Source organism: Mya arenaria, chromosome 3, assembly GCF_026914265.1.
Source record: "Mya arenaria isolate MELC-2E11 chromosome 3, ASM2691426v1".
NCBI classification, from domain to species: domain Eukaryota; kingdom Metazoa; phylum Mollusca; class Bivalvia; order Myida; family Myidae; genus Mya; species Mya arenaria.
This window is the reverse complement of record NC_069124.1, coordinates 3,939,239-4,000,555: the sequence shown is the minus strand read 5'-3', so window position 1 is coordinate 4,000,555 and position 61,317 is coordinate 3,939,239. Positions and strand designations below refer to the sequence as shown.

At 35.5% G+C, this 61,317-nt stretch overlaps 2 protein-coding genes across 4 annotated transcripts; one reads left to right on the top strand and one right to left on the bottom strand.

Moving 5' to 3' along the window:
- Nucleotides 1-2,179: 2,179 nt before the first annotated feature.
- LOC128229360 (uncharacterized) lies at nucleotides 2,180-47,184 on the bottom strand. 3 transcript variants are annotated; one of them, XM_052941242.1, is made up of 30 exons: nucleotides 47,126-47,184; nucleotides 46,830-46,908; nucleotides 43,742-43,899; nucleotides 40,736-40,891; nucleotides 40,061-40,178; nucleotides 38,949-39,082; nucleotides 37,951-37,991; nucleotides 35,939-37,534; nucleotides 30,031-35,731; nucleotides 29,592-29,642; nucleotides 26,980-27,070; nucleotides 26,163-26,772; nucleotides 25,583-25,690; nucleotides 24,861-25,018; nucleotides 23,675-23,800; nucleotides 21,494-21,565; nucleotides 20,845-20,947; nucleotides 16,199-16,357; nucleotides 15,214-15,393; nucleotides 10,987-11,140; nucleotides 9,410-9,519; nucleotides 8,950-9,066; nucleotides 8,332-8,413; nucleotides 7,601-7,697; nucleotides 6,953-7,061; nucleotides 6,630-6,727; nucleotides 5,001-5,079; nucleotides 4,319-4,504; nucleotides 4,083-4,166; nucleotides 2,180-3,653 (listed from the first exon to the last, which is right to left on the bottom strand). In XM_052941242.1, the coding sequence occupies exons 3-30, from the start codon at nucleotides 43,848-43,850 to the stop codon at nucleotides 2,937-2,939; spliced, it is 11,346 nt and encodes a 3,781-aa protein (XP_052797202.1). In that variant the 5' UTR covers nucleotides 43,851-43,899; nucleotides 46,830-46,908; nucleotides 47,126-47,184; the 3' UTR covers nucleotides 2,180-2,936. The 3 variants fall into 3 exon arrangements, 2 of the variants coding, with proteins under 2 accessions (XP_052797202.1, XP_052797203.1); XM_052941243.1 differs by lacking the exons at nucleotides 46,830-46,908; nucleotides 47,126-47,184 and adding an exon at nucleotides 47,014-47,101; XR_008260084.1 differs by lacking the exons at nucleotides 2,180-3,653; nucleotides 4,083-4,166; nucleotides 4,319-4,504; nucleotides 5,001-5,079; nucleotides 6,630-6,727 and having other exon boundaries at nucleotides 8,298-8,413.
- A 245-nt stretch (nucleotides 47,185-47,429) lies between these two features.
- Nucleotides 47,430-59,875, top strand: LOC128229363 (very-long-chain (3R)-3-hydroxyacyl-CoA dehydratase-like). The gene is made up of 9 exons (XM_052941244.1): nucleotides 47,430-47,521; nucleotides 50,281-50,397; nucleotides 50,988-51,213; nucleotides 51,576-51,692; nucleotides 51,951-52,078; nucleotides 53,307-53,419; nucleotides 54,383-54,489; nucleotides 55,535-55,666; nucleotides 56,784-59,875. Exons 1-9 carry the CDS (start codon nucleotides 47,438-47,440, stop codon nucleotides 56,864-56,866), a joined length of 1,107 nt encoding a protein of 368 aa, XP_052797204.1. The 5' UTR covers nucleotides 47,430-47,437; the 3' UTR covers nucleotides 56,867-59,875.
- The last annotated feature ends 1,442 nt before the right edge of the window (nucleotides 59,876-61,317 follow it).

Here is a 61,317-nt window from a genome sequence, read left to right as displayed (position 1 = left end):
GCTCAGAAGCTTTTTAACATTTGATACCCAGTTAATTTTTCTATTATTACAGTCAGATAATGCATACTTATATACACTACTTATTACAATGCTATCGCTATTTGTAACCTTTAACCAATATTGTATAATTCTAACATATCTATGAACATAGAGAGGATACATACCAGGCTTTTGGTAATGTTGAGGTTTCTATTTCGAATTAGACCAGCCTATAACTATCAATGAAATACAAATTAAATTTTGATGAATGAATACTTTATATAGGCATTCATTATTTTGCGTTTATGTGATATTTTAACGGTATTTTAAATTCAGGATTTTAACCCGATAAGTGGATGGAATGTGTTTTCAATCCATTGCAAAAAAAGGAAATTTAGATGACGTTGATAATCACAAGGGAATTACTCTTGTTAGTTGCCTGACTAAGCTTTTTACAACATTACTTAATAAACAGACGGACAGAAATGTTTATTGTCGTAAACATGTTATATAACAGTTTCTTAATAAACGCATCAATACATTTTGTAATGAACCTAACATAATTTCGTACGCTCATTTCGAATTCCGGACCGTAGATGCATTTTTATTCTTATATCAAGTGCAAAAAATGTTTTAACTTCGTCTATGCTGTAGGCCTCCGCCAATGGGAAGTCATGTCCCCTTTGCTATTTATCTCTCTTTGTTTTAGACTTAGAATTATTTTTACAAAATGATGTAGATTCTGGACTACTAATTGATGACATTATCCTTACATTGTTGTTATTTGCAGATGACATGGCTATTGTGGGAAAACACCTGAAGAAGTACTAACACATTTGGATAAACTTTGAGAATATTAATAGTTATAACTGGGGTTTATCCGTAAATATACTTGAAACAAAAATGTGTTGTTTTTTGGTAAAAGGGAAAAGCTATTGCAAACAGAACATTGAACCTATATAATGGCCAGTTTGTCTTGTTTTTTAATTACTGAAAAATTGTTTTCAACTTCATTGGTGAATATGCTTTAAATCAAAAACATTTAACTGATAAAGCTTTTAAAAATATTCTCCGGAGAAGGGAGTCCAATGACCTATTATGAAAAAAAATGGTTAAGGGGAGATGACTTAAGAATGCAAGTAAGGATTATTGCTCTTGCGCACTACACTTCCACTCATTGCCATGTATCTATATGCCAAATTTTATTTCAATTCCATCAGTAGTTTTGAAGTTATTCTCCGGACAAGGGTGTGCAAGCACCAATTATGAAAAAAGGTTATGGGGAGATAACTTAACAGCAAGAAACGCCGCAATGCGAAAAAAAACAGGTTTCTTTATATCTGTTTTTAAACAGGCCTTGCTTTATAAAATCGAACAAAATATGTAAACCCTAAATATATTGATTCTGTTTCAACCATTTTTGTATTTTTAGTCAAGGTGACCGTGGCCTTTACCTTGGCCCCAGGGGCTCCAAACACAATGCCATGAAAGGTCTCAATAAACTCTTCCTAATTTCCAAGTTTATCAAAGATATGTCAACCCTAACTCAAGTTTTTCAGTTTTCACCATTTTTCTAATTTTAGTAACAGTAACCATGGCCTTGATCATAGGGACCCCAAACACATCCCCATGAAAGATATCCATAAAGAATTCATATATATGAAGTTTGGTTAAGATGTATCAACCCTAACTAAAGTTATCAAGTTTTCTATTTTTAGTTTCAGTGACCTTGACTTCAGGGGACCCAAACGCAATCCAATGAAAGGTTTCATTAAAATATTCCAAAATAGCAAGTTTAGTCAAGATATGTCAACCCTAACTAGACTTATTCATTTCAACCGTTTAGCAGCAGTGACCTTGACCCCTAAGTGACCTTGACCTCTAAGGGCCCCAGACGCAATCCCATAAAGATCTTTCTATATATAAAGTTTGGTCAAGCTATGTCAACCTAAAGTAATTCAGTTTCTTAGCTGAGTAAGACCCCGCCGACGTCATTCTAATAACCATAAGACTTTTGAAAAAAAAAACAAGTCTTAGTTCTTATTCTTGGCATATGTTTTGAGTGCAGACATGAGTGTGATGGACGGACGGACGAAGCTATATGTTCCTTTCTCGGTGAGCATAATAAAAACAAACAAAATACATCATTTTGAGTCAACATTCTTTATGAACAAAATCTTTAACAATGTCAATCAGCATGTTAATTTAAAATGACAAAAACTACCAACAGCTTCAAGAAAAGATAAATTTCATTATTAACATCTTTAACAAACAATCAATTCAAATTACAACTGTACAAACACCATATCCTATATTTGGATTTCTGTAAATTAATTTACATGAATGTAGTATATTGACATGCAGTAGAAGACATATAAATGTATACACTTATTAAATGACTTTTTTCAATTTGTTCAACTTCATGATAGCCATTTGCTGATTTCCACAAATTTGATGCCAATGCATAATAACAGCATTTATTGACACAAATACAATATACATGTACTTGTATACTAAATACTCAGGAAGTCCACACTGGCTTCCCCAGATATAAAAAAAGCTTTTCCACGGCAGCAATATTATTTTACAAGCAATATATGCAATGTACCATGGTATATTTGAACAACAGAATTCACACAATGGCAGATAGTATAAGAGATAACATAACTGTTATTTCTTCTAAAATGATTTATGTATGCTGGTCACTAAAATCTTCAGCTGTTCCAACTTTTTTCAAAATAAAACTGACTTTGCTTGACTTTGTAGTGTTTAGAAAGACCGGTTTCATGTAGCACAGTTAATACATAAACAGCTACATGTACACTTCAGGAAAAACTTATCTCAGAAGTTCAATGTTCTTGAAGCAATGGTGATTCATTTTAACTCTTTGCAACCAAGGGTAAAGAAGCAATATTCAAGTATGGCCAAATATCGAACAATGAGCACCACTACATTTGTCAAATTTTCTTGAATGCGGGTGGTTTGAACGTTTTAATGACCGACCTGGGCACAACTGAGTTAAGAGGGGAGAGAGCAGCAGGAGAACCATAGGACAGGAGTCTTGCAATCTTAGCCCGAACCACGGGGCGTTGGGCAGGGGATGGAGTGGGAGGGTGAGGAGTGGATGTTGGGGTGAGGGGAACAGGGGGATGGACCAATTTAGAAGCTTGGACTACCTGGCTGGGGTCAATAGGGGTCTGGTTTTTGACATTCTGATTGGAAACTGAAGTTGACTTGTTCACCGAGGTTTTGACAGGTGTTTCAAGTGATTCACAATCAGGAGCCTGTTTTGTGACTTTTTGAAACTCTTCTGTAGAATCAGGAAACCCCAAAGTCTGCTCTGAAGTGCTAGCTACCTCCATGGCTGTTTCTAAGGAAATTTTCTGTTTAATATCATCACCATCTGTTGAACAAAACTGATTATTAACAGGTGTATATTCCTCCGATCCTGAACTGCACCTTTGCGACACCTGTGCCACATTGTCACACTCCTCATTCGAAGCAATATCTGTTTGATAAACCTGTCTTGTTGTTGGTAGAATTCCTTTTCCATCATCCCCCTGTGGTTCCCCAATGTCAGAGAATGAGGAATCACCTTCAAACATGATCTGCCAGCTCGTCTCCCCAAAGTCTTCCCTTAGTTGCTCCTCAATGCTCTTGATTGGGTTGATAGCCTGGAAGATTTAAATATTACTAAGTTAGTCAGACTCAAGTTTGTTTTCAAAGGAAAACATCTCCCAAAATGCTAGGTGTACCGACACAATCCAATATGGCCGCCGGTCAACTATCTTTAATGTGATTGGATTTTTTTTGTATGTAACGCATATCTACTTATAATGTTGAGTCGCATGGACAAAACTTTGTGACGTCCATCTATCCATACAGACAGACAGATGGCCAGCATAACATCAACATGTCTCCTACCCCTAAGGGGTATTTGCATGTATGAGCTTTTTTAGAGTGAATTTATTTGAGTAATACCAATTCATTTCTAAATCTTCCAATTTTTATATTACATCTTCCGTTTAATTTGCATATCATCACAGTAAACCAGCATACTCAGGTTCTGAGTTAATATATTTCTGTTAAAAACAGCCTCTTACCTTAGATGATGTATAACACTTGTTTGAATCTTTCAGAAAGTCCCCCAAATCTGCCTTGGCCTTTTCCAGGAATATCGTTTTGTCCTGAAATAAAACACATCGTTTAAAAATAACATATCCACTTGTTTTGATGAGCTTGCATACATGTAATGGCAATTCATTTTCCTCAACATACTTTTTCAAGTACATGTATAACTTAAATGCAACCAAAGTAACTTTTTCAGTATCCCTGATACCTTTGTAGCCTGTGCAAGCTTGTCAACTGCTCGTCTGTGTAGGCCCCCCTGTGGCCTGGTGGAGAGGGTGGTCACTTCTTGGCTCACAGTAAGAGTGGGTAGGGATGAAGGTAGGAGGCGGCCCCGGGATTGCAGGCTACTACAGCACCATACTTCCCCCTCCCGTGGCAACTCATAGCCTCCTGCCTGTAGGAAATAAAACATTAACATTCAGAGAGGGTAGAGGTGGATGTAGAAAGGAGCTACAGCATCATACTACCAAAACCATTTTCTATTAGGTCTAGATTTCTCATATATTTGGTTTGGGTTTTACTTGTAATGCTCATATAACACTAATTTTCACAATGATTTGAACAAGAGCTGTCACTGTAAGTGACAAATGCCCCTAAGTGCCTGACAGATCTATAGAACTAACATAAGCCTATATGAAGGACCTCACTATTGTTTGCTTCATGTGTGGGGATCAATGAACTAAGAGATCTAGGAGTGGGGACCTGCTTGAGACAAATCCAGAGATAAGGACCTGCTTCTTACACATCACATGTTGCCTTTATATGCAAAACACACCCTTGCATGACAAAGCAGACCTGATGAGACCACTTGTTTTCTATGTGCATATAAGCAGCGTCCATAAGGATTAACTATGAGTTGTTCACATGCATATGCCCAGAAAACTACCTACCTGAATGCCAGCAGGAAAGTGCAATGCGAGAAGTCTGCCTTGCCAGTCTGCCAGATACATCACATCTTCGCCTCTCTCACTAAAATACAACCATTCCCATATTTAGGTGATTAACTGATTATCCATAGGGGTCATTCAAAAGAAACTTACAAAACTCTGTCACAGGTGTGGAACTGAAAGCATTCAGGCTGCCTATATGTATATTTCCAACTGTACATGTGCATTCCAGCTGCCTACATGTTTATCTTCTAATGTACATGTGCATTCCAGCTGCCTACATGTATAAATTCTAATGTATATTCCAGCTGCCTACATGTGTATCTTCTAATGTACATGTATATTCAGGCTGCCTGCATGTATATCTTCTACTGTATACATGTACAGTAGAAGATATACATGTAGGCAGCTTGAATATACATTAGAATATATACATGTAGGCAGCTAGTTACATTCAGGCTGCTTACAAATATATCTTCTACTGTACATGTACATTCAGGCTGCCTACATGTATATCTTCTAATGTACATGTACATTCAGGCTGCCTACATTTATATATTCTACTGTACATGTACATTCAGGCTCCCTACATGTATATCTTCTCATGTACATTCAGGCTGCCTACATTTATATATTCTACTGTACATGTACATTCAGGCTGCCTACATGTATATCTTCTCATGTACATTTAAATTCAGGCTGCCTACAATATATATCTTCTAATGTACATGTACATTTAGGCTGCTTACATGTTTATCTTCTCATCTTCTCATGAACATTTACATTCCAGCTGCCTACATGTATATCTTCCACTGTAAATGTACATTCAGGCTGCCTACGTGTATATCTTCTAATGTACATGTACATTCAGGCTGCTTACATGTATATCTTCTCATAAACATTTACATTCCAGCTGCCTACATGTATATCTTTTACTGTACATGTATATTCCAGTACATATACATTAAGGCTGCCTACATTTATATCTTTTAATTTATATTCCAGTACATGTACATTCAGGCTGCCTACATTTATATCTTCTAATGTACATGTACATTCCAACTGCCTACATGTATATATTTTACCGTAAATGTAAATTGTCAAAACAGTGTTTGTTCAATTGTTCTAAAACTGTTATGTTCTCTCATTAGTCTTAGTTGTTTAAAACCTTAATTTATAACCACTATTTGGCTCATACAGTGGTACAATTATAACATCCCTAACAAATGTATGTTTGCAGTGACCCTATTGACCAAATCAGGAGAAACAAATGCCATCTTGAAGGGCCATAACTCTCCCATTACTTTGTGCAGCTGCAAATGAAATCCCAAGTGCACAACTTCATCATCTCAACAACATTCCCCTAAGGTATCAGGACTCTAGGACAAATAGTTTTTGAGCTTTAAATGACAAGTTTGCATGAACAATTATGTATTGGTCATCAGCCTCTATGCTTTTGGCTTTGAATAAAGCAAGGTGTTCTTTTAAAGGACAGCCTTAAAAGTAAATTTGGAATTACATATTACAATCCTCATTTAGCACGATCATTGAAATAATAATTAATCAATCTCTTCTTAGTGTGTATGTTGCATATAATCATTAAAGCAAGGCTGGTTGTTGACTTATCCATACCCTTCCATTGAAGCATGATTCATCCTGATAACTAGCCCCACAAAGTCCACCTCTCCATAAGCTGCTTGTCTCTCTGTTATGTCTGATACTGTCAACACCTTAAGTCATAGAAAAAGAAATAAGCTCAAATGAAAATCATAAGAGAATTATTTAAAAAATGATCAGGCTTTTTCAAGTCATTAATTCATGCAACTCAACCATTTCTTTGACTACCCAGTATACAATGAACACAGAACGAAAACATATATATATATACATGTAAACATATTCTTATCATAGATATATTTCTTAGAATAATAAGGACACAAATCAAGAAGTGAAACCTCTCTTGGCTCAAAAACGTTGTCGAGGAAATTTTCATCAATGACCATCTTGCGAAAACGTGTCTGTTTTGTCGCTGTTAGCTGTATGCTGCTACCTCTGCTTCTCCCTCTGTAAGCAAAATGTAAAACATACAGAGGCATGTCAGTCATTTTAAAGGGGACCCCACTCACCCCCCCCCCCCCCCCCCCCAAAAAAAAAATCAGTGAGATAAAACTGTTACTATTTTACTACCTGGAGGCCGGTACCGAGGGCATGCCAAGCTACAAGCAAAGCAGTGTGCCTTAAAGTAAGATTTTTTTTATGCTGATCAGAAATAGAAGATAACATGTTTTCTTGTTTTCCTTAATTTATCGATTTCTTTAAAGAAAGTCATGTACTCGATGCAAGTTTGTAAATTATTATTTTAGTTCAATGTTGAGATCAACAACTTTTTTCTAAAATTCACCTTTCTTGTTCAAAATGATTGTAGATTGATTAATTCAACCATATTTAATTTAAATTTCATAATTTAATTTTCAGAAACTTTACAGTAAAAAAAAAGACATCTGGGTGGGGAAGTGCAAGAGGTAATTTTCCAGTTTCACTGGAAAAGCCTGTCCGGTGTGCTAAAATACAAACTACACTCTTGCATCTAACCAATAACACACCTGGTCGGACCTACGTTGAGGTTGTATATACGATATCGGTGCCCTTCCTGCAGTTCACTGATCTCAGGGGACGGCCTCCACACTGTCAGCATAACACCTGTCACAAAAAAGAGTATTACTAATACATAAACACCCAAAACTCTGTATGTGTTACCTACACACTGTCAACAAAATGTTTTGTGTTTTTTAGAAAGGTTTTGTGCAAAGAACTCTGTTTCTCACATCACTGCAATGTCTCCGATATTCCGGTCAAGATTCTACACTATGTGCATCTCAATACTTCAATGTCTCCGATATTCCGGTCAAGATTCTACACTATGTGCATCTCAATACTTCAATGTCTCCGATATTCCGGTCAAGATTCTACACTATGTGCATCTCAATACTTTAATGTCTCCGATATTCCAGTCAAGATTCTACACTATGTGCATCTCAATACTTCAATGTCTCCGATATTCCGGTCAAGATTCTACACTATGTGCATCTCAATACTTCAATGTCTCTGATATTCCGGTCAAGATTCTACACTATGTGCATCTCAATACTTCAATGTCTCCGATATTCCGGTCAAGATTCTACACAATGTGCATCTCAATACTTCAATGTCTCCGATATTCCGGTCAAGATTCTACACAATGTGCATCTCAATACTTCAATGTGTCAAGATTCTTAGTAAAAAGTGTAAAGTAATTCTTACAAGATACAGCACCAAAGAGCGTGATCATGATTACTTGTTTTTGAATCCATGTCTTTTCGAGCACAGCCAGCAAGCCTAAACTTGATCATAGGGGTGACCTGCCTTTCTTGAAAAGCCTGCAAAAAAACAGATCAACCATTCAATTTCAATTACATTTTTCTGCAGGATATGGTAGATGTCATTTATACATTGGTAGTGCAGCATATCTTGAAACGAATTTTTTTTATCAAAATTTCTTGAAAACCCTTAACATATACGAGTCACTAATCAAGATAATACTTTCTTTTTCTCTCAATGGGAAAAAAAACACGTTCAAGTATTATGCTTTTTTGCGTAAACAATGAGAAGTCCAGTCAATTTTGAGAGGCCATTTGAAATTGCCATTTGTGGAGCTGGGGTATACAGACAATGCAGCCCATCTCTGAAATACCCAAGATGGGCAAGACTGGTGGACAAAATATCTCCCATTGAAAGATCATAAATGAAAGACTGCATGAATCAACGTAAACAAGTTGATGTTGATTGCCATATGTACTGCCAATCAGGGTGGTATTGTTCATAGCCTTTTGCTGCGTTCTTAGGTTAGAGGCAGATATATTAATTATTAAGTGCAATTTACTACTACCACAAAAATATTATACTCCCAGTGTACCTGTTCCTTTACATCCCATGCAGCATGTACCCTGGCAGCTAGGTCAGCCCGCTTCTGGTCCTGGAGGCATCGCTGGTGATCATACAGCAACTCCAGCTGTCGCTCACTCAGATAACTCTACAACACATTTGTCATATCTTTATGTTTTTGAATATAAATATTGGAGGCAGTCCCAGTGATATACCAGATGTGTGTCACTTAAAATATCGAATGATGAGGATAAATATTTTATGTTTGTTTTGAGTAGCACAATTGAGCCTGTAAACTGAATACAGCTAGATGCCGTCTGTTATATACTTATGGTGGGTATTGGATGGCCAATAAAGCAATGTTTTTTTGTTTTTTTAAAAACTACAATGCTGCAATGACAGTAAATTCTCATTTAGACATTGTACACACATGGTTCTAAAGCTAACAGTCATGTTAATTCATAATGCAAATAATTCTCTATCTAGCGTACCTGTACAGTGTCAGGCTGTGCAGCTGACTGTATGGCATCATGTATCTCCTCACCCGTCTGAAGGGCGGCCACCTCTCTGTCCCCAAACTTCCGCACACCTCTGCCCTTCTCTGAGGAAAAAATAATTAAGTTACTGGTAGTGCATTAATCAGTGACTTTAATTGTGATAATCATTTGGGTTGCCTGTGATGCTCAGTGACTTTGACTGTATTCATCAGTGAGTTAGCCTGTGATGATCAGTGACTTTGACTGTATTCATCTGTGAGTTAGCCTGTGATGATCAATGACTTTGACTGTATTCATCAGTGAGTTAGCCTGTGATGATCAGTCACTTTGACTGTATTTATCAGTGATGATCAGTGACTTTGACTGTATTTATCAGTGGGTTGGCCTGTGTTGATCAGTGACTTTGACTGTATTTATCAGTGATGATCAGTGACTTTGACTGTATTTATCAGTGGGTTGGCCTGTGATGATCAGTGACCTTGACTGCATAAATCAGTGGATTGGCCTGTGATGATCAGTGACTTTGACTGTATTCCTCAGTGAGTTAGCCTGTGATGATCAGTGACTTTGACTGTATTCATCAGTGGGTTGGCCTGTAATGATCAGTGACTTGGACAGTGTTAATCAGTACCTTGTACTGAATTAAACAGTGATTTGGACTGTAATAATTGGTAGTGATTTTGGCTGCAATAATCAGTGACATGGACAGCAACAAAATTTCAGTGACTTGGATTGTAAAAATCAATGACTTGGCCTATAATGATCATTGACTATGACTGCAATAATCAGCGACGTTGACCGTAATAATCAGCGACTAGGACTACAATAATCAGTGACTTGGACTGTAATAATCAGTGACCGGGACTGCAATAAATTTGAGTATATTGGACTGCTATAATCAGTGACTTTGACTGTAATATTCAACGACTTTGACTGCAAAAATCAGTGACTTGGCCTGTTATAATCAGTGACTTGGGCTGTAATAATCAGTGACTAGGCCTGTAATAATCAGTGACTTTGACTGCAATAATCAGTGACTTGGACTGCAATAATCAGTGACTTGGACTGCAATAATCAGTGACCTGGACTGCAATAATCAGTGACTAGGACTGCAATAAATTTTAGTGACTTGGACTGCAATAATCAGTGACTTTGACTGCAATAAATTTCAGTGACTTGGACTGCAATTAATTTCAGTGACTTGGACAGCAATAATCAGTGACTTTGACTGTAATATTCAGCAATTTTGACTGCAATAATCAGTGACTTGGTATGCATTTATCAGATACTTTGACTGTATAAACAAATGACTGAGATACTAATAGTCAGTGTCTTTAATTCAATCAATCAGTGAATTAGGCTGTATAAGTAACACCAACTATATAAATCAGTGACTTAGACTGTATCCGTCAAAGTATCAGTCTCTTGGACTGTACTACTCATTGACTTAAACTGTAATATTCATTGTCTTCAAATGTACTAATACATTCATATCAACACTTTCATCAAAATTGCAGATTTTTGAGAACACTAGAGTCTAGTGCATAGTTAAGTAGGTAAATAACTCCTACTCTCTTGTCTGTCTTCTATTTCCATCTCTTCCTGCAAGCGGGAGTACAGTTTCTCCATCTCTGTCTGTTTACGGGATTCAAACTCCCGTCTAGCTCGCTCCTCCGCAGATCCACTCCGGAACAAACATCCGCCTCCTGATAGCTTTTCCATGTACTGCAAATTGGGCAAGAGATCATATATATTGAACATATCATACAGCACGCATTACAAATTGGTATCTTTTTTCATAGACATGTATTTGAAATCAGATTTCTCCAAATTCTAATGTTATCTTATATATTGGAGATTACCTTTCCCAAACAGAATTTACAATAGTGGCTGTTATTTCACAATTAAATGGAACACAAGTATCCCATCCCTTGACCAAAAATAATGTATGGTCTATGGTAATCTGTGAGTTAACCCTTACCATGCTGCAATGTTGTAAGTGTAGTTCAGTTCTCAGCTGAGTTGTTTTGAGTGAATGTTAAATATATCACCCATTGACTTTAAAAGAATACAATTTAAACAAGAGATGTTAGTGAAACATTTATGCCCCCTTGGGAGCCAAATTGTTAGTAGGATTTGGACACTTAAAATATGGACAATCAGAAAACCTTTTTTCAGCTTACAGTCACACTGACCTTGACCTTTGACCCACTGACCTCAAAATCAATAGGGTTCATCTGCTGGTCATGACCAATAAGCCTACCTAGTATGAGGTCCCTGGGTCAAAGCGTTCTCAAGTTATTGATCGGAAACCGTTTTTCATGTTAAGGTCACACTGACCTTGACCTTTGACCCACTGACCTCAAAATCAATAGGGTTCATCTGCTGGTCATGACCAATAAGCCTACCTAGTATGAGGTCCCTGGGTCAAAGCGTTCTCAAGTTATTGATCGGAAACCGTTTTTCATGTTAAGGTCACACTGACCTTGACCTTTGACCCACTGACCTCAAAATCAATAGGGTTCATCTGCTGGTCATGACCAATACACCTACCAAGTATGAGGTTCCTGGGTCAAAGCGTTCTCAAGTTATTGATCGGAAACCGTTTTTCATGTTAAGGTCACACTGACCTTGACCTTTGACCCACTGACCTCAAAATCAATAGGGTTCATCTGCTGGTCATGACCAATACACCTACCAAGTATGAGGTTCCTGGGTCAAAGCGTTCTCAAGTTATTGATCGGAAACCGTTTTTCATGTAAAGGTCACACTGACCTTGACCTTTGACCCACTGACCTCAAAATCAATAGGGTTCATCTGCTGGTGATGACCAATACACATACCAAGTATGAGGTCCCTCGGTCAAAGCGTTCTCAAGTTATTGATCGGAAACCATTTGGTATTCCGACCGACCGACAGACAGACAGACAGACAGACAGACCGACCGACATGTGCAAAACAATATACCCCACTTTTTTCAAAAGGGGGCATAATAATACTTGTTCTACAGCATTCAAACTTTCAGACAGTGATATTGAAATGTTAAAGTTTTAATTAAGCTATCAGTAATTGAAATTGATTCCACGGTAACCATGGAGATACATTCTTGTCTAAAAATTATACTTTTATTTTACATATGCTATTGTTTTTCATAAAAACACATTTGTGTTTATCAATAAAATCCATCAATTGAAGAATTTTTGGGTAAAATGAAGATTCACATTGATATTGAACGCAATTAAATGAAAACTTATGTTATTGTTTATTTTCGACAACATTTGTTATATGGCGTGTGCTACAATATAATTGAAAATAACTCCTAAATGACTAAAGCGATTTCCATGACTATCGAACTTGATCAAGATATTATGGTCACAAACATGTGTTTAAAGTTTGGTGAGGATTGGACAAACAGTTTTCAAGAATTAGATCGGAAACAATCTTCGGGACGTATTTTTCAAGTCTTTTTTTGCAAATAAAGGGCCGTAACTCCTAAATGAAAAAAGCGATTTCCATGGCTATCGAACTTGATCAAGATATTATGGTCACAATCATGTATGTAAAGTTTGGTGAGGATTGGACACATACTTTTCAAGAATTAGATTGGAAACATATATTTTTGAAGTATTTTTGGCAAAAAAGGGCCGTAACTCCTAAATGACTAAAGCGATTTCCATGACTATCGAACTTGATCAAGATATTATGGTCACAAACATGTGTTTAAAGTTTGGTGAGGATTGGACAAACGGTTTTCAAGAATTAGATCGGAAACAATCTTCGGGACGTACGTACGTACGTACGTACGGACAAGGGCAACCCTATATGCCGCCACTTTGTGGGGGCATAAACAGCTGTTTATTGGAGAGAAACAAGCAAATATGTCAATGGTCATTCATTTGTTTTTTCTAGGTTTAGTGTTCAGATCAAGAATAGAATACTATGAAGCAACAAAAACTTTTGTGAGAAAGTTATTCTGCATGTTCCCATGGCAACCAATCTTCTTTATTTGATATTCATACCAAAGTTAAAGAATTTGACCAATGTTCAGGTTTTTTATTGACTACATTACCATTATTTTATGAATATTTATCTGCTTTATCTAATTTAATGTCATAATAAATATTTTTCAGCAAATGAAAATTCACATTATTTTAGTGATACTTAGCTATAGAAAGAAGAACAGTTAACAATATACTAATGGCACAGACCTGATACCCTGTTTAAAGGATCACAAAACAATAGTCCAGTATGAAATTGATATTACAATATTACTGAAGGGAGCATGATTGATAAATAAATATTCCACAATTATGTATCTTTCAGTCATTTCATTTCAATTCTTAAAGGTTGCTATGGAAACACATCAACTATGTTTTTTTAAAAAGTACAATATACCAATAAGATACGTTTCTAAAGTTGTAGTCATTTGAGACTGCATAAACACAACATCAGACAATGAATCAAAAATATGCTTTTATTTTCACAACAATTGTGAAACAAGTTTTTGCAACTCTCATTGGCACAATGATACCAGAGAGTGTGGTCTTGTGTAGTAGGGGAAACTGGAAAACCCGGAAAAGAAACCCACTCGTCCAACTTGGTGACCACTAACCAAACTCACACTCGCCTAGGCTGGGAATTGAACGCAGGTTCTCTAGGAGAGAGGCGAATAGGAAATTCCTATCGAGCCCATTGGTATAGTTCTATACATAACATATCATATAGCTTTCCTATTATTTAACATGCAAGTGTTACTTTATTTACTGCTTAGAAAATACTTGCTCTGCCTTAACAAATCAAATAGTTATAGTTCTTGGATGGCTGTGCATAATTTCATTGTAGGACTGTATATATTCTAATACATATGATATTATTTCATATTATGATAACATTAAAACAGAGAGAGATATACATGTTGTAAGCAAACTATCATAATTTTTATACTTTAACTGTATAGTTATCAGGTGGTTTAATGTTACCGAAGGGCCAACAAAATAAAGACATTAACATGTCTGTATACTCATGTTTCAACACCATACTGTTTGTACATATTTATAAAATGCGATGTAAAGTTTTGTCAAAACCTGTCAATAAATTTTCCATCGAAAGGAATTTTGAGGCAAGATTATTTTTTTTCCAATTTACAATGTTCATGTTTATGACAATATATTTTTCTTTCTAATTCTGTTGAATATTTAATATCATTAATGAACAATAAATTAAAAAAGTTTCGGAAATATAATTTTTTGCAAGATTTTATTACAATTAAAACTTTGACTTATCAATAAAGTTGAAATACATGTAAAAAAAATAATCTCCAAAACGTAAAGCCATTTCATAATTAATTCAAAACAGCCGAAATCAAGGTTTATATGAAAGAGTAGTAGAATTTTGGACCTTTGTACAAATATTGAGTGAACAATAGCCAGGGAATTTGACTGTACTGATATATATATAGGATATTTAGATGGATGCTTTTCCAGCTGTATCCTGTCTAAATTGATCTGCGAAAGTATATATGTTTTTAATTAAAACATAACATACTACTTTAAGCTTTGCATGACATTTTTAGGTCACTGAGAGATCAAATATGTTCCTGACAAATCATAGTGAACTATCTTACTAAGTTGAATTTTTAAATAAACTTCATTGTGTAAAAGGCAGAACGTAACAGATGGCACTAGCATGAGACAGGATCAGAAAACGACAGTACCATGATACAGATTTTTAATAATTTTTGCCATTGGATATTTATATTAAAAGAAGTTGAAAGGTCTATAATAAAGCAAATGTCTTACCATGGTTGGATATTTTCTGACCAGGACAACATCTGTAACACCCAATGGGCCCCCGTCTGGCTGGAGGGTAGAGAGAGGTACACAGAGGGGTTGGGGATTGCCCTGGTAACCCAGCCTGCTGTCCCACCTTGCCTCCCTCACACAGTTACACCCAAGCTTCAACATCACGCTGCTGGCAGCCTGTGGATATATGTGGTGTTATATGTGATATGTACACAGGGGGAAGGTCATCCTGGTTACCCAGCCTGCTGTCTCACCTTGCCTCCCTCAAACAGTTACAACCCAGCTTCAACATCACGCTGCTGGGAGCTTGTAGGAAATATATTGTGTTATAAGTAACATGAAACAGAGGTGTTGGGTCAGGTTATCCTGGTGACCACGCCTGCTTGCCCTACCTTCATCATGGTAACCAAGCCAATTGTCTCACATTGCCTCTTTCACAGTTACACCCAAGCTTCACATCACACACCTGGTAACTTGTAGGATATATATGGTGTAATATGTTACATGTACACAGGGAGTGGGTTTGGCCAGCCCTTGTAACCTCACCTCCTTCATACAGTCACATACCATAGTCAACATCATACTGCCTGTAGGAATGCATGTATAGTACAAAATGTTACAAAGGCACTGTAAGCAGATGCTGAAGCTCATCCACATTTCAAGGGGCATAATTCCACATTTGAGCCAGAGTTAAATGACTTGCTACTCATGTGCATATCGTCAGAGTGAAAATGTGCACAGTTTGTATACAAATGCATTCACAATTCAAATTATTGCAAACATTTGATATTTTTTTTAAAATGCCAATGAAGACGCCAAGGCTATTTATCAATTATTTTTTTAATCAGTCGATCATAAATAGGCCAAGAACAGCAACTAAACCAAATCTTAGACAAAGGTCAGACTAGGTGACTTGTATTATTCTACACTGTGACAATGCTTATATATGACTTTGAAAAGTTAATGAAAAACAAACACCCACCTCCAGTGGAGTAGAGGCATCTTCCCCTCCCACTAATTCAGCACGTGCCATTATCAGTTTCTGGCCCACAAATATCCTGCCAGCTAGCACCAGTCTGGTGAGGGCTGAATCAACCTGGGCCGGAATACCATACCATCCATCACTGAGATACAGCTGGACCTAGAAATATAACATTTCAAGTCAATTTCTGGCCCACATATACCCGCCACACCCTAGCACCAGTCTGGTTTGAGGGCAGCATCCTTGACTGGAATTCCATACCACTTTTCACTTAGGTACAGCTTTACCTGGCAATACACAAGTGAGCAATAAGTGGGAGCAGATGGAAATGACAAATCCTGAATTTAAGATATCGTAAGACGTTTATAATTTCAACAAAAACATTTTTCGATTAAAGTTACGATAATTCACCTAAGAGTTCGTACACTCTAAATATTTGGACACCCATAATTATTTCCCAAATACATCAATCATAACTTTCATAGTTACCAAGTTTCACAGACGAAGATTATTGATTTTTATCTTTACAATGCCTGGCTAGATTACCTAACCGTATACACCACTGTGACAATTTAATTAGTTACTACCCATCCTAAACGATTTATTGCCTGTTGAAAAGGATGTGTGATATATTTATTTGAGGATTAAACAAACAACAAGGGCAATCAAGGGATTAAAAAAACATCGACATGGCATGTTTGTAAAACGATCTGCCAATAAGCTTTCAAACTTGTACCACACTTATAGACTATATGAAGCAATAATCGTACATTAATCCTGCATAGCAATGTCCATGCTCTCCACGAGATCCTCGTGGGTATAACTGTAAGTTATGTGACGTCACACAGTGTGACTCTTTGATCTGAAGCCGATAGAATGTGTTTATTTCAGTTCAGTGCATGTATAAAATGGTGTTTTAATTAACTTCATGAAGGATTTACACTTATAGGCGTAATAAATAAGTTTATGACCATTGATTACTACGGATAAATTAATAAGTGGTAAAAACCAAACATGAAGAAAAAAGGCAGGTTAAACAAACATGTAAATAAAATGTAAAAATGATAATTTTCTATGTATTCGGAGAGCGAAAAAAATAATTAATTTATGGTGTCCGAACTCTTGTTAATTACGGTATTCAATATTATTTTGAATAATAAATTGAATTAAACAATAATCAAACTTACATATAAAAAACAAAGTTGGGCACTGTCAAAATATTTTTTGCATAACATAACTTCATTCTCGACAGTATGGTTGTATGGTTTTAAAGATAACCATCGCCATTTTCACGAAAAAAATTTTTTTGTCACATTCGGAACTCCTCGGCCATTTTTTTCAAAAACAACCTCGGATGTATTTGGACGGTTTACATACTAAAAAAGTGGCACGTTTAAGTCCGCTGCAAGTAGATCGCGTAGTAATCTTATTTAGCAGTAAAACTTTGTGACTTAACTCTTGTGATATTTAATTATGTTTGAAATAATACAATTCAATGGCAATCAATTTAAACTTAGATCAATAAATACAACTCTAACACACTACATTTAATTAATGATATAATTCAAAATTTTACGAACTACTTCAACTGATATACCTGCATACATCCAAAGTTGTTTTTGAAAAAAATGGCCGAGGAGTTCCGAATGTTTTTGTCACTGTCAACAAACATGGTGGCTGAAAATGCCGGACGATTTTGACATTTTTTCTATGCGTCTTTTAACCAAAAACATAGATTAAAAGTTTTTTTCTCGGATTTTTCACATATTTTTTTCCCTGCGTCTAATACCCCCTATCGTCTTATACCCAGTAATTTACGGTAGATAGTCATTATTCTCCCCAGAAAAAGATTAAAATTATTTTTTCCCTACCTACTAAACAAAGTATTAAGAGTTAATACATGAAAATTTTCACTATTTTTCACCACAAATTATCTATCCTAGCATATAATCTACAATCTGTAAAATTTGGTAGCTTTTTAAGTTGGCTGGTAGAAATGTTTGGTATTGGGTTCTTGTTTTATTTTCATGTCATGTAACAGTTGTTTCTGATTTGACATGATGGAAAGATACCAGTTTTTTGTCATCACAAACTTAAAAGTTAAATATAGCAAGCTTTAACAATAACTGTTTCTCAATGTTGTTTAATATAACATATATTGCCTTCTTATTAGGGATGCAAACGAATATTCGATCGAACGTTTAGTATTCGAATGTTAAAATTGGTATTCGAATATATGATTATTTCTTCAAAAAATGATGAAATAAACCTCGAGTCTTCAGCGCAGTTTTTGTGTTTAAAATGATATTGTCTTGTTTTTACAACAATAAGCATCTAATGCCTGAGGCGTGAACAAGATGACAATCGAGTGTGCTTATGTGTCAATTAGGGAACGATGGTAGATTACTATAAACAGTCTCCATAATTATAAAATAACTGGCTATTAGGAAGTGACATCAAACAAGTTTAATTGATTTTCGGTACTTTTAAATGACCCTGACAATTTAAGGAAGCAGCCTTCACACCCTCTTGTCAGTTTGCCTGCCAATTAAGCTATAATATTGCTCAAATCGGTGATTGATATAATATGCTGAAAGTAGATACCACTTCATTCCTTCAGAATATCTGTTCGCAAAACATTCTAAGTTAAACTTATTATTATTATATAACAGATTTGTATTTCTTAACAACGTAAAAGATGCCAGCCAAGCGCCAAGCTAATCTAAAGGTGCCCAAACACGAGCTGGTGCAGGATGTTATAACTTGGTGGAACAGCACGCATGCCATGCTTGCCCTGCTGAACGAGCAATGCCGCGTCCTGTCCAACCTCATGCTGGACACTCGGGTTACCCGGAAGGCCAACCAGCACCTGTCGTTGAACGACGGCGAGTGGACCGTCGTCTCTGAGCTGAGCGACGTACTCAGTCATTTGACTGAGAGGACTTCGTAAATGTCAATGATTCCCATGTCGTCAAGGAAGTGAAGGGTGTTATTACTGCTGAGCTTCGTCGCCACATCCGGCCTTCGAACGATGCCACCGCCATATCCACCCCAGTCCTTGCCACTCTATTGGACCCCCGCTACAAGGACCTGGACTTCCTGTCAACGGAACAGCGGCGCTACACGGAAGACGCGCTCGAGAGCAGATTGGACGATGTTCCACTTCGGTTGCCAACTCCCGACGAGAGTGCGCCAACACCCTCCAAACAACCCTGTCTTAGCTTCATGGTTCCAAAGACAACCAAGACGGCTAACGACGAGCTGCGTCGGTACCTGCACGAACCTTCCGACGAGGAGGCCACTCTACTTGCATGGTGGAAAAAGAACGAGGGACGCTTTCCTCTAGTGGCAGACTGTCATGTGATAATATTTCTGAATAAGAACAAGGCCATCATATGTGATGATGATAATGATATTGATGAGTGATTTCATTGAATTATATGTGCTTATTATGTGCTTGTTAAATGCTAGATATGTTATCAATATTTTGATGTAATGTTTGTGTTTTAAACTTTTAAATGAATGTCATAGCATTTTAATGTATATCCTGTATTGTTGTACAATAAATGAGTTGCAATCATACGTATTTATGTTTTATTTTCAAATCTCAAACATCATCAGCATTATATATTATCATATTTAGTAGTATAAGTAAGCATTAATTGTGCCCTTCTAGAATCTGATAACGTTGAAAATATTCGACACGCTGCAATGATTTCTTGTATAACGATAACACTGGAAATATTCGACAGATAAAGAAAAGGGTCTCGTGATAGAGATAACTGTAACTTTTTAAAGATTCAATTTTTACCGAATATTCGAATATCGGTTTTGCCATTCGTTTGCATCCCTACTTCTTATATACTACCTATGTATTAATTATAATTAAACACTAGAGATGGCTTTCCTGAAAAAGCGCTTGTTTCCCCCATTGTGTGGTCCTAGGTGAGAAATAATCAAAGATGTACTTTTGGACCAGAGATGAACAAACATCATCTTATGGTCATAACCAACCTGCATACCAAGTATGAAGTTCCTGGGTCCAAGTATGGAGTTCCTGGGTCCATGTTTGAAGTTCCCGGGTCCAAGGGTTCTGTAGTTACTGAGCAGAAAGAAGTGTGACGTACAGACTGGTGACAAAAAAATTGTTTTTCACCTGAAGGTCACTGTGAGTTTGACCTACTGACCTCAAAATAAATAGGGGTCATCTTATGGTCATAACCAACCTGCATACCAAGTATGAAGTTCCTGGGTCCAAGTATGGAGTTCCTGGGTTCATGTTTGAAGTTCCTTGGTCCAAGGTTTCTTTAGTTACTGAGCAGAAAGAAGTGTGACGTACAGACTGGTGACCAAAAAATTGTTTTTCACCTGAAGTCACTGTGACTTTGACCTACTGACCTCAAAATCAATAGGGGTCATCTTATAGTCATAACCAACCTCTATACCAAGTATGAAGTTCCTGGGTGTTAGTGTTCTTAAGTTGTAAACAAAGTGTGAAATACAGACTGACTGACTAACTGACTGACTGACGGACGGACGGACTGAATAACTGATGGACAGGGAAAAACAATTTGTTTCCCCCATTTATTTGGGGAGACATAATTAAAAAAAAACTGTTTAATTTTCAAAACAAAACAATCACTTGCCTGTTTTCCCTCCTCTCCAACTGAAGAGCGTATCTCAGCCACACACAAAACCATACGTTTGCCTGGAGTATCATCTTGCTCATAGATCTTCTTTATACTGGATCTAAAAGGACACAACAGTCAACACCATCATACAGAATCATTGTCAAAAAGAGTTATAGATGGCCATGTTGAAAGCAATGATATGTGCACCAAGTCTGATCTCAATGCATTGAATGCTTTCTATATTATGGTAAACTGAGGTTAAATGTAGTGCAAACTCCGCTGCCAAGACACCAAGGGTACTGGAACCTTTTTCTCGAATAACAGAAAATCATAAGTTGCAAGTAGACATCAGCAGAATGCACATCGCAAGTATTCTCTTTTCTCAACCAATTTTCATTAAGTGCTCACTTTTTCTCTTTTTTCAATTTTTTTTCATTTTCAATTTTAATCTTTTCTCAAACAATTTCCATTAAGTGCTCATTTTTTCTCTTTCCTCAAACAATTTTCTCGCAATGGGTATATATAGAATACTAATTGACAGAACTACTTAACAGCTTTTATCTTTCATGTTCTTAATTTGAATGCAGACTAAAATAAAGCAAAGCTGAGTTTAAAAACAGGCAAATGAAATCCCTGCTTAAAGTGTAGTTTATGGATGGTTCACCTTTCAGCCCTGTCAATCTCCCTGTCATATCTGTACTTCAGTTGCAACATCACCATCTCGGGGGTGAAACACCTGAAAATATAGACATTTCTTTTAATAATTCCAAACAATTGAAGTGAAATATTAGTGGTTTACCAATCAGCTTTAAAATTGTAAACATATTGTAAAGATACATACTGAGCATATCAACATTACTGCCCCTGTGTATAAATAAGGAACCAAAGAGTTGCTGACTACATTATTGGGATGGTGTAACCTAGCGCAGTACACAAATAACTGTAGGTTACAAATAACATCAACAGATGTGCTGTAAACAAAACAAGAGCTGCACAAGATGTGCTGAGATATTAACATAAATGTGGTTATATGCAAACTTTTAACCAGAATGTCTTATAATAAAGGGCCATTATTTGCAAAATACAGTTATCTAACTTGGTTATTCAAGTAGGTTGGGTGGTTGAATACCATTGTATAAAGTCTCAATGCAATATATCAAGTAGTTGCTGAGATATTATTCTATGTGTGCTAACATGCACGACCTTAACCAGAATTTCTAAGTCGCATAATAAGGGGCAAAAATGATATAATATGAAGAGTTATCTTACTTGATTAAATAAGAAGGTTAAATGGTTGGGAGCCTGTGACTCAAGTGTCAATGCAATACATGATATATTTGCTGAGATATTGACTTAAATGTGGTTACATGCAAAACCTTAAGCAGAATTTCTATGTCGAATACAAAAGGGGCCATTATTTAATATAATTCAAACTAGAGTTATCTAACTTGGTTAATTAAGTAGGTTGGATGGTTGAGTACCATTGTATAAAGTCTCAATGCGATACCTCAAGCAGCTGCTGAGATATTAACCTATGTGTGCTTGCACGCAAAAATTTAACCAGAACTTACAAGTTGAATAATAAAGGGCAATTATTTGCATTATATGCAAACAAGAGTTATCTGACTTTATTAATTAAGTAGATTGGATGGTTGAGTACCATTGTATAAAGTCTCAATGCAATAACTCAAGCAGTTGCTGAGATATTAACCTATGTGTGCCTACATGCAAAACCTTAACCAAGGTGTGACGCCAACGCCAGGGTGAGTAGCATAGCTCTCCTTATTCTTCGAATACCGGTAGTCGAGCTAAAAAAGGCTTTTGTTTTTACAAGCATTCAGTCATGTAAAGCCTTGTTTAAGCCCCAGGATCAGGCAAATTACCCATCTAAAGATAGCCCTCTTCCCCAGCATATCTATTAGGAGACATACCGCATGAGAGCTTTTAATACATATTTTTGTAAGTCTATTTACCAAGTGTATATAAATAGGACTTTGAAGGATGAAATTGGTGAATGGTTTCTACTTTAAGATAAGTTTACTACTTGTTTTCAATGAAAAGATTAACACAATTATCAGTTTATTTTATTATACAGACAGAAAATCTGATATATGATCAAGTACTGCACCTCTAGTGCCATAAATGGACTTGCCGGAACAATAACATTCATAGATATTGGCAGCAACTATAGATATTTGAATCAAGCCTTTTTTGCATTTAATAGAAGTGTTAATAAAATACCTTATGTACAATAAAGTTGTTTTCTCACACAAAAATGAAACGTATTGACACCAGCAACATGAGGGCAAATCCATCCATACTACTTATTTGATCAAAGAGTATACCAAAGCATATGAACAACATTTATGATTTTATATTCCAAATGTTTTTGTTTGTTTAACAGCCCTAACCAAAGATTGAAAAGACACATTAATAGATGCCCCTCCAACCCAAGACATAAACTTTATGGGGGCACAACAAGGATCACCCCACATTCTTAATTCTTAGTCAACATGTCTATTTTCGCAAGAAAAAAGTAGTGACTAAAAATGCAAAATATAAATTCAGTTTAATAATATTTAATTGTGTGGGTTTTTTTCATAAACAAATCATAAATACACTCACAAACAAATCACACAAAAAAAGAAAAACTGGTTGGGATATAAGTCATAACAACATACGTTTCATAATTTCAATGCATATTGTCACCTAAATGATTTTTCCATACACCGTCATTGTGGTCTTGCATTAGGTGACGACATACTGAGAAGCACAGCTCGGTTATATCCCCTGTTCCTGAGCTCTGAATTCAGCCCCCACCCCGCATCCATCCCCATCCCCATACCTTTGAGCAATGGATGAGAATGTGAGAGTGTATGCGGCCAGTTTCCAGACAATCCAGCGATAGTGGTTGTACACCCAGGCCTCCGATATCAGCTTCCTGTCAACACTCTCCACGGTCAGAAACCCTCTATATACAAGATAATTATGAATTTATATAACATCGACCACATTGATTTTAATGACTCGTAAGAAAATAAGACATCAAAAGTAAGGCATCACTTAAACAAGATTACTCAGATTAAACATGAACAATTTCCTTTTCTTATAGATTGTGTAAAATCACAATCATTTCTTTGAATTGTACAGCAAATTAAGCAGCCACCTACACCACCAATGAACATTTAGTAGGTTACGGGTAAAACTTCTGTTTTTAAGTACAAGGTTAGCCCAGGTTCAATTGGTAAGTCAACAAAAAATGCTTGTCAAACATTATGCTCCCATGAGCGCAGTTTTTCAGGATAATTGGACCAGTAAATAAAATATGCATGGACTGAAATGATTTGAACTGATGAACTCAAAATCAAAAGCGGTCATCTAAGAAAAGATTTTCACATGAAAGGTCATATGACCGTGACCTTTGGACCAAATAACCCCAAAATCAAGTCATCTACTGGTCTCTCCCAACATCGATGTCAAGTTTGAGGTCAATAGATCTATGCATTGTCTAGTTATCTCTCAGAAAAGCTTTTCACATTCAAGGTCACTGTGACCTTGATCTTTGACATGATGACCTCAAAATCAATAGGGGTCATCTATTGGTTAGGCCCAGTCTCCATGTCAGGTCATGTCAGGGGACTATAGGTGTAGGCATTGAAGACTGTTATCACTTGGACAAGCTTTTCACTTTCAAGGTCACCATGACCCTGACTGGATGATCTCAAAATCAATAGGGTGTATGCACTGGTCATGCCCAGCCTCAAAATCAGGTTTGAGGACAATAAGTTGTGGCATTATCACTTGGACAAACTTTTTGCATTCAAGGTCACAGTAACCTTGACCTTTGAGCTGATGAATATCAACAGGGGTCATCTACTGGTCACACGCCGATGTCGACAATTAAACCAATGCTACCAAAATACCTTTACTTTTGTCTTTGAAAAACAGACAAACAAATAAATGAAAGCCAAGAAGAAGTTGTTCGATCGACTAGACACCACATTCATGCTGTCTAACCGCACATTGTTTACCTGTAAAATTCCTGTTTTCCAATAAGCCCGGCATCATCGGGTACGAGGTAAGCCCCATCTCCAACCAGAACATGACTTGTGCCTTGCCCATAGTGGTCAGCCAGATTGAACTTGTAATCTGCTGCTGTACTGGACACAACACCAAAATTGGGTCGTTCCTAAGGTAGAATGGACACAGGTAAAATATCACCAAACAAATACAAATAAAAATATGAGCGAATGATATTAGCATCTGAATCTAAAAAGCTGGAGATTATTTTGGGAAAGACAGATTGTACTTTTGGAACTTTGGAGGTTCCTATTCGATTCTGTTAAATATTTACATCCAGTTGAGAATGTAACAATGATGCCTTAAGGTTTCAAAGCACTTTATAGTGTGTTGTTGCTTGATACAACATGTCAATAACCCTACGAAATGTCAACAAAACCATAAAATATCAATAACTTATTGTAATAGTAAACATTCTTGAGAGTAAATAACAGGTGCATTACCTTCAACTTACTGATAAATATTTTCTTTGTATGCTATAATTGCTTCCATGTTGCATGGTTATACATCAATCGCAAGAATCAATACAATTCTTTTGCTTCTACTTAGACGTGATTCCATTCAGTCTATCAGCCTATAAATTTACAGTTTAATAATATATAACAAACTCTACCATAAAACTTTAGTTGAATATTAGTTTTTTAATTAAATTGTGGCCCTAGATATCACTTACATAGTTTGCCAATCTATCATGCAAGTCTGACAGCTGGTATCTAATGGAACTTTTTTTCATCTCGAACAGCCGGCCCACCCGTGGATGGACTTTATCCATCTCACGTTTCTGCAGTAGATAAAACAGTAAAAAATTCTTTTACAAAATATGAAAATATTAAATAAAGCTGATAAGCCCTTTACGCATGAATAAGAGCATATAATTATGCAGACCATTCAACCAGTCAACACCCCTGATTGGTCAATGAGACAGTTTCAAGTATGGCACAGTGTTTTGACATATCCTTGTAGATACCAGGTAAATTCATAAATCTGTACAAAAACAAAACCTTGATAAGCATTATGCATCACTTGTATCATTTTCTTTAATGTTTCATTCAGTAAGTCGAGCAGTTAAAAATGCTAGCAAATGTTGTTTTGTATCCCTGTTACAATGCAGCACATACACTGCAAGGGGGGAACCACACAGCAAATGTTCAGTGCAACCATATTTACTGAACATATGGCATGAATTCCCATAAATATTATTTACGTTCAGGCTTAATGCTTAACTATTGATATTATTTGTCAAATATGTGTACTTTTATAAGCATATCCTGATGTCTCCGGGCCTCCAGCAAGTCACAGTAGAAAATGTCATCCTCACCCTGGCTAAACTCATCATCTCCTGTTTCCATAGCAACATCGACAATCTCCTTGACATCACAAACAGTATCCTTAGCAACAACTTTCTTCATGCCAATACCATCACCTTCATCGAAGTCTTTTGTTTCTTTGACATTGCTTTCCATATTCCTTGAAGTTTCCTCTGGCACTACAAAACTTGTCTGAATATTTGAGCTGCCAATCTCAAGTTCCTTATCATCTTGTTTTTCTTCATGAATTTCTCTTTTAACATCTAGCATATTTTTATGAGTATTTCCCAATATAGGTTTTGATTTAATATCTGAACAAGCAGAATGTTCAGTTTTAAACATTCCTCCCTGTTCAGCAGATGGAGTTTTGTTTCCTTGTACAAACTGAATATTTTGTTTTGGCCTAAACACGGGGGTTATAGATTTGCTGGAATTGGGTTTAGCAGGTTGGTCTGTGGAGAGAGGCCCAGGGGTGGTTTTGTATGGGGTTTGGAAGGTGGGCTTCACACTCCCACTAGTGTTGGGACCTTGATGGGTTGCATTCTGATCAATGTCACTGAAAAGGTAAGTTTGAAATGTCAAACAAATACGGCTTTAAATATAACACAATGGATTTAAATTTTGATCCAAAAATTTCAAAACTGCATACCCATGTTGATTAAGCATAATGGTTGCCTTTTTCCACTTTGAAACATACTAGAATTTTATAAGACCTTGCTATTAGGAAGATAATAATTTGATATACTTGTGAGTCTGAAAATACCTGATGTTTTGACTGGTCATTTTGCACTGAAACTTGCTTATAACTGGTTTAAATGGCCTAAATCCAGGATGTCTTTTGTCTGTTGTCGTACCTGGTCAACAAAAAATTCGTTTTATTTATCATGTGCTTATCAAGTTCCATTTCCATATCCAGCAGTAAAAATACCCCACACCAAATCGATATATCCATATCACAATACTCATGTTTTCTGATCCTGTATCATGCTAGTGCCACGTGTTGAGTGCTGCTTTTTCCACTTTAATTTTAACAAGGCAGTCCAAAGGACGGCTATACCCCCGGGCGTTGTTTTTTAGTATATTTTGTTTTTCTCGCAACCTGACTGGTATGATGAATGTGACCAAAATTGTACACAACCACTGGTCAAGAGTGGGAATATAGAAAATACAAGTATTTTGATCGGCAGTGGTCGAAATTAGCACAAGCCCGCAAGCCCTGCACTGGTAAAATGTCTTCTGGGCTTGCTCAAATTCTGAATTTTATATAGCAAGGCTTGTTAAAAAAATTTGATGTCAAGCAATAGTATAAGAATTCGGGCTTGTTCATCCAAAAGTCTAATTTCGATGACTGGATCAGTAACCTAAATATTCTTGGATATATGAACATATGATAAAAGGATATTTGTTAAAAAAAATCATATTGTGTGTAGTGTAGCTAAGATCAATGTCAAGGTTATTTTGGCTAAAATTACGAAGGAAAATGAGTCCTTGATTTATAAAATCGATGAAATAGCAAGCCTCAAGTATTTTCGATAAAGTGATACATATATATTGTGGTGACGTCATAACATTGTTTTACTGCTTTTAAAGAAAAAACACATGAAATAAATATATTATCACATTTGTAACACTTTCAATTAACATTTATATCTTGTCCTCTATTTAGCATTGTCATAATATGGACCCGAAACTTCATGATGGATTACTGGCACAAATTGCAATTGGTTCGAGTTCTTGGATCAAATTCAGTTATTGTTGCTTAAGTGCATGAAATGTATAAGGTCAATAAATCCAGTAAGAATTGACATCTCTACACTGCTAAATGTAAAAAGCCCGGACACAAGCATGTGTACTATGAGCTTCAACTGTCAGATGTGACCTTGACCATTGAGGTATTGACCCAGGTCAAGGTCACTGCACATCGTCTCAATGAGGACAACATTTGTATCAAGTAATATGGTAATCCATCAATGCATAATTAAGTTATAGCACTGACACGAGCATGAATAGTCTGACCTTTAAATGTCTCGTGTGAACTTGCCCTTTGAGGTATAGAGCCGGGTCAAGGTCACTGCACATCGTCTCAATAAGAACAACATTTGTACCAAGTAATATGGTAATCCATCAATGCATAAGTAAGTTATAGCGCGGACACAAGCATGAATAGTCCGACCTTTAAATGTCTTGTGTGACCTTGACCTTTGAGGTATGGATCCGGGTCAAGGTCACTGCACATTGTCTCAATGAGGACAATATTTGTACCAAGTAATATAGTGATCCATCCACGCATTAGTAAGTTATAGCGCGGACACGAGCATGTGTTCTCTGACCTTAAAATGTCTCATGTAACCTTGACTTTTTAGGTATGGACCCGGGTCAAGGTCACTGCACATTGTCTCAATAAGGACAACATTTGTACCAAGTAATATGGTGATCCATCCATGTATTAGTAAGTTATAGCCTGGACACAAAATGTTACAGCCAGACAGACAGATGGACGAAGTGCATTCCTATAATCCCCTCCCCACTCCGTGGCGGGGGATTAATTATATTGAGCTTAGCTGTCAAATATATATTGCAATTGGGAGACAAGTTTTCTACCCCACCTGTCAGCTGGTATTAACACAGCAATTTTGAATATTTCTGAAGTAATAGGTCCATATGATAAGGCATTTGCTGCTACGACCTTATCCAGACCTCAATGAATATTCTTTGTATGTTAGTGCTTTAAATGCCAGAAACACTGTATTCAATTGTTTATAACAAACAAGCACCTTTGTATATATAAAGTACTTTATTACTTTATACAAAAAAAGACTTAATTATTTCTAAATCCTCCATTTTGTACTTTACAATATTTTTTCCCAATCAAAATACTTGTGATGATAGGACTCTCAGTCCTTTGATCTAAATTGTTTCTAAATCAAAGAATGAATTGATATCAGACAATTTTCAGGAACAAACTGAATCTTTCAAAGAAGCTGTTACAAAGAATTCAACTGCTTTAATTGTACTTATACTTGCATTAAATCATATATACTATCTTTGGTTACAACTATAAAGATTGCATTGAAGTATGAAATTTAAATCAAGTCATATAAGAAAAGGACTATTACAATAGAATGGTTTTCTGTCAACCTGTATCATGTCTCGTTTGGTGCATAAACATGCATCGGATACCTGTAATGTGTACACACCAAACTCATGTGATACAGTACATCAGAAAAACATCCTACCATTACATATCCTTAGTTTATTTCAGGCAGACAGTCAATTTTCAATACATTAAAATCAAGACAGTGTCCTTTAGTAATTTTGTAAGTCGCATGTATGTAATACATTTGTAAGGTGACAAAAATATTGACAATAAAGTACCTTCAGGCCTAGATCGTAAAGGTTTTCTGTGTGCTCCTCTTCCTAGCAAATCTACAATGAAATTTTCAAACACTGAAAGAACACTAAAACCCAGCTATTTGGATACATGCACATATTATTTATAAAATAAAATGTACAATATGTTTGGACATAAAACAGGAGTATTGCAAGAGGATGATATCAACCATTTTCTGTTTCTCTTACTCAATCAAGGAGATTTAACTCTTAAAATAATTTTGACAGAGTTATGTGATTTGTTACACACGCATACGGTGTCCATGTAAACACGACTACCAAGTTTCATGCTTCTATTTTTAACATTGAAATTTTTGTATTCTGCCAACAAAAACAATGATACCAAGAAAATGAAAAAATACCTATTTGTTCTTTAAAAAAAAATCAATCAGACAAGCTTAATTGAAATGTAACATATCCATACCTGTTTCAACATCCATTTTTTGTCTCTTGAATTCTGTTTCTTGGTCATCCACGGACAAAAGTCTTTTTCTGTTTTTGTTATCTTGTTTGCATACCAAGCCATTGTCAATAACAGCCCCTCTATAGGCATTAGTATGTTCCCTATATCTTTTCATCTCAGCACCATCATCCAAACTTGTTTCAGAAGGAATGTTTTCCTTTGTTTGTTCAAAGGCTGTTTCAGAAATAAACACTTTGCTTCCTGATGATGTGGAGAAACCTTGAAATTTAGGAAGGTCTGGTAAAAAAGGTTGTTCATTGTCATCAGATTCAAGAACTCCTTTGGCATGTTTCAAGGCCTTTTCAGAAATACTGACTTTGCTTCCTGAAGCTGTGGAGAAACCTTGAAATTTAGGAAGGTCTGGTACAAAAGGTTGTTCATTGTCATCAGATTCAAGAACTCCTTTGATATGTTTCAAGGCCTTTTCAGAAATGTTCACTTTGCTTCCAGATGCTGTGGAGAAACCTTGAAATTTAGGAAGGTCTAGTATAAAAGGTTGTTCATTGTCATCAGATTCAAGAACTCCTTTGGCATGTTTCAAGGCCTTTTCAGAAATGTTCACTCTACTTCCTGATGCTGTGGAGAAACCTTGGAATTTAGGAAAGTCTTGAACAAAAGGTTGTTCATTGTCGTCAGATTCAAGAACTCCTTTGGCATGTTTCAAGGCCTTTTCAGAAATACTGACTTTGCTTCCTGATGCTGTGGAGAAACCTTGAAATTTAGGAAGGTCTGGTATAAAAGGTTGTTCATTGTCATCAGATTCATGTACTCCTTTGGCATGTTTCAAGGCCTTTTCAGAAATGTTCACTTTGCTTCCTGATGCTGTGGAGAAACCTTGAAATTTAGGAGGGTCTGGTACAAAAAGTTGTTCATTATCGTCAGATTCAAGAACTCCTTTGGCATGTTTCAAGGCCTTTTCAGAAATACTGACTTTGCTTCCTGAAGCTGTGGAGAAACCTTGAAATTGAGGAAGGTCTGGTACAAATGGTTTTTCATGGTCATCAGATTCAAGAACTCCTTTGGCATGTTTCAAGGCCTTTTCAGAAATACTGACTTTGCTTCCTGAAGCTGTGGAGAAACCTTGAAATTGAGGAAGGTCTGGTACAAATGGTTTTTCATGGTCGTCAGATTCAAGAACTCCTTTAGCATGTTTCAAGGCCTTTTCAGAAATGTTCATTTTGCTTCCTGATGCTGTGGAGAAACCTTGAAATTTAGGAAGGTCTGGTACAAAAGGTTGTTCATTGTCATCAGATTCAAGAACTTCTTTGGCATGTTTCAAGGCCTTTTCAGAAATACTGACTTTGCTTCCTGAAGCTGTGGAGAAACCTTGAAATTTAGGAAGGTCTGGTACAAATGGTTTTTCATTGTCATCAGATTCAAGAACTTCTTTGGCATGTTTCAAGGCCTTTTCAGAAATACTGACTTTGCTTCCTGAAGCTGTGGAGAAACCTTGAAATTTAGGAAGGTCTGGTACAAAAGGTTGTTCATTGTCATCAGATTCAAGAACTCCTTTCGCATGTTTCAATGCCTTGACAGAAATGTTCACTTTGCTTTCTGAAGCTGTGGAGGAACCTTGAAATTTAGGAATTTCCAGAACAAAAGGTTGTTCATGGTCATCAGATTCAAGAACTCCTTTGGCATGTTTCAAGGCCTTTTCAGAAATGTTCACTTTGCTTCCTGAAGCTGTGGAGAAACCTTGAAAATTAGGAATTTCTGGAACAAAAGGTTGTTCATGGTTATCAGATTCAAGATCTCCTTTGGCATGTTTCAAGGTCTTTTCAGAAATGTTCATTTTGCTACCTGAAGCTGTGGAGAAACCTTGAAATTTAAGAATTCCTGGAATAAAAGGTTGTTCATGGTTATCACACTCAATAACTCCTTTGGCATGTTTCAAGGCCTTTTCAGAAATGTTCACTCTGCTTCCCGATGCTGTGGAGGAACCTTGAAATTTAGGAATTTCTGGGACAAAAGGTTGTTCATGGTCATCAGATTCAAGAACTCCTTTGGCATGTTTCAAGGCCTTTTCAGAAATGTTCACTTTGCTTCCTGATGCTGTGGAGAAACCTTGAAATTTAGGAATTTCTGGGACAAAAGGTTGTTCATGGTCATCAGATTCAAGAACTCCTTTGGCATGTTTCAAGGCCTTTTCAGAAATGTTCACTTTGCTTCCTGAAGCTGTGGAGAAACCTTGAAATTTAGGAAGGTCTGGTACAAAAGGTTGTTCATTGTCATCAGATTCAAGAACTCCTTTGACATGTTTCAAGGCCTTTTTAGAAATGTTCACTTTGCTTCCCAATGCAGTGGAGAAACCTTGAAATTTAGGAATTTCTGGAACAAAAGGTTGTTCATGGTCATCAGATTCAAGAACTCCTTTGGCATGTTTCAATGCCTTTTCAGAAATGTTCACTTTGCTTCCCAATGCAGTGGAGAAACCTTGAAATTTAGGTACTTCTGGAACTAAAGGTTGTTCAAAGTCTCCAGATTCAAGAATTCCTTTAGCATGTTTCAATGCATTTTCCGAAATACTGACTTTGATTCCTGAAGCTGTGGAGAAACCTTGAAATTGAGTACTTTTTGGTTCAACAAAGTGTTTATTGCCTTCAGATGCAAGCACGCCACTAGCATGATTCAAAGCCTTTTCAGAAATGTTTACTTTGCGTCCTGATGCAGTGGAGAAACCTTGAAATTTAGGAACTTCTGGTTCTACAAATTGTTCATTGTCTTCAGATTCAAGAGCACCTCTAGCATGTTTCAATGCCTTTTCAGAAATGTTTACTTTACTTCCTGAAGCTGTGGAGAAACCTTGAAACTGAGGAACTTCTGGAACTAAAGGTTGGCCTGTATCATCAGAAAACTTTCCTCTTAAATGTTTCAAGGCATTTTCAGAAATACATTCTTTGCTTCCCAATGTTTTGGTAAAACCTTGCAATTTAGAAACGTCAGGTACTAAAGGTGGTTCATCGTCACCAGTTTCAAGCATTTCTCTAGCATGTCCCAAAGACATTACAGAGATGTTCACTTTGCTTTCTGCTACTGTGGAAAAACCTTCAAACTGAGAAACTTCTGGTACTATGTGTTGATCTTTGTTATTTGATTCAAGCATTTCTCTGGCATGTTTCAAAGCCTTTTCAGGAAAGTTCACTTTGCTTCTTGACGATGTTGAAAACCATTGAAAATTGGGAACCTCTGGTACTAAAGTCTGCTCATTATTGTCGGATTCAAGCATAACATGAGCATGTTTCAGGGCCTTTACAGAAATATTTAATTTGCTTTCTGATTCAGTTGAACAACCTTCAAATTTAGGATCATCTGGTTCTACAAGTTGTTTATTATTGTTAGATTCAAGCACTGCTCTGGCAGATTTCAGAGACTTGTTGCTAACGTTCACTTTGCTTTCTGATACTGTGGAGAAACCTTGAAATTGAGAAACTTTTTCCTTTTCACGGTAGTCAGGATCAAGCATTCCTCTGTCATGTTTCAAAGCCCTTTTAGAAATGTTTTCTTTGCTTCCTGATGATGTGGAAAACCCTTGACAATTTGGAACTTCTGGTACTAAAGGATATTCATTGTCATCAGATTCAAGCATTCCTCTGGCCTGTTTCAAGGCTTTTTCAGAAATGTTCACTGTACTTCCTGATGCTGTGGAGAAACCTTGAAATTTAGGAACTTCTGGTACTAAACATTGTTCATTGACGTCAGTTTCAAGCACTCCTCTGTAATGTGTCAAATCCTTTTTGGGTATGTTCTCTTTGCTTCCTGATGCTGTTGAGAAACCTTGAAATTGAGAAACTTCTGGTACTGTTTGTTTTTTATTGTCGTTAGGTTCAAGCATTCCTCCGACATCTTTCAAGGCATTGTCAGAAATGCTGTGTTTGATCCCTGATGATGAGGAAAACCCTTGAAAATTTGGAACTTCTGGTACAAAAGGATCTTCATTGCCATCAGATTCAAGGATTCCCCTGGCATGTTTCATTGCCTTTTCGGAAATGTTAATCTTGCTTCCTGATGCTTTAGAGAAACCCTGAAAAACACCAACCTTTAGGTCATTAGAAAAATGTTTCTTTTCTGAAGTGATTTTGACCTTCCCTACTGATGTTACACTATCACATGTTATAGTTTCAAGAACATCGTACACAATTTCAGTATTCATTTCTTTCATCCCTGTCCATCTAGCATCTCCTGAACAAGTCATGGAGTATATATCCTTCATTTTTACATCCAAATGTTGATGAACCGTGCGTTTATCAGTCAAATCATCAGTAGGATCATGGAATACAGACTTGACCGTTGAAGCAGTTCCTACAGATGTTTCAATAATTTTGCTTGTGACACCAGCATTATTGTTTTCAAAATCTGCAGTGCACTGTGTCAGTGTCATTTCATCATCAAACATATTACCTATATCTTGTGTGTTTATATTGTAGTCACTAGTAGTAATGTCTTTTTGCCGACTTGTCATATCCTTGTTTCTATTGACATTTTCGATTTTCTTTGATTCAGGGTAAAGAACTTTTTTTTCCTTTTTAGGGGACAAGGTTTTCATGATTTTTGGAGGCTTAAAGGGACGAAAACCTTGTGGTACGACAGCACCAGGTGGAAACTTTGAAGGTTTTGATAACATTTTGTTTTGGGTTGTATCTTTAAAAGGGAAGTCAGTTGAATCTAATGATGGTGTTTTCAAAGTCTGAATTTGGTTCATCAAATCTTGTTCTAAACTATCTGAATAATCAGCTTCAGGGAAGACTGTCATTGAAGTGTTTTTTGAACCTTTTCCACCATATTTGACCATTTGAACACTTTTGTTTACATCTTTTCTGGTGCTAATTGCACTACTTCCAGATACAGGCAAAGCTAACTGTTCTTTAAATTCTTCAACTAAACTGCTGGGCTGTTTCTTTCTCATTTCAATTAAATTACTAACAATCATTAAACCATTTGCTTTCTGCAAAGTTTCATTTTCGATGTCCAATGTTTTACCACTACCTGATATTAATCCCAGAGAATGCATATTCAACTGATCATTTTCATTTCTATTTTCACATTCAATTTTGTCTTTGCTTATTTGAACAATTTCACCCTGTGATCCATCTAACTGTTCCTTTCTATTTCTTGAAATACTCTTTGAGGCAGCATAGCCTTTATCATATTCACTTGGAGATTGTTTTTTCATCCCCTGTTTAGCATATTTATTATTTGTTTCAGTAAATTCAATGACTACTTTGTCTTTAGTGTTAACACTAGCATTGTCACCTGATTCTGGTGCTGTTTCAACAACTTCATCAAGTAGGAAACCTTCATTTTCTTCACAGAAATCCTCTGGCCATTCAGAAAACTCCAAGTCTTCCTCGGCCTGGTCATTTTGCATAGTATGAGGCACTGAGTCATTGCCTGCACCTTTCTTACTGACCTCTGCCACACTTTCATCTTTCTTATTTACCTTTGCCCCACTCTCCTCTATCAATAGCTGTTCTGCCTTATGCAATGCCTCTTGTGACAACACCATTTTCTTCCCAGATGCAGACCGAAAACCAACAGAGCCGACCGTAACACAAATACTTGTACTTTTCTGGGGAAAACTATCTGCACTTGACCTGGTTTCCTTGAAGTTTGCTTCAGATTCTTCATCTTTCTCTGTGCACACAGACTGATTGTTCAAAGTTATCTGAAAACAGGTAAAAATTGTGTTGTAAAAAGCAAGTTTTCAAAATATATGTACATTCGTTCATACATTGTAGATAATTACAAGTCACCGATCAATTGTAGTAACTTAATTGCTGTTTGTTGGTGTTAATCATGTCTTTTTATCCTATTTTATTTGAACTGTCATAATACTTAAAGACATGAAGTAAAACATTAAAAATCAAGATACCTGATTTCCTAGATTGTTTTTAACAGTCCCTTCATTAGTATGTTCAGAAACAATAGAAGCTGGCGACACAATATCCTGAATGTATACAGGCTTAAGTACAGATATCTTCCCTTCCATTGATGTTCTCTCATTATACTGGAACCTTTTACTGGGTTGTATATTCTTCGAAACTGATGGGTACAAAAACTTCTTGAACACTCTACTTTTACAGGTGATTTCTGACTGTTTTATTGGATCATCTTTTACATTTACTTTGACTACAGAACTAAGCTTATTAGAGTCAATATTTAAACTAGTTTCAGTTATTCCACTTTCCGAATTTTTTCTCGACCCTTCTTTTATGTTGTCTAGTAATTTGTCTCTCTGTGAATGACTAGATCTTGCATGAACGAGTATTTCAGATGCTGAGGCTTTATCTGTTGCATCAATAACTTTTCTACTCTTAGTTCTTTCAGATTCCGTTTGTACCTTATCAATACATGACTTCAATTTAGTTTTAATGCTTATGTTTTCAACTTCTCTTTTCAATGACTCTTTGCTGCTATTATTAATTGTATCACCTTGCAGATCATTACTATCAAAACTGTCACAAATCTTATAAGATTTTGGTACTCGGCTGTCACTTAACTCAGACTTTTGCTTTTTAACTTCATTATTAAATTTCACTTTCTTGATCAGTCTCTTCTTCTGCATGTCACTGTCAGATTTCCCCTTCAAAACTGATTTACTCTCTGAGAAGGTAAAGTGTTCTCTGACTTCCTCTGAAAATCTCACTTTCTTTCCAGATGACTTTCTCTTCTGTTCAGACATTAAAATTGATTTTAAACTACTTCCCTTTGGTGTTGAATGAAGGTCCAAATCTGAAAGTCTCTTTGCAACAACTCCAGCCTCCCCTTCTTCATCAATAGAGATATCTCCCTTTGTTTGACCAGCCTCTAGCTCTAGAGATTTCCTTTTCCTGCTTGGAGCTGGTCTCTTTTCTTGCTCTTCAGCTAAATTCTCAAAGAAATCAGACAAAACATCATCCACTGCATTGGTTTGTACTTTTGTTTGTTTACTTTTCACTTTAACACCTTTCTGTGAAAATGTTGGGGACAAACTCACATCTTCAGAACTATCATTAGAAACAATTTTTATTGGTGTTGATTCTTGCCTTTCTTGACTAAGACATTGACTTACAAAGCTACCATTCTTCGAGATTTTCCTTCTTGACAGATCTTTGTTACTGTTCTTCCGCTCCAGAAGTCTCTTTTTGAAGTTCTCTTTCCATCTGTCAGTATTCATATTCCCAAGACTTTCTTCATTCTGTGTCACATTATCAACTTTATGACCATTGCAATGTGACCCATTCTGCGATGATTTTTTTTCATCTAAGTTGGACATTGAATGAATCTCCATATTAGGGCAAGGATTGGAAACCATGGTTTTCTCAGTCTCTGGGATCTGGCTAGGGCCCTTGAAAGAGTCAAGATTGGTGAATGTTTGGCTTGTGGAGAGATCAGACGGTTCTTCCTCTGCCGTGCTGTCCAGTGGAGTGATGGAGTCCATAGTAGAATTCAGTCTCTCTCGAGGAGAAAACAGCATCCGCGCTGGGTCCTGAAAAAGAGTGAAACATAGGGTTAGAAGGAGGAAGATATCTGAACCTTGTTTATTTTAATGTTGCTAAATGGTACCTTTTCAAATTAAAACCAGAGTTTATGGTCTATATGATACTTATATTTTTATTATTGAATTTCTTTTTAAACATATTATAAACTTGCACAGTAATTAATATGATAATAGACTTTAATTGGTAAACCCTAGTACAGCATTTAAAGACTTGTACACAAATACAGTATATGCATTGGTCAAATTTAACACAAACAGCAAGTGCTGCACTGGTAAAATGCTTTTCCGGCTTGTTCAAATTCCAGATTCTACATGGCATAGCATGTTTAAATTTCAAAAAGCACAAGTATGAACATTTTGGCTAATTTTGATGACTGATAATATATATATAAATGAGAAATGACCTTTCCCTTTGACATTTCCTCCTCTAATAAACTGCTTGAACCTGAAAAAAGATATTATTTCTATCAAATAATTTAAATTTATGCTTAGTCAAGCTACCGGGGGTATTACAGAATGTGATTAATAACCTCGCTCGCCCAAGTGTCAGAAAAACTGCCTGGATAGAACAATTTAAGAAATTAAGTGGAATACCCTCTGACGGTTAACGTGCCACAGAATTGTCAATGATTTATAGACATGAGGAAGATTCGAAAAAAATTATTCAGTTAAGTATTACCATACATAGCACATAACCTTGACCTGCAAGGTAGCAACATGGGTCTTGTGTGCATACTATGATGGTAAAACAAACTAAGTTCAGAAGGTTGCTATAACCTTGACCTCGAAGGTCTTAATAAGCGACACATCTTCATACAATGGTGTTCATTTTTACAAAATCATTTTAAAATCCAACCATGAATGAGAAAGGTATGGAACAGACAAAAACAGGGAGAGATCGAAAGACATGTACTAAGTTCAGAAGGTTGCTTTGACCTTGAAGGTAGGGGACTTGAAGGTACTTCTGCCAAATAATAAAATAATGAATGGGAAAGATATGAACAAGATAAAAGAGGGAGGAACTGACTGACAGATGGACAAACATGATTATGTGCATGATTTCAATACAGCTCCCACTTAAACTTTGTTAAGCAGAGGAAATCATAAATGACAGAATATAAATTTATCTGAGATCTATTACATAAGCCTTAAATGTATTTAATAATTGTCAAGCAGAAAGAATAGTAAGCTAAGAAATAGTAATGGTCTAAAACTGTACCATTGTCAACAATTCTACATGCACTCACCCAGTACCAAGATTATTACGAAGGAGTGTAAATTTATGATTTCGCCATCTTTTTCATATACAAAAGACAATTAAAACATCAAAACCATGATTAAATTTGATGCTACGTAAAAAAAGAATGTTCATTTACATGTTTGTAAACCAGACTACACTCACCATGCACAGTATCCCTTGGGGGCGTGGCCAGAGAGTTTGACCAGATGAGGGCGGAGTCATCCAGACGGAGGCTCGACACACCATTAGGGGTTCGACACGACTGGGCCAGGAGCCGCTGAGTTATTGGTGAGGGGCTTAAATATACAGATAAATGGCATTAAACTAGGGAAATGGTCAGATTAGTGGGGAGTGGACATGCCACTTTGGGTCTTATATGATTCGGTTTAAACAGAATAACAGGTAATTCCTTTACTTAAAGAGTATTGTCGCCTTCATGTAATTTTGTAAAGTGTAGTGTACGCCTTGGTTTCATTCACTAAAGTGAAATGGGGATGGTTAAAGTGTATTGGAAATTGAAAGGCAAACATACATGTATTTTACATACATGATAGGCATAATTCTAAATGCCGAAATCATTTATAAACGTGGACAGCAGTAAATACTCGTAGCATAATAAAATACAACGAATGTCAAGGGAAATCACTGCTTCTGAGTGAATCCACATCCATTGCAGCCGTCTTTAATTTGGCCCAAAGGGATTTTCCCAAAATGGCAGAAAATTCATCACAATTATGGTAAGCAATGGTTTAAAACACAATTTGCATTTGTACCGATACAAACTCATGTTACATTTGATTTTGTCATTGGCATATTCTTAAGCGTTTTTACGCCAATTATGACCTTTATCTGTATCTCTTTTTAAATAAATGTCAGAGCCAGTGGTGTTATGTTTCTGATGAGCAGCTGGGTGCCATCTTGTAGTCTTGTAAAATGGACATTCGTACTCAGATGTCTATTAGATTTGAGCATGAATTCATAATATTATCAAACAATAGCTTTCTCAAGAGCTAAACTGACATATGCTGAGTGTACATTGATATCTTTATGAATTTATATGTTTAGCTCATCTCTTGACACATGGAAAATATTTGTGGCATTAATGCTTAAGGGTCTACAGAATCACTTGTCAAGAATCAAAATATTAATATAAAAATTGTACAAAACAACGTGTTTGTGCACAATGTATAAAATTATATCCAACGAAAATTTTCCCTCACTGAAGTTGCCGCTTACGGGTTCATACCCTTGTAAATAAATCTCCGAGAATATACCTTAGATTCAGCTCAGGTTTTTCCCAGCATTTACGGACATCTGGTGACCAGTGCATGTCTGGGGTATGGAAGGTGGGTTGGCTGTAAGGACTACTGTGCATCACTGGAGACTGACCAACTAAGAATATAACATCATATACTAAGCTAAACCTGTGAAGTTAAGGCTTTATTTGTTTAGATAAAACTTATTTTACAAAAAAACAATTCAATCACAGTTATATTTCAGGTTCATAGGAGATGGAGCTGAGGGGTTGTTTTTTTACCCATGCATTTTTTGTATGAAAACTCCCTATATATTCTACTGGCATTTATGGCTGGTATCTAATACACATGGCAAAGTGTTCTAGCAAATGCTCCCAGTATTGATGTGAAAACATTTAATTGATCACTGAAAGGCCCAAATGTTCATCAGTAATTGACGATAACCTTTGACCCACTAACCTCAAAATCAATAGGGGTCATGTGAGATCACTTGATTAAAGCGTTTGCAAGTTACTGATCGGAAAAAAATTGGGGAAGGACCGACTGACGGTCAGATTACTATAAAAATCAGATTTTAAACACAATAAAGAAGTTGGTTGTTAGATACATGTTTGTGCCTAAGAGACTCCCACCTCAGATTCAATTGAGAACATGGTGTGAATAATATTATTATACTTAAGCATTTATACCAACCTGCTAGTTCTGAGGCAAGTAGCTGACTGATGCGAGGTGTGGCCATGGGGCTGTCCAGCACAGAAGCATCATGGCTCTCCAGCACAGTATGCCCTTCCTGCTTGAGACGCTGAGAAGTTGCATCTTCAAACCAACTGCTGCTACTCTCACCTAATACTGAAATCATTGTCACTTGACCAGTTGTGGTTATTAAAGCTGCACTTTCACAGATTGAACGTTTTGACGACTTTTTTTATTTTTTGTCTTAGAAAGAACCAATCTTTGCGAAAATCCATGGAAACCAGTGATATAAGACTGCTGACAAAAAATTAGATGACAGATTTTTATAGTTTAGTTCAAAAATTAATGTTTTATGCATTTTTCTTAAACTGTTCGTATCTGTTTAAGCCATAAAACATTAATTTTCAAACAGAAATATGCAAAGCTGCGATCTGATCTTTTTTCAGCAATCTTTTATCGTTGGTTTGCATATATTTAAGCAAAGTTTTGCTCTTTCCAAGACAAAAATATTTTTTTTGTAAAAACGGTAAATCTGTGAGGGTGCAGCTTTAAAGTTGAAAATCAACCCTCTTCTTATTGCAATGAACAGAGTTTCTGGATTAGAACAGACTGGTACGTGTAATATGTTCAGTTTTGTTGTATACTACTCTCCTTTCCTGGAGTGAGGGCAGCAAAATACATGTACAATGCGACTAATTGATTATTATCAATTCCGAAAAACAGCTGGGAATCTGTTTGAGTATGCTATATTTATACCCAAAGCAGGGTAAAGGGGCTTAGACCTCTTTGAAATTGTTTCAAAGGTTGTTTGTATTCATTTCAAAGTACTTCCTACTGTTTTTGATGCAAAAGCCTGAGCAAGAACAATCAATTTCATTGGTCTATTTTCCTATTCTGCAAAATGATCAAGGCTAACTTTAATTAAAACGAGAGCTGTCACAGTATGTGACGAATGCCCCCGAATGTGACATTGACCTATGAACAAGGTCAGTACATGAAAAGTTGATCTTGCCTTTACGTGTCAAATACATCTGGCAAGTTATTTTAAATTGCCTCTGAACATAAAAAAATACCACCCATTCTTGACAACCTACACTGCTATGTCCTTATATTCAGCATTCCATTGTGAATAAACACTAAGTGTATCTTAACCATAGAGGTAGGGACATGGGTCCTGTACACGACACGTCGTCTTGGTATGTGGAACACATGTGGCAAGGTCTTTTAAAATCTGTCCATACAAGAGAAAGTTACAGCCCGGACACGACAACCTATACTCTATGTCTTTATATGCAGCACTCCATTGTGAATAAACACCTAAGTGTGACCTTGACCTTAGAGGTAGAGACATGGGTCTTGCACGCGACACGTCGTCTTGGTATGTGGAACACATGTGGCAAGTTATTTTAAAATCTGTCCATACAAGGGAAAGTTACAGCCCGGACACGACAACCTATACTCTATGTCTTTATATGCAGCACTCCATTGTGAATAAACACCTAAGTGTGTGACCTTGACCTTAGAGGTAGGGACACGGGTCTTGCACGCGACATGTCGTCTTGGTATGTGAAACACATGTGGCAAGTTATTTTAAAATCTGTCCATACAAGGGAAAGTTACAGCCAGGACACGACAACCTATACTCTATGTCCTTATATGCAGCACTCCATTGTGAATAAACACTAAGTGTGATCTTGACTTTAGAGGTAGGGACACTGGTCTTGCCACGACAAGTCATCTTGGTATGTGGAACACATGTGGCAAGGTCTTTTAAAATCTGTCCATACAAGGGAAAGCTACAGCCCGGACACGACAACCTATATTCTATGTCCTTATATGCAGCACTCCATTGTGAATAAACACTAAGTGTGACCTTGACCTTAGAGGTAGGGACACAGGTCTAGCACGTGACAAGTCGTCTTGGTATGTGGAACACATGTGGCAAGTTATTTTAAAATCTGTCCATACAAGGGAAAGTTACAGCCCGGACATGACAACCTATACTCTATGTCCTTATATGCAGCACTCAATTGTGAATAAACACTAAGTGTGACCTTGGCCTTAGAGGTAGGGACACAGGTCTTTGCACGCGACACATCGTCTTGGTATATGAAACACATGTGGCAAGTTATTTTAAAATCCGTCCATACAAGGGAAAGTTACAGCCCGGACACGAGTTATTGAGCCGGACACACGGACGCAGGGAAGGACGGACGGACGGTGCAATTTTGATATGCCCACCTTCGGGGGCATAAAAATGCAATCTGAACTGATGAAAAGCTTCAAATTTGCACAACCATAGAGAACCTGCTCAGGATGCTAACATAAGGAATATACGGTAAACAGGTATGTCCTTATCATATACAATGTGCGGTGCAAACAATAAAAGTCACATGATGATTTATAGGTCATGTGATGCTTTGCCAGGCAGAAAAAAGTGACAAATAATTAAAGTTGTATTGCTTTTAAGTGCCATTGATCTTTTTAGATACGAAATTAATTTGAATTAGTTGTGTATTTAAAAGAAATAAAAAGTTCAAACTCTAATGTTGTGACAATTTTCGCCACGGCTATAACATAAAAGTTATGCTTTTTCTTGAACTTTGCAACAATTTCTACCTCTTTAGAGAAATGTACATTTCTCATTCTTGCCAATAATTGTGCATTGGTATATTGAACCCATGTGTTCAGTGGACCATTTTATTCATTTTCACACAATAAGGTGTATACAGCTACTTAGCAGCCGATACTAATAGCTCATTAGCGACCAGGCTTTATGTGATGGGTAATTGTGAAAAATGTATTTGGTATTTCACATTTTTAAATTTAGTCTCTATACATGACTGATGGATTTTGCTGAATTGGGAAAAGTGGTTCTTATTTAGCACACACGGTTTATAAAAACACACGCCCGGCCATTTAAATGGACATTTACGGTATCAAAAAAAGTATGCTTTTTCTGGATTATTAATTGTACAACATACACATATTTCATTGTAAAATTACCAAAATGAATCTGCTCTCTATCTGTAATAAACGTGTGCTGTCTTGGTGCTGATCTCTGAAGTGGGATTCTGGCAGGAAGAGTGTAGCATTTCTTTCTGGCATTAGACATACCTCCTCTTTGTTGTGGCACAAGACTTAGAGGTCTACCATCTTTAGATCTGTCATTGAAAAACAAAGATTTTTAATCAGTTTAACATAATTCTGAACAAATAAAATATATATATGTTAAATTATATTTGCATGTGTGCAAGATCTTTTCCCCCTTTAATTTTTAGCAAGGCTTACGGCTCCCCTCTGTGTGTCATGATAGACACATTTATAAAAATCATTTTATTGAATCATGAAAATGGCAAAGGCTTATGAATAGTACAGCACATGTTAAAAAGAAAAAAATAACAATCCTGTTGTCGCTCTCCGTCATGGCAAATTACAAAGGCAATTGATGTATAATGTACGTAAATGAAATATCAAGATGTCAACACCTTCAGCTAAGTATGAAAAACATGTCATATAACATGAGGAACAAACTGCCATCGCAACAGTTTTGTTGGTATGTTACATAAGACAGAGGGAGTTTTTCACGTTGACAATGCAAAATGACAGCACTTCACAGTATGCATGATTATATATTATTTAAAAACAGAATCATACTACCTAAAATCTTTTTTACAATATCAAAACTTATAAATAATGAACTACATTTACTGTTATCACCATGATGCTTACTGTTCCCGACTGATATAACTAAATCAATCAATCACATCCCTTTGAGGTTAAAAAATGTAAACAAACATATTTTCTTCCATTTATTTCTCTATTTAAGCAAATAGGGCCAGAAATGATCTCCAAAAAAATATGTCAAAACCCTTATACTATAGATAGAATGCAGGCTTTTTTCACATTGAATTCCAGAGTAAAAAGTGTGTCCTATTATATACAGTATAATGGAACCTGGTCAAATAACCCCCAAGTCAAATAGCCCCCATTTTGGTCAAATAGCCCCCACACTTATGGTCAAATGGGCCCCACTTGGAAAAAATTGGTCAAAACGCCGCCAATTTGGTCAAAACACCCCCATTTTGGTCAAATAGCCCCCACTCCTTTTTTTTATTTGAAATTATATTTGAAGGTACATTGTAAGTTGTAATATTTTTAAGATATTTGAATGTAACTTGAAATATTTTTAAGATATTTGAATGTATATTTGGAGGTAAGTTGTATTTTTTTAAGATATTTGTATTTATATATATTTGAAGGTAAGTTGATATATTATTAAGATATATTGCATTTACATAATTGCTTAAGTCTACAGGTTGCATAAAGAAAAAAGTTGATTTTGAAAAATATGATACATACACAATAGAAAATGAGAAATATTTATTAAATAAAATTGAAACTAGGAAAATGATATTTTAACAAAAATAGGAAATTTAAAAAAGAATTTGTGTGATAAAAATAAGAGCAGAGAAAATAAGAGGACATATTATCCGATTAAGAGCAGAATGCATTGATAATGATAAAAATCCAACAGGTTTTTTCTGTCGGTTGGGAACAATTTTTTAAGGCTTATTGGTCTCGTATTGGGTATTTTGTGGTAAGAGCTGTAAATTTTGCTTTAGAAAATGAATCAATGTCCATTACACAAAAACAAGGTATCATTACATGTATACCAAAAGATAATAAACCAAGGAAAATTCTTAAATATATGTTATTTTTTATATAAAATCAACATTTCCGTTAAAACTATTATTTCATAATTTTCAGGGTGGCATCGCCGCCTCAACAGCCGTGCTGGGATTGCGCCGCCCTTTTACAACCTCGTACGGCTGCTAAGCATTGAGGTCGATTCGATCGACAATCAGATTTGCCTGGTCTCAGAACAACCCTTGCAGCATAACCAGATGGCAGCATACTGGTCCATGCAGGGACGTGTGTTCGCTGCATGGGACATGTACAGATCTGGTGATCTGACCGACACAGGCCTGCTAAAAAAGATTTCCTCTATATATGTGCACACCGTCCCAAAAACAAATGAAATAGAAGATTAGTGACACTTGCATAAGAACCTTATTATTATGTATTGACATAATGTATATACATTCTCCATCTATGTTAATGTACATTGTATTGTACAATGAGAATACATTTTACCATACATTGTAAATGATGCCTAATCAATATTAAAATAAAGAAATACACAAAAAAAACTAATGGCTTAGAAACATTTAAAATGTAGATTTGATGTAATAATATATTATTGATGAGTAATATTTTAAAACGTTGTTATTCTTACTTGGTAAAATTGTCAGATTTATTAATGTACAAACAATGTTAATTGCACTTCATTTTGTAAAAATAAAGGTTTAAAAATGTTTTGAAGTAACATAAGTATGCATACATACATATAAAAAAATTAAAAAAGTGAGGGCACTTTTTGAGAGCTATTTGACCAATTTTAAAATGTGAGTGGGGGCTACTTGACCAAAATGGGGACTATTTGACTTGGGGGCTATTTGACTAGGAAGCAGTATAATACAGTAATTAAAAGGGAAACAAGAGCTGTCACAAAAAATATAAATACTCCCAATGCCATAATGTTCAATGCAATAACTAACAATTCAGGAAGAGTTCACATAAATGTACACAGGTGATAATTTATTTTAAAATGCCTCTGTGCATGACAAAGCTTCAACCTGGACACAACCAACTATACTATTTTTGCATATACAGCATTCCATAATGACAACCCTGTAATTGTGGCCATGACCTTTGAGGTAGGGACATTGGTCTAGCAAGCAGAAAGTAATCTTTATGTACAAAACACATGTGCCAAGTAATTTTACAATCCCTCTCTACATGACCAAGTTACAGCCAGAACATGACCAACCTCTAAAAACCGACAATTTGCCGGACTATACCCATTTTGACCTTTCTGGATTGATTTAAGGGACAGAAAAGGGTTTAAAACCGTGACTAAATCAATGAATTAATGTCTGACTACTTTCTGCCAGGTATCAGTTGGGCAGAAAATTATGACCACACCGTTCCATGTAAGAAATTGGCTATGATGGCTTTAAAGGAGACTTACAAATTGCCACATCTGGGACTGGGTCAGCATTGACGGACCAATTGGGATTCCTCCAAACTTATAGAAGTCCAGCGACCAACTGTTGGAACCAAATTTAAAACTGATGTGTAATCGGCTATTGACAACTATTCAATACACATTTGAAATATTTATGTGACAAGAGTCAAATAAAATAAGCATTTACGTTACATATTCTTCTTTTATTATTTAATATGTGTCATGTATGATGCACAGATCTCCAGTCGAGTCTGCCAAGACTGCAAAGAACAAAATGTAGACAAGAGGACAAAACTAACATTTACATCTGTATCTGAAACATGTGTTTACTAGAATCTGTTTACTTGTGATACATTTGACAGCTGTCAATTTTCCCGCGAAAATACCATCTTCAGGAGCAGTTCTTTATACGAAAAAAAAATGTAAAACGTATAAAATTTTGCTGTGCTTTTGAGTATGTAATTGATTTTTTTCTAATACAGAAATAACATAAAATTGCATCACTTTTTGTTGCATAGTAAAAAGGACAATTTAAATTCGATACGTTTTATTTTGTTTTTAACAACATTCACATTTATTAATTTCGTTTAAATTGTGCTTACCTAAAAAAGATGGCGGAGTGTTTTTGCCCATTCGTGTATTGGGGACAGAAATCAGATAGTATTTCATTAAAAGTCGATTTGAAAGATGTCACGGTATGTTCGAATATATATAAATAATTAACTTAACTGTACTGTAGCGCAATTATTAATATATTAGCAATGTTGGAAGTTTATATTTTTCGCACCCTTTACTTTCGTACCAAACATTGATCGTTTACAACTTAGCTACTATAATGAGCGATCAGGGATACTTTTTTTGTCGGGTCAAAAAGGCCCACTTCCACTTCCAGAAAGGCCCAGTACCAGAAAGGCCCGGTCCAGAAAGGCCACGTTTGATGTCTTATCTTTGATTACTGTTGTTTTCTTTGATATACAGAAGTGAGTATTGATTAAAAAATAGCATACTGGTTGAGAAGCAGTTTCCGACAGTTTTTATACGTTTATATTAAATTATTTATACGTGTTTAAATACCTACTGAAATAGTTCACATTTTAGATAACTACAGCTCAAGCTGCTATTGTCGATATATTTTTCACATGTGTGACGTTACATATTAATAGGGGCGCAAAGAGGGTACTTACACTGTTCTGATAAGCTTGTGATAAGAAGCAGTTTCCGACAAATCGAATGCATGGCAGATTTAAGGTGCCTATTGTGTATTTTTATTATCCGTTTCTTTAATATACTAAATATAAGACTGTAATAAGAGAAATATTTTTTAATTTTTCAGCATTTACGAAAAATTTAAACCTTAAAATTTACGACAGTAAATTCATACTCGAAATCAGGCAGTCACTGAATATCAATGATATTTTGATTCATTTCTGATAGAAACTTGTGTTTGTATACATTTAAGTGAATCTGGGTGCGAAACAAGCATGACACCAGTATTCACAAATATGTTCACAATGATCATTGTTTGTATAAGTCAATTTAGGAAAACCTTGTAGCTATTCATAGATATGCAAATTAGGTTCACACGCGTGCGTAATACGCTGCGCATGCCGATCCCCCACGTGCAAGTTTGTGTACAAAATGAAATATAAACATTAAACATTAAATAATAATTAAAGTTACTTACGTGTCTCGGTAAGAATTTCAACTTTTGATTGCCTAGTTACCATATAGTTGAATTGCAGTACCTTCTTTATGAAGATCTATAGAAAGTACGCGAAAAAGCGATTTGTCGGAAACTGCTTTCCGTCGGAAACTGCTTCTCAACCAGTAGTGTCTTAAATAATCGTTTAAATCATTTCAGGAATTCGGAATTGCAACATTTTCAGCGCGTACAGGAAAAATCAAACGGTCATTATCACCTCATTAAAGACACACATCTCTAATCCTATCAAAGTACAACACCCTCAAACACAATACAGGTGTTTCCTTTGATTTAAATGTAGGCTTTTTTGGACCGGGCCTTTCTGGTACTGGGCCTTTTTGACTCAACTCCATTTTGACATTTTTTATGTATCCCTGTAATCCTACAACTCGTTACCATTTAACACTGGGCGAAAAAAAATATAGTAATAATATGCATCGATGTTGAATAATAATATTAATGAGAAAATTGTTCAATATAAACATGACAGTCCGATTTAAACTGTATTGAATTTGTCATTGGAGTCGTTTTTTTCACATAAATATATTCTGGGTCACGAACACCCTTTTTATACATGTACACAACCTATCTGATATCTGAACATGTTATTTTGGCATTATGACATAAATAAATACGTGTTTTTTCCAAATGATTCGATCCTTCAAAAATATGGCACTCGCTAATATTTCATTATATTGCCCTGACAGAAATTTGAGGAATTTGCTTGTAGCATGGACAAATTTCTGGAACATTTTGCTAAGTCCTCTGCTCTAGACATTCAAAATATGATTCTTCTTACGGTATCCCTGAAGAATTTGCAATATAAAAAAATAGTAAAAAATCATTTGGACATCACTGCTCTGTGCTCAGTTTATTGAATGTCTGCCAAAAGTCTTTTTATTAAGTTGTTGGTATTGCCAGATTCATTTCGTATATATTATATGGACGTTTAGTCAATGGTGAATGCAATGCAGCGTTTCCTCAATATCTGAATCATTTAAAATTTATATCAGACACTCATTAGCAGATTTTCTTCTTTTTTTATAACATTATAACTTTGACAATTTGTCCAATTCAACATTTGATGTGAATATACTTGAATAATTATAAATAGACTTACAGTAAAAATCAACATTTCAGACTATGAATACTGTGATTTGTCGGCAGATATGTTTATTTCCTATAGGGACATTGATATATATACTTATATGATTATTTTTTTTAAAATATTTTACTGGTTGCTTTAGTTGTTAGTATTGATACTCCAGTTTGCTTCAAATTGAAAGATAAAAGAGCCCTGAAAAGACAGAGGGCTTTGAATCCTTTGACTCCCATTGAGAACCCCTTGCCTCGCGACAGCTACAATGTCAATTGAACCCCTGTAAAAAAATTCTACGAATTACCCCCAAACCCCCTAAACCTCATTTAAACGGTAAAACCATTTTTTGGTTTGGGGGAAGGGGTGCACATTCAAAGTTGCATCCCCTATATTGCCAAATCCTGGATTTATGAATAAATACATTATAATTTTTGGTGTAGGATTTACAGATGAGAATTGTGCTGTTATAGGGAAATGTTTACTTAATAATATGCAAATTATAAAAAAAAATCTAAATGACCAAATTTGTGGCTGGGTCCAATGCCTGGTACATTATTGTATTACTTCAGCCATATTGTAGCAGACACATAGGATCATTCCAACAGGTGGCTCTTCGGATTCCCTGACTTTTAAATTTATTTACAAAATTTCAGGTTGAAAGTCTCGATGTCACTGAAGACTCTATAAAGGGTGAATTCACAGGCGTTGGAGCACAGGGAAATAAAAGATACAAATTTGAGCTGGACTTCTATCTTCCAGTTGATAAAGAGGTTGGATAGATACTTATATGTAATTTGTAGAGAATTATACATGTATCTGTCAAATCTCACTCATACAGTATTAGAGTGTTGATTTTGAATCGGAAAGTACACTCAAGTTTTCAAATCTCATTTGTAGAGAAAATATCACTGTGTACAATTGTTTTGTAACCAGATTGTGAATGAGAGTGATTTGGCACATGTATCTGGTTCATAAACATGACGTGTTGCATGCAAGCCCAACATCACTACCTCAAAGTTCAAGGTCACACTTACATTAATTTTATAGGTTTATCATTATGGAATGTTACATATAGGTAGATAGAGTATAGTTGTCATGTTAGGGCAGATTTTTTAGGAATATCAAAATCAAAGTAAATACACTGAAGCCAGAAGGTCTTCAATTAAAGAGATCACATTTTTGATACACATGTATAACAAATGTCATGTTTGACATGACATCATACATCAAAACTAATGTTGTTACTTGTATGTGTTGTATAACAACATTTGATGTACTAAGCCCTATAATACATCAAATTAGTATTCTCAAAGAATTATAATTTAACTTGTTTATCAATTTTATTTCCTTAATTATGTAGAGCTGCCGTGTGCGGACTACGCAGAGGAGTGTTGAAGTTAGCATCCGAAAAGTTGGTGAAGAAGCCTGGCCCCGCTTGACTGCCTCTCAGAGCAAACTTCCCTGGCTGAAGATTGACTTTGACAAGTTCTTGTTTGATGATGACATTGACAGCGAAGATGAACGGGACAAAATGGCTGCAGATGAGGTGATGAAGAACATTGAAAAACAGCTAGGACTCGAAACAGGTATATGAATGACATCTAAGTGAGTTAGTGAGTTAAGGCGTGATGCTATGTTTATGGTAGGGAGTTTCTTTGTTGCAGTGGCTACTTGTACCTATTTTGTGGTCTGTTAAGTGCGTGTTGTATGCTGAATGAAAAACTAAACACCTATTTATAATTAAATGCTTTCTTAATATCTGATAGCCATTTCTGTGGGGTTTTTCACAGTTTGTAAGTATTTCTAATAATTTTTTCCAAAAAATGAACAGAGATATAGTGTTAGAAGTTCAAAGCAATTGTCAGTATATACATATATATATATATGTTCAACCTAAACCAAATGAAAGATTATAGATGCATGTTCACTGTACCTTTTTTCCACCCAGGCGGAGGAGACCTGGACTTCAAGGGCACATATCTGTTCACGTACAACCTGCTGCAGTTTATTGGCTTTCTCTACATCACCACCGTGCTCTCCTATAACCTCATCAAACATGGCAGTGGTCAGTTGTCTCGGATGTACATGAAGATTATTATAAATTGTTTTAAATGCTGTCATCAAAATCAGATTGTACATTATATATTACTTTTCTTGAATAATTGCTGATAATTATGATCAGCTTTTGAGAGATCTTAAAAGTTAAGATTAATTGAAGTTTCAGTGATGATGTTTATTAAAAGTTCCAGACATGATTGTTTGTCATTATCAGTGTTTTTATTTTTGTTTTTACAATGTTTAAGTTAATGTTTTGAACTTACAGGCATTAAAGAACAAGCATTTGACCTGGTTGGGTCCCAGATGATTTTCTGTCAGAGTGTGGCTGTACTGGAAATCATACATCCCTTGTTTGGCCTAGTTAAGACAGGGGCACTGGCCCCTTTCATGCAGGTAAGGAGCATTGCTCCCTGTCCTTGAGATCATTTACATTCTCATCTGGGTCTTTCATTATTACAGGGCAACTGGCTTGGAAAATATTCATATTTACACAAGTTGTATTGATAGTCAAGGTAAACGTTACTGTTATGACATATAGTTGTTCATTTTAATATAAGACAGATGTTGACGATAATTCTGATGTCAGCTTTTTGTCAGCTTGTCAGAAAGTGTGACATACGTGTATAAACCCTGAATGCCAATTGGTGCTGTGCTAATTACCGGTATCTGTTTATGGACTACAAAAATGTTCTGATGTCATTCCACATTTTTCAAAACTGTTAGCATCCAATAATTAATGTTCTTTATTTTTATTATGTGTAAATTTAGAAATTCTGTCTTTCAAAATCTTAAATACAACATGTATATTGGTAAATTTGTTTTAAATTTGTAATTTGTTGGTATTAATAGGGAAAGTAAAAATTATGTATGCATATGTTGCCCTTTATGTTATAAACCTGTTTTATACTGCCAGTCTATGGACAGTTATATTGATAGGATCTAAAAAAACAAACATTTGGTTTGGGTTATCCGACCCTAAATATGACCGATATGAAATATGCACTGACCCTACCATTTTTATAGTCATTTGTTAAAAAAAAAGATGTTACCCTAACCAAACCATTTTTTGGTCGAGGTGCAAGTGCACTTTCAGAAGAACGTCAATGATGAGAAGATAATTTCTTATCATTGAAAATAATATTTTGGTTTTAAAAGTCATCAAGTTGATAGCTAATGTTAAGTTAATGCCTGACATCCAGTACACAAATCATAAAATGTATGACCACATTCATGCTAATATTTAAGGTCACATTGGTCTCTCTCATTTTATCCCAAGATAGATATATATAGGAGTTGCACTTACACACAAGAAGCATCAGGGGTAGGTAAGTCAGCATGGGATGTTGTGTGATTGCCATTTCTGTCACATTTCACCCCTCAGTCTAACAAGAGTTATCTTGAGTTAATTGTAGGTACAAAATTATTTCACATGTATACACTCGTGAATGTTGGTATGTTGGTCAGCATTGGTTGTTATGCACCTACTGGTGTACTTAAATTGATAAACTAGTCAGAATTTAGTTGTTGTTGCAATGAAGCATTTCTCTAACCAGGTGGCATCTGGGGGTTTTCATCACTTGCTTAATCAATTTTTACTTAATGTGGTATTTTTTTACGCCAGGTTGGTGGTCGTGGCTTTATCCTGTTCATGTTGATTGTTCAGGACGTTCGTCTACAGGTGGCTCCTGTTGTCTGGTACTTGTTTATGACCTGGGCAACTGTGGAACTTGTCAGGTATGATATGATATTCTTAGACAGGAGAAGTTGCAGATAGAGGTATTGGATAAAGTCCTACATACTTCCCTAGTTAGTGGATTTATGGTCAGAAGTCAAGTCTACGAGCTGTTCTACCATCCAGGTTCACAGCTTGCGAAAAAATAATATTGCTTAACCTTTCCTTTTGGTGGACCTCCAATAACAATGAATGACAATCCTATCTTGCTAACAAATTTCAGGAGGTAATTAACACCATAGTTCCAGCGTCATTCATGATGTTGTGTTAATGGCAGTTCATGATATTTTTATTAGCAGACAAGTAATAAAATAGCCTATACCCGAAGCTTGTGAAAGTCTATAATTTGTAATGAACACCATGATTGTAGAACTTTGGAAATAAACACTGGGCCCCTGCTAATGTGGTGGTGCTTAACATGTACTAGGATAAAGAAAAGCTAAATGTTTACTGAAATACATGTGCACAGGTCATTTTAATATTGTGGCAGTGTTAACAGAAGTTATTCAGATTTTGTTCATAAATAAAAATCATTTTCTAGAAGCAAAGCAGAATCATTTCATATCTGCAATTTCTCTTCTTCTTTTTTAAAGCTTTTTTATCTCTATATAATCAAATTGACTACAAAACACCATAATAATCCACCCTAATAAAGTTGAAATGAATATTCATGACTGTTAAACCCATATAGGGAATTGCAAGACACATTACTGAACAAGCTGATATGAATAGTCATGACTGTTAAACCCTAGGAGAGTTTGAATAACTCTTGACAAACAAATATTCATGGACTTGGATTCAATATAATTATTTTATCAAACAAAGAAAGCAATTATTGAGAGTTTGTGTAATCCAATTTAAGTCTTATAAAGATTTAAATTTAATGGATGTTGTGAAGTCTAAATTCAAACCTCATAACTTGAGCTAGTACTTTCATTATCACATTTTTATTTTTGCCAATTCAGGTACCCGTTCTACATGTTATCCAGCATTGGTAAAGAGGTGTTGGTCATCTCGTGGGTACGATACACAGCCTGGATTCCCCTGTATCCGCTTGGCATCTTGTTTGAAGGTAAACTTACAAACTTGGTCACACATAACCAAAAATTTGAAGACAGCCCAGAAACCTACAGTTAACAAGTATTGAAGCACTTGGGCTAACTCTGAGAAATCAAAAGCGTGTGAAAATAAATATGTTGACTTGTTTTTTATATATTTATATGTATAGTGTATATATTAAGGATGGAATGTCACAGATTGACAATTTCCTAAAATTTTGAAGGTTCATAATAAATTTACACTCTGACATTGAATTTCTCCTTTTTTCTTGGATTATTCAACTGACAAATAATGTTTTGAAAACAATTGAACATACATGTAGTATTTTTTTGTGGTTGTTTTAACAGATTTGGCATAAATAATGACATTGTTTCATCAATATCAAATACATTTTGCCAAGCATTAGTTGAACATTCACAAGTGCCATTTGTTCATATGTATATAGTTATTACTAAAATCATCCTCATTAATACCAAGTCAGTTTATGCATTTAATAGTCAGCTGAGATTCAAATGATACAAAAAATTTATATGTCTCAATATCTTATCCATATATCTAACTATGAAATAATGTTAAAATCAATGTAAAAGCCAACAGCAGTTTCTTTTAACAAAACTATGAATAGTGCATTTAATCATGGAATTAATCAAAGGAGGCATATAATGAAAAGTGATATTACGATAGGGTGCCTCCTGACCTACTGTTTCATGCCCCATTCAGTGTAGAAACATTAATGCATCCCAATCACTGCACAGACTCAATAAATATTTGTTTTTGATTAAATGCCTATCAAATTCTGTTTCCATTTCCAACAACACACTGTATTGGAAATCAACATCCTGTAACTGTTTTTTTCTCGAACATGTATTAGCATAGAAGCGTGTTGCTTTTTACACTGATGGTTATTTAAGGTCATTCAATGTTTTTTCAAAGTTAACTTACTATTCAATAATACTCCCCTATATACATCGAATTGACATGAGACAGGATGTTTGGAAATAATCACAATGTTCTCCATGTCTGAGTTTTTTATGTCATGTGATTTTCCTCCATTTCAGCAACTGTGGTGATAATGTCCATCCCGTTGTTTGAAGAGTCCGGTGTTTTCAGCATGCAGCTACCAAATTCAGCAAATCTTGCATTCTATTTTCCATGGTTTCTACATCTATATCTTCTTATCCTAGCTATAGGTGAGATTTACTATTTTTGCATCCCTTTTGTGAATGTTTTTAAATCTGTAGAAATATATTTGTTGGTGTTTTTAAAATGCTTTTAACAATAAAGTACTTTTTAGCTTGACTTTTTGAAGAATAAGGAGATCTATACTACCCACCCTAGTGTCGGCGTCACACTTTCTTAAGGTTTTGCATGTTAGCACATTTCAGTCATTACCGGTATTGCAGCAAATAATCATGTATTGCATTAAAGTTTGCAAATTACTTCCTTTATCATTTGACTTACTCTGGTTAAGGTTTTGAATGTAATTCAAGTCAATATCACAGCAACTACATTATGTATTGCATAAAGACTTTATAAACAGCATTCAACTATCATAGTTACCTACTTGAATAACCAAGTAAGATAAATCCATTTTGCATATAATGCAAATTATGGCTCTTTATTATTCAATTTAGAAAAAATCTGATTAAGATTTTGCATGTTACCCCATATCTCAGATAAGTCAATATCTCAGCAAATACATCATAAATTGCCTTTTTTAATCTTTATATAAGGGCTTCCAGCCATGGAAACTTCTTAAATAATCAATAACTCTTTTTTTGCATATAAGATAAGTCAATATCTCAGCAAATATATCATAAATTGCCTTTTTTAATCTTTATATAAGGGCTTCCAGCCATGGAAACTTCTTAAATAATCAATAACTCTTTTTTTGCATATAAGTCAATATCTCAGCAAATACATCATAAATTGCCTTTTTTAAACTTTATATAAGGGCTTCCAGCCATGGAAACTTCTTAAATAATCAATAACTCTTTTTTTGCATATAAGATAAGTCAATATCTCAGCAAATACATCATAAATTGCCTTTTTTAAACTTTATATAAGGGCATCCAGCCATGGAAACTTCTTAAATAATCAATAACTCTTTTTTTGCATATAATATAAATTTGCCCCTTTATTGTTTGATTTTGCAAACCCTTTACTAAAAGGCGGCAGAATAGCGAGTGCCCTGTCTATGTGACAGCTCTTTTTTATTTAATGTTGGTCATACAAGTGTTTTTTTGGGGTTTTTGTTTTAAGATTTGTTTCTGCATTTTTTTTCATGTGTTGACATGCACTTTTCAGGAGGTTTTCAGATGATGCGTCACATGTATGTTTTACGTAAAAAGAAGCTGGGTGCCAGTATTGCAAGTAAGAAGAGTCAATAGTGGGAACCGGTCACCAGCACACAAATACACTGTGATCTACACACGGCAGCGCTCCTCATGTGAAATTTGAAGAATGTCTAAGTCACTCTCATGAAAGCAAATCATGAAGACGTTCAAAAGAATAGCATTATTTATTTCAATGGTGACATAAATGGTAACAATTTCTGATTGTGTAAAGTTAACTAGTTGCATATTGTTCTGTAAATTATGATAATGACACAAAACACAATTTTATTAGCATTTGTGGTTTGAAAAAAAAAGTTGAGATGCATTGTCATTAAGCTTGTTGTTGGTATGAAAGCATTTATGAAAAATGGCTATAAAAATGTTTATATGAGATTTAGTAAAGTGACTACCAATTAAGGAATTTAAACGTAAAATTCAAACAGTTATGGCAACTACACATTTAAAATTTAAAAAACTAACACTTTCTAAAATGTTGATTTATATTTTACGGGACCTTCTGACACAATACAAACAATAACAAGATAAATATTTTAAATGTTTATTGTTATGCAATGAATTGCGCTCCGAACATATCCGAAGATGTTGCGTTCATCGATTGATGAACGTAATTGCCGAAATGACGTTCATTTAAGGAATGGAAGTTGAGGTGTAGATATTGACAATTGAACTGCACAACAAGCAAAAATAGGTATTATTTGTTAACTTTTGCCCGGACAGTTTTGGGATACTTTTAAAATATGTTTTCCAAGGAAAAAACAACAACTTTATATCATGGCCTTGGAAACAGTGTGACCCTCCATTCTGCTATCAATCACGTTTGTTTGCTTATGTCATATTGGCTGTAACTGCTTATTGCAGTCCAATTGCTCATTACCCGCCTCTAACTATTAACTTATTACAAGAATGCACATTTACTACTGGTTGATGTGCAGATTTCAATTTAAATTTTGTTACCTAAAAATAGACTTTGAATTTTGTTTTTCAGTATGATACATAGAGTTAGGGACTTTGTTACTTTCTGTGTCGCCTGAAAAGACGACATATAGGGGTTACTTTTGTCGGCGGCGGCAGCGTCCCATTTTCGCTTGTCCGGGGTATATCTCCTAAACTATTAGTGGTATCAACTTGAAATTTCATATGCAGATAGATCTAATTGAGGGAAAGTGCAGTGCACAAAAACCGTAACTCTTGCATCTATATGTTTAGAGTTATTGCCCTTTGTTAATTTTCATGCTTAAGTTTTGTCTGGGGCATATCTTGTAGAATATAAGAGTTATCAACTTGAAACTTCATATGTAGATAGATCTCATGGAGGGCAAGTGCAGTGCACAATAACAGTAACTCTTGCTTTCTTAGTTTTAAAGTTATTGCCCTTTGTTAATTTTCATGCTTAAAGTTTTGTCCGGGGCATATCTTGAAGAATATTAGAGGTATCAACTTGAAACTTCATAGCTAGATAGATCTCATTGAGGGCAAGTGCAATGCACAATAACAGTAACTCTTGCTGCCATATTTTTAGAGTTATTGCCCTTTGTTAATTTTCATGCTTAGGTTTTGTCCGTGGCATATCTTGTAAACTATAGAAGGTATCAACCTGAAACTTATTCCGTAGGTATATCTGATTGAGGGAAAGTGCAGTGCACAAAAACCGTAACTCTTGCATCTATATGTTTAGAGTTATTGCCCTTTGTTAATTTTCAAGCTTAAATTTTGTCCGGGGCATTTCTCGACTAAAAGAGTTATCAACTTGAAACTTTATAGATAGATAGATCTTATTGAAGGGGATCGCAGTTGACTTCAGTATTTATTGTGCTCATTTTTGCTTATAAAACCAATTGCTTGCTCCTGGCTTAACGTTGTTACCTTCAGTTCAAATGCCACCTACACTTGAAAGTTAAATGGCAACATCATTGTCTATAAATGAATAAAATGCCAATCTAACAGCTATAATGTTGACAGTAAATAATTCGTCAGGCGACACATCCGACTCGCGGAGTTCTAGTAAGGAATTAAATTATACATGTTGGAAATTTGATTTTACATTATGGAAAATTATTATATGTGAAATGGTTGTCTGTACTTTGTATGTGAATAAAATTACAATGTTTGCAAAATGTCATGTACATGAATTTATCATATAATAGTTATAGTGAGTTTATTAGGGGTTCTGTTGTTGTTGTTGTTTTAAACACTGAGTTATTGTGATTGCCTTGGTGTCAAGAACTTTGACCATACTGATAGATGTAACTAAAATGTTATAAACTATGCTTCATTAATTGATCACATTCTTGATGTTAATTATGATGAAAAGTATAGAAAATGTGTATAACATACAATGGTGCACTTTTATATTCACTCCTTGTAAATTCAGCTACTTGGTCATAGCTTTGAATAATTTTGGCCATTAATTATAACTATGAGATATTAATATGAAACTTGGTTCTGTGTTTACAACAGGAATAAGAAGTACATCTCTTGCAAACGTATCTCTTTGACCATGCCCCTTGACCAATTAAAGAGGCACTCTTACTTCCAAATAAGATTTACAACAATTGATACAATTGTTTTAATATACCAAAAAGGATAAATAAATGTCAAAATCAATGTTTTTTATGAAGGATACTGTACTGACTTTAACTTAAAAGAAATGTGCAAAAAACACGGTATTTCTACTTTATGAGACATTGAAGATAGCAGTAAATATTTTAGCACTCACTAATCATTTAATATTTATGCATGTTCAGCTATTAAATACTTGGTTATAATCTTGTTAACAGTAATTAATATTTTTTCCATAAATGCATAACTTGTAATTAGGAGTTAAAGGTCTTTCACTCAAAATTTGTTTTTTTTATACACATTCATTGTATTGATTTTGAATAAGAGTGTCACTTTAAGAAAACAAGACAGGTGATGTCATCTTTTTCATGGCTCTTGTTCTGTTTAATCAGCCTGGTATAAGTCTGGAGTGTCTGGAGATTTACAGATTTGTTTGTTATGTTCCTCTTTTCCATGTTTTGTGCAATAAATACAACTTTTAAAGTAGTTTGTTCTCTTTGTAAAGTCGAGTTGGGTTGGTTTACAATGGCTATGAACAGATTGCTTCACCTTTGGTCATAAGTCTGTGGACATGCCTATTAAGTATTATCATCAATGCTCATGTTGGTGAATTTCAAGAAAGGCACTTTCTTAACTTTACTCACATCAACCTTTTGCCATTTGTCCTGAATATGAACCAGTATTCTTAACACAACCAACATGATGGTTTAAAATTGCTTTTTGGGCACAGTTTTTATAAGTAGTTGTATATGACCATTCAACACTACATCAGTGTTATTGCTATCACATACTTGACAATTAAATAAGTGTAATATTGGTGACCATGCCTATCATGGCACTTCTGATTTTTGTGTAGTTGTGCTCTATACTATGACTGACTCATGGCTGATTCTATAAAAGAATTAATAGGATAAATAACCTAAAGAAAGATATACACAACACTGACAATTGCTTAATCCGTTTTGTTGACATATTTATGGTCAAAGCATTGGTTAACAAAGACTTGACCACAGTAATAGATTCAAGGGGCATGATTGAAACAAACTTGAAAAGGGAGACTTTTGATTACGGACAAGGTTAATTTACAAATAAATAGTACCATTTAAAATTTGAAACTTGTGAATCAGTTTCAACCTGACTTAACCCATTAAGACAACATGCAGACCAGTATTCCGACTAAGTTTCATAACAATTGGATAAAAACTTTTAAATATATGGCAAGGAACGATAATTTAATAAATTAATGCTCAATTGTTAATGACATCCGTAAGACAACAGCCTGCCCGGCTTTTCTTTACTACCTGCAAATTTCCATAGACAAAATCCAGTTAAAACGTTGATAAAATTTGGTCATTCATAACCTAATTTAGCACTTACATGAATAAGATGGACAACAACTCTGCAGATAACCCATTTGCATATAGATCAGTCGCAATATTCATTCTCGCATATTTGGGACATTTTAATATTATGTTTGTCCTAAAAAGTCTAAAATGTGCGAGAGTGGAATATTGCATGGAACAACATGCTCCCATGAGTTGTAACGAAGGACATAACGTTCAAGCAACTTATTTGCAGTGAATATTAAAAACAAGAAAGTTTTGAAACTTTCATTTTATGATAGAAGTTGATACCGGAGATGCAAGTTAGAACAGTACTTGAGGCACAATTGTTATGTGGCAGTATGCAAGTCTGTATCATCTGCTTCTTCAGTAAAGGTCTTACAGTTGGGAGTTTACGTCCAGAGTTGAAGCTTTCAAAAACATTTCATGCTGTGTTATATGTATTGTATGATTGTAAGCAAAGTATTACGGTAAGTGCATTGAATGAAGGGTATTGAAGTTATAAGTGAAAATGCCAACTAGCCCTAAAACTTTAACCGGACACCGACACTGATGCTGGGGCGAGTAGTAACACCCTCCTTA

Coding starts and splice junctions, on each gene's coding strand:
- LOC128229363 (XM_052941244.1), top strand. CDS start 47,438: ATGGCGGAGTGTTTTTGCCCATTCGTGTATTGGGGACAGAAATCAGAT. Junction 47,522..50,280: donor TCGATTTGAAAGATGTCACG/GTATGTTCGAAT, acceptor ACAAAATTTCAG/GTTGAAAGTCTCGATGTCAC. Junction 52,079..53,306: donor CACTGGCCCCTTTCATGCAG/GTAAGGAGCATT, acceptor TTTTTACGCCAG/GTTGGTGGTCGTGGCTTTAT.
- LOC128229360 (XM_052941242.1), bottom strand. CDS start 43,850: ATGTCTAATGCCAGAAAGAAATGCTACACTCTTCCTGCCAGAATCCCA. Junction 29,643..30,030: donor AAAAATGGATGTTGAAACAG/GTATGGATATGT, acceptor ATTTCATTGTAG/ATTTGCTAGGAAGAGGAGCA. Junction 4,505..5,000: donor ACTTTCCTGCTGGCATTCAG/GTAGGTAGTTTT, acceptor TATTTCCTACAG/GCAGGAGGCTATGAGTTGCC.